The following is a 70,088-nucleotide window of genomic DNA, read 5'->3' on the forward strand; positions in this document are numbered from 1 at the left end:
CATATCTTTGCAGGAGAAGGGGATGGGCACAGGTTCTTGGTGAACAGCTCAGACTCCATAAGGCTGGTTGAAGTTTGCCCTCGGTTCCTCCTTTCCCACCTAGGGAGCTCAGCTAACCAGGAGATACCCCAGATGTAACCTCTTCCTGGTCTCTCAGCATCTCTGCTCCATCTGGCTTTCTGCTGAAGACATTCATTTGTTTGTTGTTTGCCAGGCACCAGGGAGGAGTTAAGATCACTAGGGCCCAGAGGTCTGGGTCCTTTCCTCTGGGGGCTCCCAGTCAGATGGAAACAAGTGGGGCGTGTCCTGCTCGGCAGGAGCTGGGCTGAAGGGTTGAGGTGGGATAGAGTGAGAGACACACGGTGGTCAGGGTGGGCTGAAGCTGGATCTTAAAGGACCTGGTGTGCAGCCCAGGAGGGTGGGTTTCGAGCAGAAGACTGACGGGTTCATGGCTTGGGAGATAGTCTGGGAGTTTGGCTTTAAGAAGATTGAATGACTTGAGTAAGTGAGCCTAGAATAGGGTAGATTATGGCCTGGAGGTGTTTTATACTATGCATGCAAATTTTCTGTAAGTCTAAAATAAAAAGGGGGCGGGGGGAAGAGAATGCCCTGGAACCTTGGGACAACCTGGCCACCCACATCTGGCCACATCCCTCTCCCTTCCCCTGACCCCCCAACTTGCTTGCTGCCCATACTTAGGGGGTGTCCTGAATGCCACGCTCTGCGTAAGGGCCCCTTCCCACTGCCCCCTCTGCCAACACCTTTGCCTCCAGCTATCCTGCATCTGACTGGCCCCCATCTCTACCTGTTCCCTGCCTTCTGAGGAAGCGATGCTCTGTGCATTCCTGGAACTGACCCTGCCCCTCCCTCGTGCCCACACCCCTCCCCCTCCCCATGTCCTGCCTACCCTGACCTCGCCCTCAGGGGTCCCATCTGGGTTTTCGGCCTATGCTCTACCCCTTCATTATCTTGCCTCGCAAACAACTTGAAGTATCGCCATCGGGAGGAAAAAGAAGAGCCTGCACTTGACCGTCTGCTGCCTGTAGCCGAGGTCCACGGATGTGTGGTCTTTGCCAGCCCTTTCCCTCCCTCCCCTGGTCCCGTTCACACCTGGCATGTTGGCCTCCAGCCACTGCTCCCCACTTACGACCCTCAGTCATCAAGCTTCCTCACCTCTCAGCGACCTTTGGCCCCATGTGCGCCCTGATCTGTGGAACCCGCACAAGGCCCAGTGTGATCTGGCCAGTTTGTTAACTTCTTGTGCTTCCGTTTGCTTCTCTATAAAATGGGGATAATAGCACTACTTACCTCACAGAGTCCTTGTGAAGATTAAGTGAAATTATGCACGTAAACAGCTCGCAACAATGCCTGGCACAGAAGGAAAGCCTGTTAGCTATTAGTACCGGCCTCGCTGGCCTTCCTCAGGCACCCTCCCGCCTCTGGACTCCGGTTCACATTCTGCCCTCAAACATGGGGTCCTGCTCCGAGGCTGGGCCTCTGCACTCAGCTCTCCCTCTGCCTGGACTTTGCAAGTGACAGATGTAAACTCACATGGGCTTTAGCAGAATAGGACATTGTTCAGCTCCAGTAACTGGACAGTCTGTGTCCAGGTCGGGCTCCACACTGAGCCAGGAACCTGTTTCTCTCTTGTTCTTCTCCCAGGCCTAGGAGGACAGGGGCAACCCTCACGGTACCGAGGTGCCCCAAGAGCTCAAGACTCCCTCTTCTTGGTACAAATCTAGCGCGCAGAGAATATCTGCTCGTTGGAAATTTCAATCTCAAGTCCAGGGTAGGGTCTCGTCTTTTTTTTTTTTTTTTTTTTTTTTGCGGTACACGGGCCTCTCACCGTTGTGGCCTCTCCCGTTGCGGAGCACAGGCTCCGGACGCACAGGCTCAGCGCCATGGCTCACGGGCCCAGCCGCTCCACGGCACATGGGATCCTCCCGGACCGGGGCACGAACCCGCGTCCCCTGCATCGACAGGCGGACTCTCAACCACGGTGCCACCAGGGAAGCCCCAGGGTAGCGTCTCTTTGAGCAACATACCTTGGGCCACGTGCCCACCTCTGAGCCAATCACTAGGGGCCTAAGGTAATCAGAGGCCTCCTTCCGAGATGGGGGTGGGGTGTGGAGGCAATGCCACCCAAAGGATGGAGGGGGGAACATCTGCTGAGAAATTCGGAGTGCTAGGACTGGGAAGAGGCAAAATCCCTTGCCGTCCAAATGCCACCTCCCCCGTGAAGCCTTCCTTGACTCTTTCTCCCCCTGTTATTCCCTATCACATCAAAGCCTAACTTTCTACACCCCTCCCCTGCCCTCCCCTCCTGTCTTTCCTGTCTCTTTGCTCCCAGTAGAACATAAACCTCCCAAGGGCGGGAACAGGGCTGGTTGTTTTCCATCGTATCCCAGGGCCTGACTCCTGGTGTTGAAAAAGTAAATCTCAAAACTTCATCCTCCCTGGGCTTCCGGAACTCTACGTTCTCCTGGTTCGTCTTCTACTTTCTTGCATGTTCTTTTCTGTCTTTTCTCCGCTTGTAACCTCCCCGCGGCCCAGCCTGAACTCAGCCTTTTCGCAAGGGGGATTCTCAGAGATCTCACCTGTCTGACTACAGGGCTGTCGCTTTAGCTTCTGGGAAGAGTCTCCAAATCTAAGGTTTCGGTCCTGATCTTTGCTCTGAGTTTCAGACCTGGAGTTCTGTCTGCAGGACGTGGTCTCTCAACCAATCCTCCTGGAAATGGTAACTTTCTGTACAGATGTTACTCATTACACGGGAGAGTGAACTTAGGATCATCTCCCCTAAACCTGTCCCCGGCTGACTCCCCTTTTCTATGAATGATTCTGTGACAGGTCGTCCATTGCTTTGAAAGACAACATACCAGGATGATGAGGAGGTTTGAGCCAGATGGGCCTTTGCCTTCACCTTGGGTGTCAGGTAGAAGCTTCTGATTTTCTGCATCTCTTTGTCCCCATCTGGTGTGACACAGACAGGGTGGGGAGGAAGTACATGCACAGAGAGGCGCTGACTCCCTCACTGAGCGAATGAGGCCTGGTAAGTGACCGTGACAACCCTTTCACCTGGCCGCCAAGAGACTCCGGGCCGATTTGCAGCTCAGGTGCAGCCGCTCAAGACCCACTCTTCCACCCGTTCTATATTTTCTGTGCTCCTGATGCTTTATTTCGTATTTGTATTTCACTAATTTATTGCATGCATTTCCTGTGAGCTGTCTCAAATCCTCTCTGGAACAAGGTGGGAATACATTAATATTTAAAATAAAATAAACAAAATGTCAGCTTGTGTGTGTGTCTTAGGCTGGAAATTCCTTAAGGGCAGGGACCATGTCTGTTTATATAGCACCTGGCACGGTGTCAAATTGAAGCTTAACAAATGAATTTTGATGAAGACGAGAAAGAAGCTGCTGGCATGAAGATACAGAAGTTTGGATCTCACCCTCGGGCCAAACCTCATCCAAACCCCCTTTTCGCAAGGGGTGACCTTCCTCAGGCCCCAGCCAAATCCTCCCCCTGTTCCCGCCCATCCAGGCTCCTTTCCGTCACCGCTGCCCGTCCAGACTCCCCACAACCAACCCCGTCCTCACCCACACTCTGCTCTCACAAATGCTCCCCTTTTTCCCCAGTCACCCCTCACTCGGGTCTTCACCCCAAAACGCCCGGCCCACCCTTCTACCCATTCACCCCGTGCCCCAGCCCCGCAGGCTCAGGCTGGGCAGCAGCGTGTGGTGCTAGGAGATGCCACCGGCTGAGTGTTTCAGGTGCCAAGGCACGCGGAGGGACCTCCAGCCAGGCGGGGACCTGGCAGAGGGAGGGGAGGGGATAAGGTGCTTCGAACCTCCAGATGCAGCAGTTAGAAAGAGGACAGAGGCAATGATCCTTCAAATTGCCACATCTGTATAATCTGCTTTTTATTTTCTGCTTCATGAAGTTTTATTTCCCATTATTTATTCACCTCCCCTTCCTCCCCTCCCCCACCCCCGCTCCTCCTTTAGCAGGTGACATGCTCAGATGGGCCCCGAGCCTTGGCCTGGGTCTCCGCCCACCCCCGCCCCGGCTGGCTGCGGGGAGAAGGCACCTGGTCCCTTTCCGATGACGCCCTCTCCTCTCGCCATCGTCGTGTTTCAGCCCCCAAATGCCCCTCCCTCCATCTTCCAAGGAGAGCTTGGTGCAAATGTGCATGGGGGAAGGGGTCACAGAGCTGAGGCGTGTCCCCAAGGCCCCGGTCCCCGTAACCACCCCGAGCCGGAGCTTATAGCCGGGAAGGACCCAGGAGATGGAGATGTCGACCTCACAGCCAGGGGGTGTCTCCCCGCCACGTGCCATCCGCCCGCCTCCTCTCCCGGACCTCTTCTACCCAGGACCTTCTTCATCCTCCCTTCCCTCCAGTTCTTGGACCTGTGGTCAGGGTGCAGGGGGTTACTGAGATGGGAAGGAGGGGGACCAGCCAGGACTGCAGGGAAGTGAGGCCCTGAGCAACCCCTCACGCCCCACCCCCACCCCGACCCCGCTCCCACTGTAGCAACAAAGATGCAGCTCAGAGAAAGACTCGGGCCATCAGGTTCTAGTTAGTCACAGGGTGGGGGGGGGCAGGCCCCCAGTGGCTGCTGTGGGGTGAGAGGGTGTTTGGGAAAGGGCGCTTACGTTGTGAGTCTCCTCGACGTTGAGTCTTCTTGCCTAGCGCCCTCCTTAGCCCTCGGTGGGACCCAGAAGCTCAGGACGATAGCCCTTTTCAGGCCCGAGGTTGAGGGCTTGCAGTCGGTGTTCTTAGAGCTGCTTCCTGAAGATGCTACGGATGCTCAAGAAAGGCATGGGAGGGCCGTGCGGGATTTTGCAAATCTTACCTGAAACCGGACAGCACTTTATATCCCCTCTCTTTTGGCTTTTATCCCTTTCCCGTCTTGCCCTATACTGACTTTTATAAAAGTCTCATTTTTTAAATAAAAGCTCTGAAGTTTCTTGTTTTTATTTTGGGTGATGGTGGGGGTGGTATGATCCCGTCCAGTTCATCTTGTTTCCTTCTAGGTGCCTATCACAGGGTCTGACACAGAACAGGGGGTTTAGGAACTATTTCTGAATGAACAGGTGAATCAGTGAATGTGAGAACCAGGCCTTCTCAGGCCCCAGACTGTATGAACTGTGGCTAATTCACTTCGCTCAGGTTTCTGATTTCTGTCCCAGCCTGGAATTCTCTGGAAGCCTGGCTTTAGCCCAGCCAGCTGAGGCAGGACCCCAGGGCCCTGGGTGGGTGGGCCACCAGAAGCCAACCACCCCCCACCCCACCCCAAACAGAGACCGGATTCCGCATATGGAAATACGGTGTTTGCCTGATGGAAAATTACCAGGGGAATTTGGTCGAAAGAGGGCTTCATACCTGAACCAGTCAGATGAGTCCCGTAATGCCTTTCACTGCCCAGGTGACCACTGAATCACGGTGTGATGGCTGGACATCGTTCTGGCCCGAGCCACGCATTTTACGCAGCTGAGGATGTCCCTGGGGTTGCCAACCGGGGAGGCAACCAGGGCGGGGACACAGCCCCACACCCAGGCCTGAGCTCTGGAGCAACGCTGTCCCCCAGGGGGGTAAACAGAGGTGTTACGATTGCCATAACTAACAGCTCCAGTGACACCACAACCTCAGCCCCTAGAACGTCTGGCCAGCAGGCCCTTTCCCTGATCGCCATCATCAGCATGGAGGGCGGCTCTGGGGAGGGCGTGGCTGTACTTCCTACAAGTGAAACCTCAGTCCTCACCGCGGCCAAGGGGCCTTGCCCCCGCTTCCTTCTTTCTTACCCTCTTCTCTTTCTCTTACTTCTTCCCTTTGGTGGAGAAGTAAGTTTCCATTCGGACCGAGCTCACCCGTATTGATGAACAATGTCTTTGCCGCAGCAAGGTCCCCTGGGGAGGCGTGTGGGTGGGCTGGGGGATGCTCTCCTGGCCGGGCCCACGGGGGTGCACTCCTCTCCCCAGGGGGTGTATGGGGGGAACCAACGTTGCCCACAGCTGGGGGCCTCCACTCAGGACCCCCAGGAGGCACGAGCAGGATGTGAAAACCGGGGCCTGATGGCAGTGGAAGGGTGGGCTGGAGGGGAATGTGAGTTCCCAGGCCTGGGCTGTTAGGGAGGCTAACTAACGCCCTCCTCCCTGTAAAAAGCAAACACATCTAAAACAAACAAAAAGATTTATTTGTAAATGAAAGCGGTTCTCATTCAAGGCAGGGCTGCGTGTGTGATTGTGCGCACGCACGTGTGGGCTTGGGCTCCCGTTACACGGGGGAGGATGCCTTGGCTGGAGAGGAGGGGGAGGGGAAGTGGGGCGTCTCAGAGAAGGGGGGCGCCGGGAGGCGCGGTGGGGGGAAGGGAGTTGGCTTCATGCTGGTACTAGTTTGATTTATCCCTAATGAGTTCTCAGCACATGGCTGCTCCGGGCTCACTCCGGGGGCCAGCGCGGCCTCCCGTGGGCCCCAGCCCGCCCCCGACTCCAGAACAGACGCCACTCACTCAGAAAAGAGCCAATTTCCACACTGCACAGTCTGCTTCACTCAAGGGGAAATCACATTTCCCTGGGAGAGCCGGAGGCAGCGCTTCCCTCCCCAGCCTGGCCGGCTGCCACCGGGTACAGATGCAGAGGAGCTCGGCCCTGACCTCCCTTCTCCCCCAAAACAAAGCCCCACTTCCCCCAGCCCTCGCCCCAAATCTCAGGGCAGCCTCTCAGCAGCTGGGGCTTAGCCTTTGCCGCTCAGCTCAGCGAGAGAAGGAGATAGGGGGACGTCCGGGGAGGATGCTGCCGGGGCGGGGACCGGCCTTCCTTGCTCCCTCCAGCTTTGTCCAGGAAGCCAGGCACCGGGTTTGGTTTGAGGGGCTTAGAGATGTGGCGATGGGGTTGCTGGTGGTGTGTGTGGGTGCATGCGCTGGAGCAGGGAGCAGTAGGGAATCGGGATCTGCCATCAGGAGATAAGGACCTCCAGCATCCGTGTCCCGAGAGCCCCCAAGAGCCAGAGGAAGAGAATAAAGTAATGAGAAGAGTAAGAAAGCAAGCGGAAGGGATGGAAGGAGGGAGAAATGCTTCCAGCCTGTCCTGAGCAGACACGGGGAAAGTCTAAGCCCTCCCCACCATTCACTGCAGACACAAAGGTCTCTCAAAGGAATAATTGCTTCGGACTCAGCAGAAGAGGGACTGCTGAGATTAAAAGAGGTGGGAAAAGGAAAGAGAAAGGTGCGAGGGAAAGAGAGGAGGCGGCCTTTGTGGGCCGGGATGCTTTCATCACAATCACAGCGGCAGCTGCAGGTAGCAGGCTGGGTCACTCCCTGTCTGCGGGTGTCTCACAAACTGAGGCAGAGGAACAATCGGACCCCTGCCTGCGGTGGAAATGCTTTATGACCCTAAAAGTTGGAGAAGGGGCGGCCTGGGGGGACATTAAGGGTCAAGGAGGCGGCCCCATAACTCTGTCCCTCCCTACAAAGTGATGGGAGCCTGAGGTCTCTGCAGAAGCCTGGCCACATCCAGCTACTCAAGGACTTAGATTGGGATGCAGAGTTGGCCTTAGATTAGGGGTCGGGCTGTGGTCCCAGCTCCTCTGAACGACCTTGAAAGATCCAGTCATCTCTTGCTCTCAGTTTCCCCAAGGGCAAACCGGGGCCGATGTGCAGAATCGGAGACACAGATGGATGGGAATGAGTTTTGTAAACAGACGGAGACTAAGCCTATGGGAGAAGGGTTATTCTATCTTCTGAGGATGGGGGAGTTCAGGGAGGGCCAGGGAGGGAGCCCCGATCCCTGCTGAAGCTCAGGGCACTGACTCGGGACCCCGAGGTCTCCAGCCCCCTTGTCCTGTGCCCATCCCCAAAGGAAGACGCTGGTGGGAAAAGTTGTGAGTATTTGGGGAGGGGGCCAGGAGGATGGTGAGGACAGCGGGAGGGGGGAAACCTTCGCAAGCCCCTCACCTTCTCTGGCCTCCTACTTCCCCATCTGTAGACTGTGGTCACACTCTCCTCTCACCTGAGGCTGTTGTGAGGGTTGAGTGTGCGTCTGGCACATGACGGGCAGAAGGTACGTGTTTTTTAGTAACAACCAATGCCAAGGATATTGGCGAAGAGACAGGAGGGGCTGGCCTTGGGGCAGGACTCCTAGCTGCCTCTGCCTCCCCCTGCCGCAGGCCATGGGGTAGGGGCCAGAAGGTCACAGCAGCTCCAGTCCACCTTAGAAAGGTGTGTTCTGCCCCACCTGGTGGGCCCAGGTAGGGTTCTAGCTGCTCTGTCTCCCAGCAGGAAACGCATCACCATGCAGGGGCTGCCTGGCCCACACAGACCGCTGAGCTCCAGGCGCCCCGGGCTCTCCTGGCCAATGCCAGGAGGGCAGGGGCCACTGGAGGAGGAAGGGTAGGGATGACAGACCGGGCAGTAGGGCCTGGAAAGCTGAGGAAGACTCTCCACACAGGCAGTGAGAGGGATGGTTCCAGGGTGCAATGGGGATGGGGCGTGGGGGGGGGCAGTGAGGCAGGGCCCTCGCTGCCCTGGGAACGCCTCGGGCCCAGGCTTCGTCCCCAGTTCTCCCACCGACACACGCACTGCTCCCATATGCCTTCAGAAAACCCAGGGCCTCGACCCTGCTACAGAGTAAACTACCTCTCTGCCACTTCCCACGCAGCTACCCACGGATACTCCGCACACTCCCCAGCAGGAAAGCCGCTTCCTGTTCATCTGTGCCTCCCAACACCTGTCCTCCCCGCCCTTCCCCTCATACTCTTTCTTCACCACGACCCCGTCATGTACCTCGCCAACTTGTCCCAGCACCACCCCTGATGTCAGGGCACCTGAGATCATCTCTCCCCCCGAGCACACAGACGGCTGTATTTTTCGAGCCCCGAAGGGGGACCCGTGGTTTGACTGTGGACGGAGTGTCTGGAGCGCTACTGGCCAGGACCTGCCGCACACTCGCCGACACCTGCTCTGAGCAGAGTGTCCCGGGGGGCTCAGCTCACCTCCGAGAAGGAAGGGGAGCGCTGAACCACGGTCAGCCCGCAAAAGCGCAGCCCAGGTCCCTTTGTCATTCAGGGCTTGGAGAGGCTGCCGGGGCACCAGGGTCCCCAGAAAGGGTTTGGCTGGGAATAGGAAGGCTCGCTCTGCAGGCTCTGGGGGGGCACCATCCACCTCAAGGTGATTCCTGGGTGGGGACTGTCTTAGGGCTCTCAGGAACCCAGATATAATGGGATGCAGTCCTGCCACCATTGCTCGTGGCTGGAGGAATATCCTGTTATTGAAAACTGAGCCTCATCTCAGATCCGCTCAGAAGTCATGGGGACTGGTCCTTGTGGGGGGCCCACTCTGTCTATGCCATCCGCAGCGAGCATTCCTCGCCTCTCCTTTGGGAGGACCAGGGAGGTCAGAAGCCTGTCTCTCAGCTGCTGCCCTCCCAGCCTGGGAGCCCCTGGTTGCGGTGCTAGTGGGGGATGAGGAAGCCCCTCCCCCACCTGACTCAACCTCAGCTGTTATCTGCGTAGCTGTCGGCATTAATCTGGGCATCCTGTCCCCGGCTCCAGCTGGGTCCCTCACGGAAAGGGTCCACGCAGACACCAGGCAGCCGCTGGTGGGCCAGGCACCCTCTTGGAGGCAGAGACCTGGCAGTCACCATTGTGACTTGTCCTCTAAAATTTCACAGAAGGGGGTTGTCCTGAGTCCTTAGAGTAGCTCCCTCACCCCTTCCTGGCCTCAGCTTCCTGATTGCACAGTCTTGCCAAATACTTAGGAACCAAACCCCAAAAAATTTAACTCTCGGTGGCAGTCTCAGAACCTCCCTTGGGTCTAGAAGCCCCCTGGCATCCCTGATGAGAGCCCTGTGCTGTTGGGTGAAAGTGCTGGACTTAAGGTAAGAGGACTTGATTGAATCTACTACTTCCTGCCTTGGGCAAGTTATTTCATTTTCTTCTGAGCCTCAGTTTCTCCATATGTAAAAGAGGGCAAATGGCGGCTTAATTTACGTGAGGCCCCATCCGGCAGAGCCCAGGAACTGTCTTCTCCCTTCCCTCCTCTCACACCTCAGGGATCCTAAGAGCTGTTTATGTGGGCTCCAGTGCAGAGCTGTTCCCGGATCTGCCTCCAACCTTCCCGGCGGATTCTCTGGCTTCCTGTTAATAACAACAGCAGCTACCTGTGAGGAGTCTGTGATTGGCCAGGCACTGGGCCACGTGCCTATTTTGTGCTCGCATTTACTCAGAGTTGGCACAGTCAAAGCTTGGGATACGTGATTTGCCCGGGGCTGAACATGTCTCTGGGGCAGAGGGTGAATGCTAAGTCAGGGGCTCTCTCCCTTGGGCATTCGTGGTCCTCTCAATGCCCGGCCCCCGAAGTGAGTTCGCTGGCCACTGGGCTCTGAGGTTCTCTGGAGAAAAAACCCAGTCCTGGGGTGCCTCCTTCCCCAGCCAACCCCAAAGCTGGAGACCAAGAGTAATGGTTTATTGAGTCTTGTGGCAGTGGTGGTTGTCTTTAAAAAAAAAAAGAAGCATCATGGGGAGAAGCCCGACGTGGCAGGGAGACAGTTCACTGAGAGGAAGAGGGCAGCTGGACTCTAGCAGACCCTCATTTACAGTATTTACAGTCGGGCCTGGGGAGCGGAGGGCAGGCACGGTGGGAGCCAGAGAGGAAACCGCCATGGCTGGCTTTGGGGGGTAGCTGTGGGCTTGGCAGGGCTGTTGGGAGGGGAGGCGGGTCCCCAGCCATGGTGCCTGGCTCCGCCCTGGGCAGGGCTGCACCCCACCCCCAGGAGCCCGGGGGCTTCGGAATGTCTGTCTCAAGCTGCAATAGGCTCAGCAAGGCTGAGGTCTGGCCGCCAAGGGGTGGTTCCGTGGTGGGGAGCATCTGGGACGGAGCTCCTACATTCACCGCAGCAGGTAAAAGGAAGGCGGATGACCACCTTGACCACTGGGCAGAGCTCCTGGTTGGCTGGACCCAGTGTTCAGCCTGTGGGCCAAGAGGGAGAGGAGTGGAAAGCGCCAAGCAAGCTGCCCAGAGAAGGTGGTGCGTCTCCGGGCGGCGGTGCGGGAGAGCCTTTGCACCCGCTGTGGCTCGTGGGCTGGACCGAAGCGCTTACAGCCCGCGGCTGCTGGAGTGTGTCGGTGATGGAGTCACAGAGGTGCCTCTGTGTGCCCCTGACCCCGTCGTGGGCCCCATGTGCCGTCCCTCTCAAGCCTCTGGCTGTCCCCTCTTCTCTCCCCACTTCTCCTCCAATTTTGTCTCTTTGGAACGGGACGGTTCTGTCCCCCTGGGACTCCTGCCCCTCATTAAGGAGTCCTGGAGGACAGCGTGGCCTTCTCCAACGTCGTCAGGTCTCTCATGGTTCATTAAATCAACCACACGGGGAGGGAGCCGTGATGCTGGATTTGTTGTTATTTTTCATGTAATAAATAAAGATTCCTTTGTGTGACTCTCTGGGGCCCATCCCAGGCCGAGTCCTTCTGTTGCTCAGTCGCTCCCACTGTCCCCATGGCAACTACAGATGGTCAAAGGCCGCGGCAGTGGTAGGTGGCGCGCTTGGCCTTGTTGTAGAACTGTAATAATACGGGGAACCTGGACACGTTCGAAAAAAGAACAACAACACTGCTGGTCAGAAGGGGAAACTGCACCACAGACTCTCCCTGCCTCTGCCAACCTTTAAGACAGCACAAGTTAATCATTGATCCCTCGGGCCTATCTGATCATCAAAGATTAACTCCTCTCTGGCCCTATTTCCTCCTTCTCTGGCCTCACCTTTGAGTTTCTGGCCAGAAGGAGAACAGTGGCTTCTTGCCCCTCCCGCCATGACTCCTTTGACCTTCAACACCCTTGTATCAGGGAGAGGGCAAGAGAGAGCAGTTACATTTGGAACCCTGAAGAACCAAGTTCACGCGGGGAGATCACTGGGGCTTTCCCCAGCCTTGCCCAAAACGTGCGAGGTCAGAGGATCTTCTTCTTGGGAAGCAGGGGGATTGGATCCTGACCGGTCGAGGGGGATGCACATTTGAGGGCCTGCACCGGGTAGCTCTGCACACCTGCAGGATGGGCAGCCCGGGAAAGTTCCGTGGGAAGGGCATGTCTCAATGCCGTCAGCCTTTCTGGCTACATTGAACAGAAGGGTGGCTTGAATTTATCTGGCAGACAGAACCCAGCTCAGCCAGCCTCCTAGTCATTTCTGGAACATCAGGAGGTAACAGGAGGAGAGGGGGCGTCTTGGGAATGGATGGTCCTGCCAGGCCTGCGACGGCGCCCTTGCGGTTGGCCGTACTGCACTGCGGCTTCTGTCCGGTTCAGGTTTGCTCTGAGACCCTTAAGGCCATCCCTCACGGAGACTCCAGTGGGATCCCTCACGTTCCCCATTAAGGGGCCTGGTTTCCTGAAAAGCTTCTCTACCCAGCCCAGGCCCGGGGGGAGACGGGGGCTGATGAGCAACTCCACAGCTCACTCTCTGTTCCTCCTGAAGGCTGTCCGTATCTCAAGCCAAACAACAGGAATGTGGTGGAACAGAGGACTTCTGTGTAAGGGCTCTGGTGCTGAATCGTGAGTATTTTTGAGTTGCTTAGATGGTTAATGCGGGCAACAGGACAGCACTGTTTGCAATCAGGGTGCTCCGCGGCAGAGGGGCAGCTGGTACTCCCGCAGGGCGCCCCTGCGACAGCGTCTGCAGCTGTGGGACTCTAAGTCCCTGAAGGAAGGCAGTTCCCCTCCAAGATTTTTCTGGAGTCCACTCACCACTGCCCTCCCAAAGCCTGAGCCCTGAATCTTACCCAAAACAAAAGATTTAATAGAAGATGGAGAAGAGAGACAGTGGTGCACGCAAGTCTCTCTTCCTTCTGCCTCTTCTCCCAGGCAACCCGGTACCCTGCCTTCCCTCTATCTGCTCGGATGACGGAAAACACCTGTCTTCCTGGGCCCTCCATCTAACTGGGGCCTCCCAGGTCTCAGGCAACTTTTGGCTCAGCCTTGCACCCCTCCTCCCCGCAGAGCAGAGGGCCTGGGAGGCCCCAGAGGCGACTTACTCAGCAAGCTGGAGTTGGGGAAGCGCCAGGCCTCGCTGTAGGAGGAGTAGGGGGTGTGGCCATAGGCGTTGCCAGAGTATTCGCTTCCTGTGGGAAGAGAATGTGAGAGACCCATGAGGTGGAGGCACCAATGGAAGGCTGGGGATGGGAGACGAGGGTCTGCAGGGCAGGCATCGAGCAAGCCCTCCTCCATCAGTCCTTCAGGGGCCCCTCAGTCTGCATCACGTGGGGCAGTGCCTTTTCCATCAGGGACTGGAGGTACTGCCCCATCAAGATCAGCCCTCCCAGGAACCCCAGGACGTCGATTTTAGTATTGTGCCCATTTTCCAGATGAGGAAACAGAGGCTTGGGGATCTGCAGAAGCTTACACACATGGAGGGTCTGGTGGAATTTGGAAGCTGTGCTGTGACCAGGGCCCAGGTTCTAACCACTTCTGCTGCTGCCTGGACCTTCTGTAGAAAGGTCTTTCCAGGAAGGGCCAATGGGAGTGAGAGGGGTTAGGGGTCATGGAAGGACTCAGTAAGGATAAGCTTTGTAGCCTCCCTAAGTATGGTTTGTGAGGGAGGGGCGTGTGTTTGGTGGTGGTGGGGTTGCTGAGGGTGAAGGGAAGGAGAGGGGAGGGCATCTGTGTCCTGGGACTGGCTCCATAGAGATGTTTGTCTCATTTCAGACCTGCCACTGCAAGCAAATTCAGTGTATGATTTACACGAAGCAAATCACATCACCTCTTTCTGTGACTGGATTCTTGGCTTCACCAAAGGAATTACTTACCAGAAAAATTACTTAAGAATTCCTTTAAATAACAGAGCAGACCACCGCAATTACTGCTGGGGCTTGGGACGGAGCGTAAAGTTGGCAAAACACTTTCCCACACGGTAAGCCCCTTTATGCTCATAAGCTTCCGACAAAGTGCTCATCAGTAGCGCCAATTTATAGAAGAGGCAATCGGAGTACAGCACGAGTGAGTAGGGGGCCTCAAATCACGCAGTTGGGAAATGGCAGAGCAGAAGTTGACCTGAGGGCTCTTAACTTGAAATCCCAGATCATCCATTTATGTACTTAGGAGACAATTTCATCCACAAAGCCAGGTTCCCGCCAACCCTGAGCTCCGGTGAATCCACACTGCCTTCCAGAATCTGATCTGCTGTTGTGAGCCTCGTGCTTTCTGTGGTTCCCTTCTGATCTCCTTCCCAGAGTCTAGAAGAGAGGCTCGAAGCTGCCTGGCTCTGGAGCTGGCCTGCCTGGAGCCAAATCTCCATGCTCCACTTCCTAGCTGTGCAACCTTGGACAAGTCACTGAACCCCTCTGAGCCTTGGTTTCCTCATCTGTAAAATGGGGCAGATTATTGTCCCTATCTCATGGGGTTTTGCTGAGGATTCAATCTGATAACACATGTCAAATGCTTATGAGCACCATGCTTGGAATATAAGAAGCAGTGAAGAAATGCTAGCTTTTCTGATTTTCCCATTAGGTAGGCGCTGAAATAAAGCTCAGTAGAGCCTCACACCAGTCATCCAACCAGTGTTAAAGCCTGAGCAACAGGAAGTTCCTTAGGGGCGGGGACTAAGTCTAACACAGGTCAGGAGCCCAAGAAATACATGTATAAGAAGGGAGGGAGAAGAAAAGCAAAGGGATAAAAATAGAAAGACAGAAACTAAGAAATGATCTCATCCAGGGATTTCCCTGGCGGTCCAGCGGTTAAGTCTTCGCCTTCCAATGCAGGGAGTATGGGTTCGATCCCTGGTCGGGGAGCTAGCATCCCACATGCCTCGTGGCAAAAAACCCAAAACATAAAACAGAAGCAATAGTGTAACAAATTCAATAAAGACTTTAAAAATGGTCACATCAAAGAGAATTGTTTTAAATTAAATATAGTAAAAAGGAAAAGAAATGATCTCATCCAACCATTCATTTCACAAGTGAAGAAGCTTCTGCGCAGAGAGGGACATTTGCCCGAGGCCACATGCTCCCTTAGGGCCTGCTAGGACCCTAGCCCCCAGCACTTCTTCTTGCGTTCACAAGGCAGCCTGTCCTGCTTACTGCTGGGTTCAGCGCACCCTGGAAGAAGCCGATTCTACGTTGGTTGCCCAGCAACGCCCTCAGGCTTTGACTCCACCTCACCCAATGCCAACCTCAGTGGCTCCGAAGGACAGGAAGAGAGGTGGAAAGTCCAATGTGTTTGCCCTCTCCCTGTGTTACTTCTTCGTGCATTCACTCACTCACTCGCTCACTTATTCACTTATCCAACACACACTTACAGAGTACCTATCTGCTTCGGTCACTTAGAAGTTGGAGTAGGGTACGAGACTCAGGAGGTGGTACACCCCCTGGCTGCAGCATCCTCCCACCATCAGATCTGTCAAGGCCCCTGCAGCCAAAGCAGATGAAATGTCCCTGCACCCATGAAAGGTCAACCCATCCTGTTTGCTCTGCATCCTGCCTCACTCCCCTTTCTGAGGATTTGGTCCCTACAGTTTATCCCTTCTCTTTACTCTTCATCAACGTCTCCCTTTCCAATTCATCACTGCCTTAGCCAGCATACATGCTCCGCCATCTTCTCTTTTAAAAATCCTCTTCTTACCCCACATTCCTCTCCAGCTACCAGCCCTTCTCTGCTCCATGGTCTCTGCCCTCACCTCCTCATTCCCCTCCAATCAGGCCAACGCTGATCTCTTCAAATCTCTGCAACCTCTACCCCGATCACTCCAGTGGTCATTTCCGTGTCCATCACCCCCCTCAACCTCTTAGTCGATTTTGATTCAGTTCATCACTCCCTCCATGCCTTTGGGTTTCATGATGCCAGTCCTCCTGGTTGGCCGCCCAATCCAAGGGCCTTTCTGACTCCCTGGCCTTGCTCATTCCTTCTCTGCTATGTCTCTGAATGCTGAAGAATCCCAGGGCTGGGTTTGTGAGCCTGCTGTGATTTTCCATTCACATTCTCTTTCTAGTGATCTTGTGTAATCCCTTGGCATTAAATAACAGCTTTGTACAATGGCTGAAATTTATGCCCTAGTCAGGATTCTTTCCTGACTTCAGACACACATCATATGCCTACTGATGTATTAAACTGGTTATCTAGGTGGTGTCTCAATCCTAATATGACCCAATAGAACTCTTGACTTCCACATGCCAAATACTCTACCTCTTCCTCGTCTAACCTCCCACATGTCACCACCATCCATGCTGTTTCCCAAGCCCCAAACCAGGGACTCATCCTTGTTTCCCCTGTCATTGAACCCCTACAGCCAGTTCCCTAGTAAGTGCTGTTGGCTCTACCATCCTCAGTGTCTCTGTTCTCCTCCTCCCCTGCTACCTCCATGGCCCCCACCACTGTTATGTCCTGTATGAACTACTGCAATTGTCCTTCAATTGGTCAGTTGGTCTCTGTGCTTCCGCTTTTGACTGTCTGCAATTTGTTTTCCCAGTGGCCTGAGTAGTTTACAAATTCGACCCATCCACATACAACGTCTCCTCATTCCGCAGTGCTTTCGCCACTCACTCACTGTTCTTGGATATCTCGCCCTCTTTCTCTGTGTGGTCATGCTAACCCAGTTCCCGCCTTGGGGCCTTTGCACTCGCTGTTCTTTTGGGCTGGGCTCGGTCTGCCCCGGTTTATCACTTGGCTGACCGCTTTGAACACCTTCTCAGAGAGGCCTCTCTGGATCACCCAATCGAAAGTAATCTTCTCTCCCTGTGGCTCTGTATTACATCATCCCATTTTATTGTCTTCCAAGTGCTTATCACTATCTGAAATTATCTTGTTTATTCATTCACTGACTTTCTTACTACACTTTTTTTCTCCGCTATTAGGCTGTAAGCTCCTGTCTTGTTCACTGCTATATCCCCAGCATCCCATACCATAGATCCTCAACCACCATCTGTTAAGTGAAAAGTGGTGAATGGATGGTAGGATGCAAGGATGGTTGAGAGGGCGGATAATGGATAGATGAAAGAATGGATACGTGAAAAGATGTATGGAAGGATGGATAGAAGGACGGATGGATGAATGGAAAGGTGGATGGATAGATGGATGGATGATGGAAGGATAGAAGAAGGGATGGATGGATAGAAGCATGGGTAGATGGATGGGTGGATGGATGGATGGGTGAAAGGAAGGATGAATAGAAGGATGAATGATAGAAGGATGGAAGAATAGATGACAAGATACACGGATGTATGTAAAACTGTGTGTAAAGATGGATGGATGGAAAGATGGAGAGATGGATGGATGGATCCATCTATCGGAGCTCTCGGTACAGCTCCAGAACTGGTTAGAGGGTCATTAACTGTATCAATGAGACAGGAACAACAGCAACAACAATTAGAAGGCACAAGAGAAGATGAATGGATAAGAGAAATCTGTGCCCTGGGCTGGTTCCTACGTCGCTCTCCTATAACACATGTCATTATTTCCGGTATGGTGGGAAGCAGCGTGGTGTAGTACGCTAGGTTTGAAAGAATGCTAGATTTGAAATCAAAAAAACTGTGTTTGAACAACCCAGCCACTTAGCATGGTTACGAGCCCGAGCACACTACTTCGCTTTTCTACGCTTGTTTCCTTATTTACATAAAACTAAGATCATACCAGCTTCCCAGTCTTATGGTGAGGATTAAATGAGAAATAAATGTATACCTATGAATGGCCAGGCACACAGAAAGTGCCTGACAAATGATCTCTTCCTTCCTTCCACAATTGATTGAAGAATGTCATTGGTATGCCTTGCTTTGAGCACTCTGTCTGTACCTAGCACACAGTAGGTGCTCAATGAAGGTTTGATTTTAATGGAAGGAATCTCGCTTCAGTCAACTTGGAGATTGTAACCACTGGTAAGAGATGGACACGAATACTTTTTCTATAAAAAAATTCCTTAAGAATTCATTTGCACCATGGAGTTACTGGGAACCAGGGATGCATTTAAATAACATTGTACTTTCTGAAAACTGATTTGCATGTAACTTACTGGGAGCCATCCACCTTGCCAAGCAAGCCCCCTCTTGGAATTCACTTTGCAGTCCGTGCTGTACTTGTGTTATTTATTTTTTTTCCACAACACCCACTCAGGGTGAGGTCTTTATGGAAACAACCTGGGGGCCTTTGATGAGAGGCCCAAGCCTTCCAGCTACCTCACAGGTCAGACTCTGGGCCCCAGGAACCACCCCTTGCCCTGGGCCTGCCCCCGGGAATGATCCATAATTAAGAGAAAAGCCCTGTGCTTTACATCTCCTCCTCCCCTTCTAAGCAGGCGGCAGGGAAAGGTGGAGAGGTTGGAAGGGGAATGGGGGGAGCCAACTGGAGCCTGGGATTTTGATTGAGAGCCCCATTATCCACACTCTTAAAAAAATAACCAAATCTTTTCCTTTTTTATCTGGACCAATCTCATTTCACGCTCCAGAAGAGGAAGGGAGGGAGGGAGGGAGTCTGGGGCCAGGAGGGAGAGAGGAGTCAGTATTCTGTATTTTCAACGCTGCATTAAGCACATCGCCACGGCAACCAAGCAGCGACAAGTGCCCGCTCAGCGGGTTCCCAGGGAGCGCAGAGTCTCCTTCCCTCCCGCCCTCCTCCTCCCCTCCCTCTGCCCGGGAGAGCCCAGCCCACCTGCCTCGAACAGGGCACCCGAGTGGGTGGCTGGTGAAGAATAACCCCTGCCAGTGGGGGAGGGAAGCAGGCCTGGGTGAATGCCTTGAGTCTCTGGAGTCAAAGCCAGAGAGGCTGCTCCAGGGCTGGCAGGAAGGTCACAGATGCCCTGATTGATTCAGAGCTCCCTTCCAGAAGCTCCAGGTCCTCAGGCCTCTCTGGGCGGTGCGCATGGCTCTATTCGACCCTATCCAACCTGGGGTCCTTCCTGTATGTTTCCTAAAAGAGTGAGACTCGCCCGAAGAAACTCTCATTGTCTTTACTCGCCCAAACCTTGATACCCTGGGTCACTGCTGGGTGATGACCACACTGGTGGATAAAGAGACCCCAGTGACTGGCAGGGAGGATCCCAGGACAGTCCAAGTGATGATGGAGAAGTACTCCCAGCTCGTCTCACACTTTATAGTACCTTTGGAGCTCTCCGGCCACGGGTCCTGCCCGTGCAGGGTTGAGCGAGTGTGAGGTGTGAAGAAGGTTGTATTTCAACCGTCTTCATCGCCATCATCACCAACACCACGTAAACTCAGATTTTACAGGAAGGGTAAATGGGATTCACCAGAGTGGAATAACTGGGAGACCACGGGCTGCTTGTAGGCTAGGATTAGGTTTAGCTCACAGTGTTCCGATGGCCCCCAGCGGCTTCCCCATCAAGGCTCACTGAATCACTGGAAGAAATGGCAGAGCTCCGATCTGAACACCAGGCTGTCCCAGCCCCTCCCTTTTCATCATGGTGGGTAACACAGGAGCATCTGGGAAGAAGGGGGCTGAGCTGGAGAGAGTTATGGAGCCAGGACTGCACTGAAGTCTCTTCTCCAGGCATTTATAAGAAGATACACCTCTCGGTCCACGCTTCCTTGCCCTTCGGGAAGCCTATGCGAAGGGCACAGCTCACCTCTCGTCCTCTCTTGCTCGGCCTGGGGCCACCACTTCCTCTTTGCAATGCATCCCCTCCTGCCCAGCCCCTCCCCTTACCTGCCACCATGCCTGCGATGGCAGAAGAGGCATAGCTGCCCTGTACACTGGTGGGGATGTGGGGTGGGTATCCAGGCAGCGTGGGCCCCACCATCTCTCGCCCTGCAAAAATACAGCAAAGTGTCATCAGGTGGGCCACTGTGGGCTCCTGTACTTACTGTCTTGCTCCCCTGGGGCTCAGCAAGCCTTCCCTCTGCCATTCCCGCTCTCTCCCGAGTCCTTCTCCAGACCCACTTCCTCCCCCGCCCTCCTCCTCTGAGCCCAGGCTCCTCTCTCCTTGGCTGGCCTTGACCAGGCCACAGGCTCCACCATGCAGGGTGTCCTGGTTACTGCGGTCCTCTATTGTTCCCTGTTCTCCAATGATTTTATTGACACAAATCTTATTCATCCATAAAAATGTCATGGTATCGGAGGGGGCTGAGGGCTATGTCTTCTGGGTCTTTGTGGTCCCCCATGGCATCCACATAGCAGCCGGCACAGCCTGACCTAAATAAATATGTTAGAGGCCACTGGACTCAAAGCTCACATCTCCAGCTCCAAGGAGAGCCGGGAACAAGGCCCTGTGAAGGGACGGCAAAGGTGTGTCCTGTGGGCCCATCACTCTCCTTTTTCAAACGTGTGGCAGATATCGCTAATCAATCATTGCACTCTTTGCTGAGCCAGAGGGAGGTTCCTGCCCCTGGACCTGGCCTTTCGGGTGGATACAGCCTATCAGAACTGCAAGAGACGTGAAACATATTGCCTTTTCCTGACCTGGAAAGGAGATGTGGGCTGACAGTGTTTATACATGCCCATGAACCACTGACATCTGTCCATGCCATTCCTGAAAAGAACCATCTTTCTCTTTGTTTATCTGTAATTTGTGGGTAATTCTCTGGCCTTGGTGACACAGAGGCTGCTCTGTGAAGCCCTGATCTCCCTGGCTTTGCCTCTCCTCGACATCAGGTAGTCAAACCGTCCCATTCTGGAGACCCCACCTGACCTGCTGAGTTTCTCTCCATCTACACCACGTGCCAACAACCACAGTGCTTCACCCGTGTCCCTTCTTCCATTGCCCCATGTCCTGCAGGCCCATGAGATTCTGCCCCATCCAAGGACTCTTGGCCAGGTGACAAGGCATCCTGTTCTGCCCAGGTCATGAACACCGTCCCAGCATATTTAGGAATAAGTCCATTCCACTCTCAAAATGCCCCCGTTTGAATGATGAAATTATTGGGTCGTCCTAGCTCTCAGTGACGTTTACAAGGTTTCTAAACCTCAGACCTATTGACACTTGGGAAGAGATAATTCTCTGTGAGGGACTGTCTTGCACATTGTAGGATGTTGGGTCTACCCACTAGATGCCAGTAGCAGTTCCCACTCAGTGTGACAACCCAAAATGTCTCCAGATATTGTCATATGTCCCCGGGGGGCAAAATCACCTCGGAATGAGAACCTGTGTGTTAGATTATCACCATTACCAGAATGCTTTCACCTTTTCCATACTGGGGGCTACCTTCTCTCCTAGGACTTACATAGGCTCGCTGTGAGCCTCTGTCAACCAACTTACCAAGTCCACCCCTTCCATGGCACTGTTTGTCCAACTTTCCTCCCATCCATCCCCCAGGGGTCCTTCATATGTCGGGCCCTTCAGGGGGTGCCTAGTAACAATGGGAGGGAAGGTACCTCGCATGGAACCCTGTAAGTTGTCAATACAGCAGTAACTCCCTCCTTACCTCTATTTCTAGAGGTTCCCTGAAGACAGTTCATTCATTGGACAAATACTGATTGAGTAACTCTGATACCCTAGGCACTTTTCACGGCACTTGGGGATACAGCAGTAAGCAAGAATGCTAAATTAGCAAGGCTAGGCGCTAAGTCATGATGGGGATAGACTGGGATGGGCATTGGAGCCAAGTCCAAGTCTGGGGGGGTCAACAAACAAGACCAGGCCTACTGGACTTCTGCCCTTCCTCTGAAGGGAAGGGTCTAGGAACCAGAGGACTTTGGTCCTCATTCTGCTTCTACAACTAATTTTCCAAGTGCCCTAGACCAGCCACCGACGTACCCTAAGCCTCAGTTTCTTCACATGCAAAATGGGATAAAAAATAAGAGTAGCCTTACACACCTTATTACTATTACCAGAATGTTATCAACATAATTCAGAGCTAAGGTGTCATGCCACAGGTGAACACTGATTCGTGCAATGGACACATTCTATAAATTGTTACATGTCAAGGGAAACCTTACAGAATAAATCCTATTGGAAAGGAGCCATTGATTCATTATTTAAAACTCTGTGAATGTTTTGGTAAAAATGAACAACACCCCCTAATTTCCTAATTTGTTTGAGTATAATGTCCAGCAGTGGTCGGTGCTGGACAAAACAGAAAGGAACCCACTGGAATTCGACAGATGGGTTCAGTTCACTTGACACAGGCCTGAACAAATGAGGGCTTGGCCAAACAGGTGAGGAAAGGGAAATTTCAGTATATTTAGAAGGAGAGGGAGAAGTAGGCAGAAGAGACACTAAGGGAAAATCTGATCTTTCTTCGAAGAAGACTGCAATACGATCAGCTCTCAGAGTCAGCCCCTTGGACCCTTGGATGAAGCCCCTGGTCAGGTACCAGAGCCCATGAGAGGCGAGTAGTGACATGAAGCCTGTGCGGGCAGGATGAGGACACATGGTGTACGTGACATGAGTAGGAGAGTGATGGAATAGGGTGGTGGCTGATTCGGGCCTGATGCCTTTTCCCTTTCCTCTTCCCTCCCTACTTCCGAGAGACAGAGAGACAGACAGACAGACAGACATCTAGGTCCAGATTGTGGCTGAGGAACAAAGTACTTAATTTTCCTGACCCGCATCTTCCCGTCTGTCTCATGAGGAGCTAGGCTAGATGACGGATTATAAATTGGGCTCACCTTAATTAATATTTGACTGATTGGTAGGGGGCTTCCTGGTGCATTGTGTTGAGAAGGATTCTGAGGCTGCATCTGTGTCTGCCGTGACTGGGGTTGGTGGTATATCTTGGCTCTCAGGCCACCTATTGGCTAGGGCTGGCCTAGGTGCTCTGCAGAGCTCTTTCCGGCCCTGGAGCCCTGTGGTCCCACATTCCCCTTCATTCTCCTCTTATCCTGTCCCTTTCCATCACCTGGTCCTGCTGCTTCTTGAGCTCTGCAGCTCAGTGGGCAGAGCACCAGGGTGCAAGCTCCCCTTAGCCACAATTTAATTTAGTCACAGCTGCCCCCATGAGTCCCGTCCCACGAGAACTAGCTCCCAAACTGCTCTTTGGGAAACGGAATTCACCAGCCTCACTCCCCTGTATTCTGAGATTTTTAATCTTCGTCTCCCCTTAGTCACCTAACTTTCTCCCAGTGGGACGGAGGTTTCTGAATCAGATGTTGGAGCAAACTCCTGAAGGCTTCCTCCCCTGAAGCTTGGCCCCCTTGAAAAGCCTGCTGAGACAGTCTTCAGGACGGCCTTCACCCGGACTCCGTACCATCAACTTTCCCACCAGTCTCGCAAGACTCCGCTTCAATTCCTTAAACATGTTGTTTTCTCCCAAAGCCAAGAACTTTGCAACCTTCTTAGAAATGAAACCACAGAAGCCATAGGGTGGAGGCATCCTTCCACGGCCTATTTTATGGACTTAATTGATTTTTTAAGGCTCTTCACCACAAGTTTATCTTTGGTTTGTAATTCCATCTCCTCTGTACTCAAATATACTTCCAATACAGTCCTATGTTTAAGAAGCTGACACAGACACAGGTCGACGTTGACTGGCTGGGAAATGGGGTTTTAGAAGAGAACACTAGCACCTCAGAAATACTGGTAAACGTTCTAAATATCGGTAGAGGCCAGGATCAGAGCCAGGACTCGCAGGAATTCTGAGGGTAGAGGTGATTTCAGACCATTTCATCCGCTCCCTTTGATGTCTGCCCTCTCTGTGACCTCTTTTCAACTCCTTATCTTGCCCTGATAGCAAGGAGAATTTATGGCAATCCAGAACTCTCTTTGGCAGGATTAAATATAATTTTGCACAGAAGGATGGAGGCGGGTAACGGGCTCTTTGATGATAAAACCGAAGTCAGGGCTTTCTCGTCAGCTGAGCGGGACTCAGCCCCGGTACAGCCAGGACAAGGACAGCCTCAATACTGCTCTCGGCCAGTGTGCTGGGACCCCATACTGGGGCCTCTGACGGGAACTGCGAGTAGAGTTAGGAGAAATCTTCCTGTTCTCCAAACCCTGAGGTTTCTTCTTTCTGGGCTGATTAGGGAGAAGTTGAGACCCAGAAAATACCACCCCAGACATCGCACTAGCAGAGCCGCTGGGCTGGGAGGGGACTTGACCCCGGGGATGCAGGCAAAGACTTGGCGGGAGGTGGGAGGCAGGGTTCATAGGAAGCTACTCAGAGGAGGAGAGAGCTGGGAGGATTCATATAGGTGACATTTCATTATGGAATGAAAATGTACCTGGTCCTCCTTCGTCTCCTCTGTCTGCAGCATCATTACCTCGGATTAATTTGGGCTTGACTTCCTTCCGTTTTTTTCAAGCTCATTTCTTCCTCCTTTGAATAGGTTTCCAGCCCCCAGACTCTTGAGATCATTCCCCTCCTTTTTTTTTTTTTTTTTTTTTTTTTTTTTTGGACTGCACTTCATGGCTTGCGGGATCTTAGTTCCCCAACCAGGGATTGAACCCGGGCCCACAGCAGTGAAAGAGCTAAGTCTTAACCACTGGACTTCCAGGGAACTCCCAGATCATTCCCCTCCCAAGCTGCTTTCTCTCTGCCGTCTGCCCCCAGTCCGCTCACTGTGGCTCGGCCACGTGGGAAGTATTTAGGTCCAATCTTGAGCAGAGGCGGCAGGGGGGACGCTTTTTCAGGAGCTCCAGGCCCACACGTGGGCTCAGCATGGATACTGCCATCCTAGGCCTTGTGCCTGACCCACGGGGCGGGCCTAGCTCTGTAAACTGTGGCCTTAACTTGCCTCCTGCTCTCGGCAACCTCCTGGACCCAGCCCCTCCAAGCCTGGCCACTGCTTGCTCTTCTCAGAGCCCCTGCCTGTGATTGCATGGTGGCTGGGGGTGCTTGAAGCCCTAAAAGGGTGGCAGGGAGGGGAGAAAGCGTGGGAGCTTTGGGGCAGGGACTTTGCATTGAGCTGTTGCAACCACACTTCACACCACCACCCGGGTCTGTGCTCTGATATATCTGCTTCCCACTGCCCTCTGTCCTTCCCGCTCCTCTCTGGCTGGTCCTGCCAAGCCTCTCCACAGCTCCCACAGTAAGTGAAGAACTGCTCCCCGTGACCACATTCTTCACCCACACCCTCATCCCTTACCTGCCTCATCCCAGCCCTCCTGGCCCCGGCCCACCATGCACACAAGGCAGGCAGTCTTGCCCGGTGACTGGTCCGGTCCACCCCACAGTGGATGTGAGTCTCTTCTATTCCCCCCTCCCTCCCTCCCCATCCCATTTTCTCTGGCTGACATCACTTCACTCAGCTCACAGAGTTTGCTTCTTTAATCACTTTGGTCAAAACAAATGACCCATCTCCACTGACTTCACCCTCTTTTGAAATTCTGCACTGAGTCAACACTTTCCTCCTTGCTTCAGACCCTTAAACATTGCCTCTCTGCCCACACACTGGGCTTCCTTTATGAATCCTTTGCCTCTGTGCCCACCTCTTCCAAGAGGACCTCCCTCATTAGACGCAGGATGCACAGAGGGAAAAAAAAAAATCCTAGGTGCCAGACAGACATAAAACATACAGACAGTTACAAGAAAGCGTCAATGAACTTGAATAAGAGGACCGTGCGGTCCCTCTGGGCGGGCAGAGGTCTGGTTCTTTTGCCGCAGTGATTTTCAAGACCAATGGCTTTCCGCGGGCAGAGCCCCTACTTCAGACAGAGCAGCTCTTCGTTTGTCTGGTTTGGATACCTGGTTTCTGTCAAAGGTTTCATTTCAAGAGAGTGCTGCGAGGTCCAGCAAGTTTGAAAACCACTGGCCCAGAAGGGGCTGGCCCACTCCTGGCATCCTCCATGGGTCCTGGTTCAATGCCTTGGACCCACATCTGAAACTGTCTCGTCTCTGTGGCAGCCCTTCAGGTATCCGAAGACTGTTATGGGTCTCTGCCCCCATCCCTACCCCTCACTCCACCTCAGGCCTTCTCCCTGCCCAAGCCAAACACCTCTGACTTTTTCAGCCATGCTCAGACCCTGGCTAGACGGGCTGATGTCCTTCTGCCAGGGAGACCCAGCTCTGCTGGGGTCTGACCCACACGCTGCATGCAGGCGGAGCCCTCACCATGGTCCTGATCAGGGGCCTCGGCCAGGCCCTTCTCTCTGGGCCTGTCGCCCGTCAGTGTAAGGAGAGATTTGCTCTAAATGCCCCTAAGATGCTTCCAGCTTTAAATGTTTTGAGTTGGATGAGGTTCCTGATGCGAGGTCCCTGCTCCCCACTTCTCCTGGGTTGGTGAGTCACTCCGCTTGAGTGTCCTCCAAGGGTGACACTCTTAAGCAGGGCACAAGGAGAGTTCCACTATGGAGACCCAACGGGGGCTTACCCTCTGTCTTTAGAAATTTGATCCAGAATTTGGCTCCCAAAGCCAATGCCTTTCTCCCTCCAAAGTTTTCTTTCTTCCTTCTTTTGTATTTTTTACCCAGACCAAGTGTTCAGGGCTTTACGGAGCCTGGCTCCTGGCCTTAGGGTCCCTGCTCTTCCATGGGGCCTTGGGTGGAGGTTCTGGAAATCTGCCGGGCGCCCCCAGAGTGCCTGCCACCCCGACGGCCTGACTCTGCAGGCTCGGAGGGGGCAAATCTTGGCACCTCCAAAAGTTGCCGGAGGAATCAGGAAGTGGGGCGATGGTGGAGAGGACTGGGGACCAGAGAGGGGGCTGGACCCACAGCAGGGGACCGGCGTCCGGCCCTGAGGACCCCCCTCCCTCCCCCCACGATGGCTGCACAGCCCGGGACCTCCCTGTCGTACCTGAGAGGAGGGCCTGGCCCGTGAACTGCCCGTACACGGAGGCAGCATGGGGAAAGGCATTGAAGGGCGGGACCGAGGCACCTGCTGGGACCCCGGAGCCGACTTGCTGCAGATCCAAAAAGGCGGAGCTAGATAAAGAGGAAGGGGTGGAGCTAGAACTGGACACCTCGGGGGTTTCCTGCTTTATGGCGAAGGGTGAATGAGGATCTGCCGGAGGGAGGGAGACAACAAGGAGAGAGGGGTGTGAGATGATGGGGTGGGAACATGCGCAAACCAAGCCATGAGGTGCGGGATGGGTGCGGCGGCGCGGGGCCGGTGGGCGGGCTCCTCCCTGAGGCTGGGCGTGGAGGGGGGAGGTGGGCGGGGCTACGCGGTGCCCCTCAGGCCGCGGGAGGAGGGGAGGGGCGGCTCTACCTCCCTGCTGTGCCTCTGTGAATGTAGACGCGGCTGCGTGTGCCCCGCGCTGGGGGCAGGCGGAGGACCGGGGCCGAGGATAGAAGGCGAGACCCTCTGGACCCACCTGGAGGCCCAGCCAGCATAGCCCCCCTCTCCTCTCCAGGCCCGGGGCCGTAACACCTTCCTTCTCTCCAGCCGCCAGCTCTGCCCTCCAGCCCATCCTGGCAGCTGGGCCACGTGGCCCAGGAGATTCCGGGCATCGTACCTGCCACCACGGGGTAGGTCTGATGAGTCGAGAGGTTGCGCCCCAAGGGTGTATTGGAAGGGGTCAGGGTGGCCTTCCCGTCGTCCAGGGCGCTGTTGAGCAACGGCAGCGGGTAGAGGCCCTGGCGAGCAAAAAGCAGTCAGTGCACGGAGGCCGTGGGTCGCAGGCCCACCTAGAAACCCCGCAGCCCAGTCTCCCCGGGAAACACTCCCTTCCCCTGTCCCCTCTTCCCGCTCAATCTCGACTCCACCTAGCCGGCTTAATTGGCCCTTATTCTCTGAGTCACAGCCCTTCTGTTTTTCTCCCAGTCCCAGGCTCAGGACCTTCCCTTCTGCAGCCCCGGAATTCAATGCCGGCTGGCGGTGCACAGGCCAGGCACAGAACAGAGCAGCTCCTTCCAAGGACCACGCCCTGCCTGGACGCTGGGCTCCTTCCTGGTCTCCTCACCCTGTCTGGGCCCGCAGAGAACAGGATGCAGGGCTGGGGGAGTTGGCACATGAGACCGTTCAGGTTGCTTCGCTCCATTCATTGTTATTCTTCTCCAGATCAAAAATGCAGGCACAGAGAGGTGAAGAAACTTGCCACACTCTCACAGGGGGCAGAGCCAGGATTTAAACCCCAGGGGTCTGGCTCCAGGGCCCATGCTCTCAACCGCTGCTCTGCAGTGGATAACATCATGACCACTTCTTACACTTGCAAAGAGTGGACAATAGATTTTGCCTGTGTTGCCCCCAGCAGCCCTGTGACATGGGTGAGCAATATTCTGTCTGTTTTATATGCCGAGAGCCTGAAGCCCAGAGAGGTAAACGTCCCAGGTGCGTATGAGACAGAGACTGAATCGAGGACAGCAGTTCCTGACCCGGGCATCTTCTCCTTCAATAAAATGACACAGCCGATACCCCAGCAGAACAGGTGGATTTCTCTCCCCCCGCCCCATATCCAAGCAAATATAAATGTGCACGTTCAGCTTGAAGATTAGAGGGGTTAATTTGTTTAAAAAATTCTTTATCAGGTACCTGGGGATTTTCTTAGTTCTGACCTCATTTTAGATTTCACTCGGCCTCCCCTAACGTGAGCAGGCCATCTCCTAAGACGGCCTCCAAGAAGAACTTGTTCAATGAAAGGCAAGGGTACATCACCCCTCACCATGACTCCCTCCCACCGGGGCACGAGACAGCACACACCTGCTCCCCGTACATGGATCACACACGTCACAAGTGCACTGTGTGAACTAGTGTGCAAAACTGAAATCAAGGCTTGCTCCGTGGTTACATAACGGCTCCTCTAAAGGCAATCGCTTTCCATGATTCCCATCGAGCTGGGCTCTCCAAGGGGCCGCAGCAGTTTCTGGTTGTGTGCCAGGCACTTCTGGAAGCTGCAGTAAATTCTGGAGGCCACAAGGGTGCCATTACCATGTAGCAGCAATTACTGACTAGATGGCGCTCTGGTTCCATGCCTTGCGAGGGGGCTTCCTGCTTCTAGGCAGGATGGAGTTGCTTAGAGCCCGGCTTAATGAAATTGAACAAGATGCCTAATTTCTAGAGAGTGTAAGAAAAGTTTAAAATGCTTTATGGATATGTTGATTTGATACCAAAACCTTTCTCAAAATCCTATAACTTTCTAAAATTTAGGCAATTCAGTGAAAGACAAACCAACCTATATAGTCAGACATTTCGGTGATGTTGCACTGAATGGCTCAAACATCCCCATGATGACTGGGTTTCTTACTGGGATTGAACTTGAATTGGGGAGCAGAGGGCACAATGCTTTAGGACTTGGGCGAGTCTGAGCCCTGGATCTGCAAGGACCAGCCAAGTAGCTTTAGTCTCCTTGACCTTTCAGAGCCTGTACACCTTTCTCACCTGTATAACAGGGCTAATGGAATCTGCTTCACAAGGCTGATGTAAGGATTAAGTGAGGTTTTATAGAGCTACATTAAATGCTTAGCCCAGAATGCTTGGTAACACAAATGCTCAATAAATAGCTATTTCAGAGTTATGTGAAGAGTCATAAGCTCCCCAATTCTTGAGTCTCTGTCTTCATAATATTCACATTCTGGTGATAAATCTGCTTCTTGCACTTGTAAAATAGAGGAACAAGGGCTGTGCAGACGCCTAACTACGCCTGGTGGTAAATAGCAACCAGAAATGAGGCCACACGACGTTTCTGTTGAATGCTTTGCCCCTTGTTGACTTTACAGAAGAGATGGCCATGTCTTCGCCTCATCCTGAGGTCAGGTGTGAGGACCTGTGCTTCTCTCCTCGCTCCCTAGGCCGAGGGCCTTCCTGTGCCCAGTGAGGATACACGGAGTCTTCCTTCAGCAGTGCTGACGGCACCAAGGGCGGGAGAGGTAAGGAGCCCCGGGCACAGGCTGGGTTCTCCCTGCCGCTCACCACCGAGCAGGGGAATGAATGAGGGAGTAGATGATTGGCTGAGGGAGGGAATGAATCAATTATGGACACGGCTAAGCCTCTGTCTCCTTATCTGTAAGGTGAGGGGTTGGAGTAGTGCCATGGTTTTCAGGCTCTCTTTTTCCAGTCTTCAAATAAGAACTCACATAGGAGCATCGTATTTAAAGCAGGTGAAGTGAACGGATCTGAATGAAACCAGGGCCGGCAGGTCTGAGCTCCACAACCATTCGCTTCCCCAAACCCTCTCTACCTTCTCTGGCCCTGGGTCATCTCCACACAAATGGAGAGACTGGACTGGGTGGGCCCCGCGGTCCCTCTGGCTCAAGACCCTTGGTGCTGGGTCTCGGGGCTCCTTGTAATCAAGCAGGGCCCCCTGTGGGACTCAGGAACAGAGCCAGGAAATGGCTCTGCGGCCCAGCGGGTCTCAGCAGCAGAGTTTCTCTCCTCTACCAGGACGCGGGTTCGTGCAGGCTCCGTCTCACACAGCGGGTTCCCGCAGGCCCACCGCTGTGGCCCCATTCGGCTCCCCCACCCCCGCCCCGCCCTGCTCCGGGAGCCACGTGCTGCCTTGAGGCTGAGCGCCCGGGCCCTCTCCCCAGGTCTGCTGACGGCCAGCCTTCCCTGCAGCCCTCCTGGTTGCTACAGCCCGGGCTGATAACATCGCTGACGCAGAATGCCTGCCCAGCTGCGTTGCTGGCACTGGCCCAGCAGCCCAGACGGTCACTGGCAATAGCTCCGCTGATGATTGGCATCGTCACCATTGGCCTACTCGGATCTTAAAGATGTACGGGCACGCCTCGCTCCTAGATCCGATGACAGCAGAGAGGGGTGAGCAGACACCGGCCCAGGGAATCCTCAGCTGGTTGACCAGGTGGGGTGAGGTAGGGAGACACTGCAACTGCAGCGTTGATAAAAGACCATGAACCGAGAGGCCGGCGGGCCTGGAAGTTCGGACAGAGCTGTGGAGTCCTTGTTGGGCTCTGTGGGAGGCCTCGGACATCTCTGCCAGCTTTTCGCAGAAGCCAACCCACGATAAGCCATTTCACCTGCCCTGAGCACCGGAAATAAAACTTCCCTTGTAGCTTGTAGTTTATTGCGCTGGATTTCTCAAGGCATTCACTCAATCTGCCTTTATTGAGCATCTGTTATAAGAGGGGCGCAATGTTAGGTGCTGGAGACAAAAAAAGATGTTTTGAGATGCTGCCCTGTCCTTAAGAGATCTGCTGTGTCTTTACATCTCTGTCCGCTGGGCAATTACACTACCCATGAGTCCTGGGGAGCCGCCACCCGGACGTGCAGAAGCAGGGGTGCGGGCGAGATGAAGCGTGTCTGAGGAGCGAGGAAGGATTCGTGGACCAAGGTGGTGCTTGAGCTGAGTCATAATGGCCGAGTGGTATTTTTCCAGGCAGAGAAGTGGGAGGAAAGGCATTCTGCGAGGAGGGCACACCGTGTGCTGGGGCAGAGGGGTGTGAACAAGGCTCACGGGGTGGGCAGGCGTGAGTGGCCCGAGGCGGGGCCGGAGCTGCTGGTAGAGGTCATGCTGTAGAGGCCGGAGCCGCGGCTTTATTGCGTGGGACCTGACCCCGCCGTCTAGGGAAGTCACCGCGGCAGGGGCATGGCATGGTTGGCTGCATTGCCCTAAGCTCAGAGGCTGTGGGTGAGGGAAGGCCACAGAGCCGGGAGGATGAAGAGGAAGAAGCTAGCGTCTGGTGAAAGAAAGCCCGGGACGGCCTTGGAGCTGCAGGAAGCAGGCCCCTGAGCCCATCAAGCAGCTCCTAGCTGCTTCCAGAGCCGCAGGCTGATTAGGGAGCTTTCAGAGCCCTGCCTTCCCTCCCCCAACCCCCGTCGGCTAACCTCCCACGCCCGGCTGGCCCCTCACCTGCTCGCCTTTGGTGTGGCTCGGGGAGACGTAGGCCTCTGGGTACGGCTGCCGATCAAAGGGGCACTCGAGCGGCTCAAGGTGGTGCTGGCTGAAGGCGTCCGTGCGAAGGTGCTTGCGGGGCCCGCTGCCACTGCTCTGGGAGTCAAGGCTCAGCCGGCAGCTGTCCTGGTCACCTGGCGGGTGTCCCCAGGCAGGGAGAAAGCTTTCAGGGGCCCGTCCACCCACCCCCCGGGCCCGAGCTGGGGAGCAGACTTGCTTCAGGGGAGGGAAAGGACCAGGCTCCCGGGCCTCAGGGTGGCTTAGAGACAGGCCTGAAAGCCCTGGGCCGCGGGGGACTTGTGTCCCATCAGAGCCTCAGCAAACTGCCCTCCTGCGCCCCCAGCCTGCCCTCTGGTTCCCACAACACTCACTGTCGTCCAGTTTCCTCTTGCTGTCGCTGCCAGGCTGCGCGACCCCCAGGAGCCCGGTGATGGAGTAGGTTGAACCCAGAGAATCGGACTGGGGAGACTCTGGGGGCGTCACAGCTGAGCTGGGGACTGCAGTGGGGCGAGACGGAGGGTCAGGACGTGAAACTGACACCCCTCAGAGCCCCTGCTGCCACCGTGGAGGGGTCAGGGGCACCGCTGGGGCCAGGGTTCTTGCCTGAGGTGGTTCCACCCCTGAATATTTCAGAGCAAGGCTGTGTCCCGACAGAAGGGCTCAATCTACACACCTGGTGTGTCTGTGTGGGCGTGTTTGTGTGTGACTCTGGGTGTGTACGCAGGTGGGTGTGCGCGCGCGGGGCTGGGTGTGCCTGCGGGACCCTCGGTACTCACTCAGCGCGTGTCCTGGGCTCAGGGACTTGGTGGCCACGCAGCCGTCCATGGGAAGGTTGAACGGTTGCTGCACCTTGGTCCGGATGATTCTGTAAGGAAGACAAGAAAGGCCCTGAGAAGAGAAGGAAACAGGGCTCCTGGATGCCCCAGATCCAGTTGCCTTTTTTTTTTTTTTTGCGGCACGCGGGCCTCTCACTGTCGCGGCCTCTCCCGTTGCGGAGCACAGGCTCCGGACGCGCAGGCTCAGCGGCCATGGCTCACGGCCCCAGCTGCTCCGCGGCATGTGGGATCCTCCCGGACCGGGGCACGAACCCGCATCCCCTGCATCGGCAGGCGGACTCTCAACCACTGCGCCACCAGGGAAGCCCCAGTTGCCTTTTTGAGATCCCACTTGGGTATCTAAAGGCACCTCAGGGCTTCCCTGATGGCGCAATGGTTGAGAGTCCGCCTGCCGATGCAGGGGATGCGGGTTCGTGCCCCGTGGGCCGTGGCCGCTGAGCCTGCGCGTCCGGAGCCTGTGCTCCGCAACGGGAGAGGCCGCAACAGTGAGAGGCCCGCGTGCCGCAAAAAAAAAAAAAAAAAAAAAAGGCACCTCAAACTCAGCCTGTCCACACTCAAACCCAAGACCTTACTCCTCATGCCTGGTCCTTCGCACTGTTCCCATTTCACGATTAGTCCCCCTGGTCGCTCAAGGCATAAATGCACGTGGGGCTCAGCACCTGCCTCCCTCCCTCCTCCATCGAGCCCGTCATCAGGTTCTGTGGGTTTGACCTTGTAAATCTCTCCAGCATCCATCCCTCTCTGCGTCCCTCACTGCCAGCACCAAACTCTCCCTCCAGGGTCACTCACTGGCCCACCCCTCTCTGCTCTTGACCCTTTCTAATCTTTTCTTTCTATTGCAGCCAGAGTGGACTTTCTGAAATGCAAGTCAGCCTCGGGCTTAACATCTGCCAAGATTCTTCCCATTGCTTCTGGGTCAGAGGCAAGAATACGCAGCATGGTCACCAGCCTCTGAACTGCAGCCTTTTCTTCACAGCTGCACCTCAGCCGACTTCATGCTCCCCTTCCCTCCACCTACTGGCTTTCTTTCAGCTTCTTGTATGAGATCCTATTCGCCACAGGGCCTTTGCACGTGCTGTCTCAGAGCTTCTTTCACCATCCCCCTGCAGCTTTTCACCTAGTTAACTCTTATTAGTTATTTCTTACTCCAGGCATCTTTTCAGAACCTCCCTAAACAAAGTCACCCTCTGCCAGCTCAACACCCTCACATTTCTCTCCTTAGCCAAACTTAGAGCTGCTTTTCTTACAGTTGTTTGCATGGGCACTTGATTAGGACTCGATTAGTGTGTTTTCCCACTGGACTGTAAGCACCACATGGGCAAGGATTGTGCGTCCCCAGGGCCTACACATGAGTGACTTATGTGTGAATGAATGAGTGAGTGAGCAAGTGAATGATTGATTGAGGTGGTGAGTGAATGATTGAATGACTAAACACATGAGTGGGTGTTTGGATGAGGGCCCAGTTAGGGGGTCCTGTGCCTCGCTCAAGAAAGGATCAATGCAAGAGGAAGTTTCTTTTATTGAATGAAAGCACATGTGGTGTGTGGGGAAGGAGACTGCAGTGGGTACAGTCTGGGTTGGGGACGGGGTGAGAGGGCGGTGCGGTGAGGAGAGGGGTGAGGGTGGGGATGCCCATGGCAGTGAGGAGGCTGGAGGGGCTGGTGCCTGGCCTGGGCCCGGGGCACTTCCGGCCTGACTCTTCAGCATGCGGCCCCTTCCCAGGCTCCATTCCACTCAAGCCAGGTCTCCGTCATGATTCCCCCAAAGCCCGGGTTCCCCGGCCCCTGGCTGCGGTGTCCCTCTCACCTGTTGATGGAGCTGACACTGGGCACAGTGTCGTTGTCACAGACGCCCTCGGCCAGGAGCCGGTCTCGGATCTCCCAGGCAAACATGGTCGGGTTCTGCCGTTTGTAGTCCCCGATCTTCTCCACCACCTTGGGGGTGGCCACCTTGGGCTTCGAGCCCCCTATCACTCCAGGTCGGATGCTGCCAGTCTCGTAGTACCTACTCCAATAGAGAACCCCAAAGAAGTACCCAGTAAGCAGGTGGGGTCTTCGGGCAGGAACTGAGCCAGAGACTCTCGTTCCCCTCCGAGGCTTCTGGGGAGGGGCCGGGGGGGTTGAATCGTGCCCCCAGGGCCGGCCTCCAACACGCTGTTCCCGGCACTGCCTGTTTCCCTTGCATGGGTAGGTTTCTGCCCTACCAAACCAGAACTCTCTTCAGTAGACCTCGCCCAGGGATACCTGGCTTCTGTCTTTCCCGTCGTCCCCCTGGCCAGTCTCCTGCGTCTGAGCACCTGCGAGAGCCGCCTTATGGGGCACAAAACACCTCCCTTCTTAGAAAGGGCACTTTGACGAATGTGCTCTGCGGGTACATACAGGTTCACGGCGGCTGTTTGCTCCGTCCAGCTGTTCTCGGCCGAAGCAGGACTAACTGTTCTCCTTGGCCATCCTGGTTGTACCCCTCCCTCCCCAGGAAGGCAGCGGGGGTCATTGGGCCCTCTGCCCTGTCTTGCTGGTTTCACCTTTGTTCTCCATAAAACCCCTCCACCCCACCCCATACCCCCAGCCACTGGTTTCCCACCAGGTTACACAGTTCAAGTTGAAGCTGCTCCTCATGGACTCTGGAACCCCAGTCTGGCCTGGAGCCCTGGCCACGTCCAGCTCCCTTAAGCTGAGCCTATTCTCCCAGGGTCTCCACTCCCCTTCCCAGCATCCCTCAGCAGGATAGCCTGCCTCCCCTCCTTGGGGAAACTCTGGTCTCTTCTGCCATGAAATAAAATCTGTCTCTTTAACACTCCCTTTATGGGCTTCCCTGGTGGCACAGTGGTTGAGAATCTGCCTGCTAACGCAGGGGACACGGGTTCGAGCCCTGGTCTGGGAGGATCCCACATGCCGTGGAGCAACTAGACCCGTAAGCCACAACTACTGAGCCTGCGCGTCTGAAGCCTGTGCTCCGCAACAAGAGAGGCTGCGATGGTGAGAGGCCCGCGCACCGCGATGAAGAGTGGCCCCCGCTCGCCCCAACTAGAGAAAGCCCTCGCACAGAAACGAAGACGCAACACAGCAAAAAATAAATTAATTAATTAATAAACTCCTACTCCCAACATCTTCTTTAAAAACAAAACAAAACAAAAAACTCCCTTTATGTGTCACCACCCTCCGGCGCTCATCCCCTTCGTGGGATACTGCAGCCCATCTTGGGAACGCATCTCCTGACCCCAGCCTGGGACCACGCTTTTCCCTGACAACTTCGGCCAGGAAAGCAGGGCTTTCCACGTTTAATTACAGATCAGGCTTTGGTCTTTTTGAACCAGAACTCCTCCTGAATCCACTTACAGGTTGGGTAAGGGAGACGGGTACACCGAGCTGACGCGAAGCCCCGAGTCCCCCATGTGTGGGTACTTCCCACCCGAAGTGGCCTCCAGACTGGACTACGCGGCTGCGTCCGTCCAGAGCTTCGCTGCTTCGGGTCCCTCCTGAACCTTTGGGTTGGCAGTTCTTTTCTTTTCTTTTTTTTGCGGTACGCGGGCCTCTCACTGTTGTGGCCTCTCCCGTTGCGGAGCACAGGCTCCGGACACGCAGGCTCAGCGGCCATGGCTCACGGGCCCAGCCGCTCCGCGGCATGTGGGATCCTCCCGGACCGGGGCACGAACCTGTGTCCCCTGCATCGGCAGGCGGACTCTCAACCGCTGAGCCACCAGGGAAGCCCAAGGTTAGCAGTTCTTAACTCTGGTTGCAGGAATCACTCGAGGAGGGCTTAACACTATACCGAAACTTGGACTCATTCCCTGAAAGTTCTGCCTTAACTGGGGTGGGCCGGGGCCTAGACATCAATTTCTTTTTCAGATTAAGATTCCCCAGGTGACTCTACCGTGCGGCCAGGGCTGTGAACTGCTGCTCTAGAGTTAGTGTCCGTAAGTGTCACCTGGTCATCTCGTAAAAATCACAGCGTCGGGGCCTGGCTCCCAGAGAGGCTGCTGTTGGCCTGGCCTGGGGCTTAGGGACCTGCATTTCCTCAAGCAACCCCGGTGCTTCTGTGGCAGGTACTGTGGGAGTTACGGTTTGAGAAACACACAAACTCAGACGTCCCTCAAGCTGGCGTTAGACCTTGGGAGTCAACTCTGATCGTGTGTCCCCTCCCCAGTGCCTCCCTTCCCTTGGTCTCAGCAGCGGGAGGACCTTTGGGGAAGATTCTGTTTTAGGAACAAAGAAGTCTGTAGAAAATGGGACATGGGGCAAAGGAGACCACGGGGGAGGGAGAAATGAAAGGAAGGAGAGATGGACAAATGAGGAAGGAAGGGCAGGAAACCACAGAAGGCAGCAGATGGGGGAAGCCAGAAGCACCACCACATCCTGTTCAGGTCCTGTCGAGAGGCCCAAGCAGGACGCCCCACGCGTCCCTGAAAGGGAGGGCGGTGAGGGGTGAATTTCGTGCTTACCTGCCAAGGATCTTGCTGACACAGCCATGGCTGACTCGGAGCTGGCGGGAGATGTCGCAGGGCCTCACGCCCTGGTGGGCCAGGTCCACGATGCGCTGGCGTACCACTTCGGGCAGGGGTCTGCCATTCACAAAGGCCCCTCCCAGCTGGTTCAGCCCTCCGTGGCCTGAAACACATTAGTCCGGGGGACGGTTGTCAGGGCCACCGGGCAGAGAATCAGCCTGCGTGTGGACATTGGACGTTGAGAGCCCCTGAACTTGAACTCCCACCGTTGGGCACCCCCTCTGGTGTTCCCGCTGCACCCCGTCCTGCTTCCCACCTCTGTGGAGGGCTAGCTCGGATTGGTGGGGTGAGGGGCATGTATGATGCCACAGAGGGGGGACATCCCACTTTGGGGACCTTTTGGGGGGTCTCCTCTCAGACCCTCAGCACCTCACTCCAACTAACCCCAACACCTCCCTCCCTCCCTCTAGAAAGTATCTGAAAAGTTGAGGATTCAGGGTCTTCCTACTCTGATACTGAGCTGTGTGACCTTGGGGAAAATCCCCCTGTCCTCTCTGCGTCTCTGCTCCTCATCTATAAAATGAGGGCGTAGGATGAAATCAGTGGTATTTAAGTTTCTCATTCTCGTTCTTCTTTTGAACCATAGGGCCGGGTTTTTAAAAGCACAATCACGTTGAGAAACACAGACACAAAACAATAAAAGGAGAGCTTCTCTGATTGAGCTTGGACAGAGTGGGCCCTGTCCGTGGGTTCCCAGCCTGAATGGCCCGAGCTCTGCTAGGGGCACTGAAAGGGCAAAGGCAGAGACCTCACTGGCCCACGTTCCAGGGCTTCCAGGACTGACATGTCGGGCTGTGGGCAGTGGTGCAGAACGTGGACACGCTGTGATGTGCGCCTGTCTCGTTAGCTGCCTTCCTGACTTGGCCTCTACCCTCTGGCCCCAGCCTGTGTTTCATTCTGAGCCCATCCACCTATTCACATATTTATTGAGTGCATACTACGTGCCAAATGCTGCACCAGGCCCTGCAGATGTCGAGGTGAATAATGCAGATGTGATCCCTGCTCTGGGCTCATAGGGTTCAAGTGAGGATCTAGACCGGCCAATGACCATACCACATGGTCACTGCTGGGACCGGGGACATGCAGGGGGTTATGGGAACCCCTGGAGGGGACCAAGCCCAGGCTCAGGGGACCATAGATGGGTTTCTGAAGAAGTCTAAGTGGAGACTGAAGATAAAGAGATGTCAGACTAGAGAAGGACATGAGGAGGAAAACTGTTCCAGGCAGTGGGAACAGTATGTGCAAAGGCTTAGAGGCAAGAAGGTGTCTGTTCGATTTATCAACATACTTAACTCTCTAAAATCCCTAGATACAGGTTGGGCTAACTTCAGGCCTGAGATCTTCCTTTTGCCAATGAGGAGACTGGGGCGTAGAGATTTTCAGTGACAATTGATGTGACTCAGCTTATATGAGGGAGAGCCAGGATCTAACCAGGGATTAAGGCCCCCATCAGAGCTGCTGGGTGAGCCCCACTCTATGGCCAGAACTGACCCCGGAAGCTTGGTACCAGCCGTGCAGTTCCACACTGGAGGTGCCACTGCCCGGGAGCCGACGGCATCTTTTCACACCAGGGGCATGATTTGGTGATCTGGGATGGCAGAGCCCCGGGTGTGGGAGTCAGGGGGAGCGGGCAGGGCAGGAGGAAGAGCCAATGCCAGGCTTTCTGCGTCAGCCCGTTAAGGGCTATTTATGGCCGAGGGTGGGATGTACCTCTGCTAGGCACACCGTGCCCATTACGGCCCACTGACGTAGCACATTCAAAACTGCCCCTGCAATGTCTCCTCAGGGGCCCAAGCTGTTTTCAGCAGAGCAGTGAATATCTGTTTTTTTGTTGCTTTTTTTAAAAAAGAGTCTATAAGCGCCTCTGGCCTGGGCACTAAGTCCAGAGGAAAAGCCCGCTGGCCAAACACCCAGCAGGAGGGACACAATGATCCATCTCCCTGGTGGAGACAATTGGGTGGCCTTGGGCACTGCTTCCACCTGTCCCGTTCTAGGCAGCTTGTCCTAGCAAGTGTGCTTCCACCAGGGCTGGGAACACATCCCAGATGGTCAGCGGCGGGGCCTGCATCCACTCCTGAGCCCGCTCCTCTGGCTTCTCACTGGCCACAGGCTGTCGGTGGAAAATAGCTCAGCCGTTTGACGCTCACTCCATCCGTGCTGCTTTTCGGCTCTTTTGGGTCCAGACACTGAACACAAGGGGGCGCCAGACAGCCACCCAAACAGACAAGGCCTCCCAGCTTTGTCCCCATTTTCCAGAATTTAGGCTCCCACGTGATCCACGGAGCTTAGATGTTGTGCTAGGTTCTCTACATCTAGAAACGAGGGTTCCTACAGGTGGAGTTCTTCACCCCTAGAAAGGTAATAGGTTTAAAAAGCCAAACGCCATTTCTTGGTGGCATGAACTGGGAATTATGCCTAAAAACAAATCTACCCTGTGTCTCCATTGAAGCATGCGGGCCATCGTCCTAAACCTTCCTGAAGGGCTGATCAGGACCCTTAGAAACCCAAACTCTCAGGAACCCTCCTGAAAGGTTATTTACTAGATCAACCAGGGAAATCTGTATTCATAGCTCTGGCTCCTAAACTGTGAAGCCTCTGGTGCTTTATTTTATTTTATTGGCTTCAAAGTTCTTTGTGTTACTGTGCAAAGGGCGTTGGGTCAGACTCCTGTGTTGACTCTGCCTGTTCTAATTTTTTTTTTCACTAGTTTCTTTTATTCTATAAAGTTGCTTATATTCTTCTTAAAAACTCTTTAAATCCCCTTTTGAGGAGTAATTTCTTTTTTTCGCCAAGGCTGCTGCTGCTTCTTCTTAATTTGTTTATCCCTCCATATATATATTTTTTTTATCATGTAGTCTTTTTTTTTTTTTTTTTGCAGTAGGTCCTTGTTAGTTATCTATTTTAAATATAGGAATGTGAACATGTCCATCCCAAACTCCCAATCTATCCCTCCCCCCACCCTTCCATCCCGGTAACTATAAGTTCGTTCTCTAAGTCTGTGAGTCTGTTTCTGTTTTGTAAATAAGTTTATTTGTATCATTTTTTTAAGATTCCACATATAAGTGATATCATATGATATATGTCTTTCTCTCCATATATTTTTAATACAATTTTTTAAGGGTTACACTCCATTTACTTCCTGTTTTAATTTTATCATTTGAGAGATTTGGGGTTTTTTTCAACCGCAGTGTTTTCATCCACTGAATGGGAGCTAAATAACACTATTTGCAGTGTCTGCTGCTGACCTAGGCCAACGGCTGGTAAAGAAAATTTCAGAGAATAACTAACTACATGTATACCTCCACCTTAGCCCCATCTTCTTAGAATAATAATTCTTATTGTTTGTATATTACAGTTTTCATCTCTTTTGATCTCAACACAGATATACCAAGTATCTACCATGAATCAAAGCACTGAGGATATCACCTTGAACAAGACGAGAAACGTGGCCCTCGAGGAACTTACAATCTTTGGAAGGATGCAGTCAGATAAACTGGAAATCGCCATGTTAAGGAAGAAGTTTCTTGAAAAAGATACGTCAGATGCTAGGGGAGCCCGTAAGCGGTCAGAGGGAAGCTGAAGGGTGGAATGGCCAGGAGGTAACCAGGGGAAGAAGCTTCCACAGGAGGAAAATCCACACACAAGACTTTGGTGCTCTCAAGAAATGGAAAGACATTTACTGTGGCTGTCGGAGAATCAGGGTGGGGGATTTGGAAAGAGCCTGCTGGCTGCAGAGGGAGACGGGACCTCTGGTTTGAGGTTTGGAGCTCAGTCCCCATCACGGAAGGGCTTTTGTCCCTCCTGTGTCCGGTGCGGGGGAGTAGACACCTTTGGGCGAGTCACCGTCAAACGCCCAGAGGTGGGTGCATCCTTCCTTCCTGACCCAGGGAGGGCCCGGCCGCCCACAATGCTGACCACCTTTCCGTGTGGACAGGGTGGGCTCTGAGGCCGGAAGCCAGGAACGAGTGGGAAGCGGGGAAAGGTGTGACCCAGGAAGAGGTTTGACACTTTCTGAACAAGGGCCCTTTGTATGGTCTGGAGGGTGGAGGAGAAAGACGAGCCGGCCTGGCCGGACCCAAGTGGGTTCTGAGTGTGAAGTCCGCACACGAGGGGATGCCAACTTGCCTGGGGACAGAGAACGCTGAGCCTACAGCGAGGGAGTCTGCAAAGCTCTGGCTGAAGCGTGCTGTCCAGAAATGTATACTTTGGAAAAGTGACCATCTCGGGAGGTCTTAGGCCTTTCTTTGGTCATTCTTCACTCCTTACAGGGCTCTGAGGAGTAGGCAGAGTAGGAGAACAAGAGAGAGGTCATTGCCCCAAACTCTTGTTATATGTATGGATACCCAGACCCTTGAGATGTAGGATAATTTCCCTGTGCCCCATAATCCTTTTTTAAATTCTAATTTTATTTTTATTTTTCTAAAAATTTTAGAAAATTTTCTAATTTAATTTTTATTTTTCTTGGCCATGTGCACGGCATGCGGGATCTTAGTTCTCCGACCAGGGATTGAACCCGTAACCCCTGCAGTAAATACACGTGGCAGAAAAATGCTTTACAAATGTGAGGGGCTATTGTGATGGTTGGTGAGTGGATTCCCCACCGCGGGACCCTCGAGTCCCATCGTTGGATACTTTCCCCTTTCACCTTCTGTCTGATTCCTCACATCACTGCCCAGTCCGAAAGTGGCAATGGTTCAATGTGTTGTGCTGTGAAAATTTCCACTTAACTACCTGGGGATTTTTGTTTCAGCCCCAAAGAGTGTCAAGGTGAGCGTCCGCGCCTTGGCGGGACTATAGTGGGGGATTCAGCAGCTGCTTTGGGATGTCCTGTAAATCTCGCCACCACGCCTACCCTCGCTCCGCAAGGAATGGCAGTGCCAGCATTACCCAGTCTCTGACGATCTCAGTTCAGGGATGTTGTCTCCCCAGCATGCTCACCTGCGGGCCTGTGATCTCCCGCTGTAACCTCACAGCAGCCCCCGTCGCCTTGGAATAGAGACCAGGGCCTCTGCCTCAAAACACTCCTAGAGAAAATGCTCCAGGACCATGGAAACCCAGTGTTCCAACCTCTTGTCCCACCTTCCGCCCCAAGTCTACACTCCGGGTCCCTCCAGCATCTATGAGGTGATAGGTTACCTGGGCACATCAGGCCCTTGGATTAGGACGGAGGGGCCAGCGCACTGAGAAGCAGCATCGTGCATCTGGCTTTACCCTCAACTTGCCGCATGACCTTGGTCTCTGCGCCTTGCATGTCTCCCAAGGGTAACCGGAGAAGAGAGACAGTCGGTTGGTAAAGCTTCTGCTTGTGATGCTCGTCCCTTTCTCACTGATTCCTCATCCTTCCACCTGTTCTGGAACCCTACTCCATACACCATCCTCCCACGTCTTTTATATGAGTTACGTCTCCCTTTTGACCAGGTCCATCCCCTGGACCTACAAACACAATTAAATCCACTTATGCTGCCTCCCCAGCCCCTGCTTACAAAACAAAACAAAACAAAACCTCCCCTTGACTAGGAACCTTTTCCTTCCTATTGTTTTCAACCAAATTTCTCAATAAGTAGTCATACTTGACTGTTCCCATTTCCTTCCTTTCCTCCCTTCTGTTCAGGGGTCACCTCACGCCATGCCTCGTGCTTAGCGGGTGCTCAGATGCTAGGAACTAGGTGGACGGCAGGTGGTGGAGGGTGCTAAGTTCTCCCTCTTAAAGAGGCTTCCATACAGGGCTCGGTCCTTGGTCCCGGCTCCTCGTGTTTCTCTTTAATGCAGTTCTCTTCCCTCATTTGTTCTGTGTTATCTATTCTTTCCCAGGCTTCTCTCAGATCCCAGTGCTGTGCTCGCTCTACACCGTCACCCATGGTGATCCCACCTACTCTCATTGTTTCACTTACCACCCCTGTACTGATGGCATTGTGGGCATCTAGGTATCTCCAGCCCAGATCTTTTTTTGCAGTACACGGGCCTCTCCTGCTGCGGAGCACAGGCTCCGGACGTGCAGGCTCAGCGGCCATGGCTTACGGACCCAGCCGCTCCGCGGCTTGTGGGATCCTCCCGGGCCAGGGCACGAACCTGTGTCCCCTGCATCGGCAGGCGGACTCTCAGCCACTGCGCCACCAGGGAAGCCCTTTCCTCCGTTTTTATATTCAACTTCCTATCGGAAACCTCCAGGTGATAGAGGCACCTCCTCTAGGGTTGTCTTGGTGGGTCATGACACCAGCTGCCACGCAAGCATAAAACCTGCCCTTCAGCTCCATCACATGCCACCTTCCACCACACTCCCTGCTCCACTCCCTCACGGGCCTTGCGCATGACCTTGGAGCTATCGGTGCACCTCCTGCTCTGGGGCCTTTGCATATTCTGTTCCCTCTGCCTGGCTTCTTTATCTCTGAAACCCTAGTATCTGGTATAATGCTTGACGCACAGTAGGTACCCACTAAATGCTGGTTAAGTTGACTACTGGAAGGAAGGAAGGAAGGAAGGAAGGAGGAAAGGGAGGGAAGAGAGTGAGGGAGGGAGGAAAGAAAGCAGGTCAAAAGCGAGCTGAGTGAAGCCCACACATTCTTTGTCCTCAGCAGAATTCTGTCTCTTTCAAAGACATATACTCTTAGACATGAGTTGTTTTTTTTTAAAAAAAGGAGTCCAGACATCATGGCACAGGAAAAGAGAGGTTTGCCTTCCTTGTTTGCCTTCCTTCTGCAGGAGCCATGGGATGAATGCAGGGGCCTTCCTGTTGGCTTTTACATCCAACCTTCAAGGTCAACATTAAATGTGTGACGCTTGTCGGGCTCACACCTTTGCAGGGAGCGTTACAGCCCACACACTGCCTCGTTGATCAGGCAGGAGAACTCTGTGAGATAGGTGCTACTGTCACCAGTTTACACTGATGAGAAAACTGTCACCAACCTGAGTCTTCGGGTTCTAAGTTGGGAAGCCTTTTCCTTCTAACCCTGGCTGTAGAGGGTTATGGAGAATGATAAGGAAGTTTTAGCCCCGGTGGCGAGATTTCAGCATGCCCCTAGGGAAAGAATCACGAGAGACAGCTCCAGCTAAGGAGGACCTAAGTTTAGTAGCCAAAGCTATCCCACTGGGGAACTCGGACATCCCAGACGCAGAGGCCCACTTGACAAATTTCTGACTCAGGGCTGCAGGGTGATACTACCCCTTGATGTCTATCAGGGTCCTATCCGTAAAAAGATTTGCTCCCCCAGATCTCACTGCCAGGAAGCTCAGCCCTGTGTTCTGGGTTCAAGGCCAAGTACACGACCAAGCCAGTCTTGGAGTCCTGTTTCTTCAGACCTTTAAGTAGAGCATCAGTCAGGGGCTAGTCAGAAAACACAAACCTGCTTCTACGTATTTCAACAGAGGGGCTTTAACAGAGGGACTTGCTTTTCTAGGCGTTGGAGGCTGTAAGAAAGAGTGCAGAGGAGCACTGCGGTAACCCTGAGACAGTAACCATGGAAGAAGCTGCCATTCGTAGGACTGGGGAAGAAAAGGAAGAGGCTGGAGTCATCAGAACTTTGACATTGGAGGAGGGGCCCAGGGAGCTGGGGCTTGGACCTCCGAGGTGATGGTGCCTCCTGGCTGCTGCTGGTATATCTGAGGGGCACAGGAGGCTGGTTCCGGGACTGCTGGTCTCTGGATCACCTGCTGCTGAGGCAACATTGACAAGAACCACATGCAACAAGAGGAAGGCCCCGTACCATCCTCCAGCCTTCTACCCCCTGTCACATGGCCCACTCATCAGTCCCTCATAGAAGCCCAAACCGTTAAACAGCTTGCAAATCTGTCCTCTCACCCTGATGAGTGACTGAGGTTCATCTATTCATTTATTTTCATGCACTGAATCTGTGTAGGTAAAGGTTAGCAGAGTAGGCTCAGGAGACAGACTGCTGACATTCAAAGCCCTGTTCCACCTCTGACTTTGGCGTGGACTTCACCTCTCTCCGCCTCTCCTCCTAGGTGTGTTGTGTGATCTACGTAACACAATGCCCGTATAGCACTCAGACAAACATTCTCCATTACCACCTGACCATCACTGCTCCCCTGCCAGGCGTGGCTCCAGGCTCCGGGAACACCTAGGGATCAAGACAGGTGGGTCTCCGCCCTCTTGGATGTTATAGTTTTCTGGGAATGGTTTCAATGTAATGAGCTTACTTTCTCAGCAAGTGACAAAACTCTCCCACCCCATCTACCCTATCTTCCTGCCTGGATCATTTTCTGCTCTTCCTCTTCCAAAATCCTTAGTGATGAGCAAAGGGCAAGGTTCTGGAATGCCCTGAGGGGCAGGAAGTAATCCCAGTTCCTCTCTCCCCTCCTGGGTTCCCCGCTAGGTGCTTATTCACTGATTCCTGGGCTTGTTCTTATACATTTGTTCTCCCAGCCTGTTGGCCACTGTCCCTCTTGTGGGGCCTCCATGCACTTTAATTCAGCCCAAGAGGCCCCCAGGTTGTGAGACCATGAGGACCAGCTTCCAGCCTCCTACACTCTGAAGTTCTGGATGGTCTGAGGGTCCCCCAGAGCCCCTGGGATAATAGGTAAGAAGTCTGGCTTCTTTGCATGCTCTTGCCTTAGATCAGCCCAGAGGGTAGGAGGGTTCAGCCCTATTTTTTCATGTCCAACAGGTAGAGAGGGCTGGCAGGGACAGAGGGAAGGAGACAGAGGGGGGATAAGGAGGGTTCTCCTGGATTAGGTGGGAAAGAACCAAACTTGGCTGGTATTTTTCTAAGATTGGACTTAAAAAAAAGAGGAAAGAGGGGAAGGAGGAAGGGAGGAAGGGCTACTTTCAGTATTCACCCCCCTTCTCCCAGGAGTCAACGCTTCCGAACAAGACTGACAGCCAGCATGGTGGGAGGGGCTCACTCTGGAGCCAGGCTGAGCTCTCTGAGTGCATCTTCTCATTCAGTTCTCCTAACAGCACATTATCCCTATTTTACAGATGGAGAGATGAGAGTAGAGACTGTCTGTAACTTTGCCCAAGGCTGCACTGGGGCAGAATTGAGACTCAAGGTGAGGGCTCCCGGATATCCCGGCACTGCCCCTGGCAACGTGTGGTCATTCCGGATGGACAGTCAGACCCTTCTCTGAGGGCGAATGTGTCTTCACATCACCTACCAAGCATGCGTGCGTTGCAAAGCCCACTTCAGAAGCCCCTCTGGGTTTTCATTTGGTTGGGGCTGAATTTTTCCTTTTTTATGATTTTCTTTAGCCAGAGAATGAACGGAATTACATTATATTTCTCCCCCCTTCCACGTTGGTTCATCCTCCTCCATTCTCTCGATTTCCACCCATCCGCACTCCCTTTCTGCGCAGTCTTTGCTGCTCGGGTGTCTCCTCCTCTGTCCTCGGTCTCCTCCCATTGCCTTGCTGGCTTTTATTTCCACCCCTTGCTGATGGTCCCTGCTCTTCTCAACCCCTTCCGCAGTCCCCTCCACTCCTGCCCAAGACAGCAGACCCCTCCCCTGCACCTCTCTCCCACCCATTCACCCTGAGTTTTCCCTCCTCTCTACCTCCGCCCCCCGCCCCCCCTGCCCCACACTCCTTTGGCTGGTCGCCCCTCCCTGCATCCCTGCATCACGCTTAGCGTCGCCTGCATGACTGCTCTGGTCCTTTATCCCATCTTCCCCTCAAAGGCATTCGCAGCTCGGCTGTTATTCTTGTATTAGCACTGAACCCATTAAAGCTAATTTGTTTGCCCTAATCTCCATTTATTTTTCCCTAGTTGATATTAGATTTCCCTCTCTATTGCTCCGGCATGATTTTCTCTTTGTCTTCCTAACGCCCGCCCCCCCCCACCTCCTCTCTTCTTCTATTAATCTGGTTGGCTTTACTGGTTTCAAGGCCTTTCTCCACCTCCCTCAGCCCTTAGATTACCTCTGTCACTTCCCTCCCAGGAAGGGACCTAGGGAGTGGATTTCCAGAGCTGGAGCTGCTGTAAATGTCCGTGGATCTCTAAGCTCTCTCAGAAAAGTACTTGATGAGAGGCCCTGACTTGTCCCGAAAGTCTGGAAGGTTCGGAAATGAGGGGGTTGAAGAGCTGGCGGCAAGTGGGACGAAATGTGCTGTGTTCTGAGCCCTGAGGGGTCACCCAGCCCAAGGCTTCCCAGGCTGGGCTACCCTTTGGGGCTGTCGCAAAGATTTCTGGAGAGCTCTGCAAGCTTCTCAGATCCCATAGATTGTACCAGGATGCCAAACTGCATCGGGCCACTTTCTCCCTGTGACTAATATTGGGCACCATCTCTCCTCCATCCCTGTTTCCCAGACTGGAGACATACTCCCTCCTCTTCCTGAAGAGGGGAAGGCTTCTCTCTGCGGATGTGGCTTTGGGGCAGCTAAAACGCATCCCGCATCCCGGCCACCATGTTTCCCAGGACAGAAGCCTCTCAGGACCACCTCTCAGGAACCTGCACTATCCCCTACCTGCTTCTCCACTGACCCCCCTGGTTCACAGCACTCCATCTGAGTGTCGTTATTGGCCTTTCTTGGGGCCAGTGCTCTGCCTGTCCCCTGGACGCCTAGCTCCTCGAGGGCAGGTGCAGTGTCCTATCTGACTGTATAAGCTTGCATCGCAGACAGGAGAGCGGTGCTTCCTGGGGCATTCAGAAACTTTCCACCTCTGGCCACTTCAACCATAATCTCTTGCCATGGTGTCTGTGTTTTTAAAAAATTTCCTCTGGTGATTGCCCAGAGTTTATGTCCTCTCATTAGATGGTCAATAAATACTTATTGAAAGCATGAATTAACTGATTAAATGCGGACTTCCAGTCAAAGGCTGCAAATGGAACCTGCCAGTGCTTTCTGGAGGTTTCCTAGAGGCCATTCTTGACTCCTTCTCTCCCACTGAGCCTCTTAGATGCCTCCAGACTCCTGGCATCACGCACCCGGGGCTGCAGTGGGAAGGGCCAGGGCCTCTGCATTTGGGGGAGAGTGGGCATGAGGCAGGTGTGTCAGCACACACTGAACCTGCCCTTGGAATCCCAGCATCTTCACAAATCACTGTGCTGTACCTTCAACTCCCCCTGGGGTCAGAGGCCTGTGGATATTAATGCTGGGTTTTTTTTAAATGATTCTATATTAAAGCAATTTTCAGTTCATTAGATTTCAATTCAACGAGCTCCCACTCTACGTCTAATAATATTCCAGGCTACATGTATGTGGGGAGATGGTTTCTGACTAGAAGACGGCGTGCTTGCCCTTGAGGAACTTACAGGTTAATCACCCCTGACACCTTATAGAACCTCAAAGCATTAAAATCCATTCAGAAGCACTATCTCCTTCAATTCTTTTCACAACCTCATGGAATACCCATGGGGTGTGTGCGCACATTTCTGTGTGTATGAGTGTGTGTGTGTGTGTGTGTGTCCCTGTCCCTGTGTGTGTGTGTGTGTGTGTGTCTGTTCCTGTCCCTGTGTGTGTGTGTGTGTGTCTGTTCCTATACCTGCGTGTGTGTGTCTGTTCCTGTCCCTGTGTGTGTGTGTGTGTGTGTCTGTTCCTGTCCCTGTGTGTGTGTGTCTGTTCCTATACCTGCGTGTGTGTGTGTCTGTTCCTGTCCCTGCGTGTGTGTGTGTCTGTTCCTGTCCCTGTGTGTGTGTGTGTGTCTGTTCCTGTCCGTGTGTGTGTATGTGTGTGTTCCTGTCCCTGTGTGTGTGTCTGTTCCTGTCCCTGTGTGTGTGTGTGTGTCTGTTCCTGTCCCTGTGTGTGTGTATGTGTGTGTGTCTGTTCCTGTCCCTGTGTGTGCGTGTCTGTCCCTGTGTGTGTGTGTCTGTGTCCGTGTCTGTTCCTGTCCCTGTGTGTCTGTCTGTTCCTGTCCCTGTGTGTGTGTGTGTGTGTCTGTTCCTGTCCGTGTGTGTGTATGTGTGTGTTCCTGTCCCTGTGTGTGTGTGCCTGTCCCTGTGTGTGTGTGTGTGTGTGTGTGTGTCTGTTCCTGCCCCTGTGTGTGTGTGTGTCTGTTCCTGTCCGTGTGTGTCTGTTCCTGTCCCTGTGTGTGTGTGTGTCTGTTTGTCTGTTCCTGTCCCTGTCCTTGTGTGTGTCTGTTCCTGTCCCTGTGTGTGTGTGTCTGTTCCTGTCCCTGTGTGTGTGTGTCTGTTCCTGTCCCTGTGTGTGTGTCTGTCTGTCTGTTCCTGTCCATGTGCGTGTGTGTGTGTGTGTGTGTGTGTGGTGGGTATGGAGCCCTCAGGCCTGGTGCAGGGGCAGGAGGGGGGCCTGGCCACCCTGTGGAGCCAAACAGGTAGGAACAAATGAAGAACAACTGTCCTTGTGAGCCTGACACACTGAGCAAAATCTGTGACAAAACTGCACGTCTGTGGCTTCCACACCTGTCGACAGCTGGTTCCCCAGAACCGGGCATGGTAGCAAAGCGGATTATACACTGTAAAGCCACTCAGGGCTGCCTGAGAAACAGGAAGGCCCAGAGGAGCAGGATCAGCCTGCAGGCTGTGGTTTCAGGGAGGAAACGGGGCGCAGGAGGCTGAGAGCTGGGAGACCTGGGTCCTGGCCGCTCTGGGACCCTCCTGTCTGTGCCTCAGTTTCCTCATCCGGCTTGAAGGGCACAGATCATCTCTACTGTCCCTTTAGTCCTAATATCCACACCTGCGGGACTGCCCTCAGGTCTGGGAATAGAGGCCAGGAACTACCAGAAGGGGTGCAGATAGAGCTCTGTGGGGGGACTTTGGGCAACTTTTCCATGGAGGAAACTCCCAGGGGGTGGCCCTGAGGCCACCTGTAGAAAGACGAGGGACGTGGCACACAATGGGCCCTCAGACTGTGTGTGACCTGCATGACAGTGGAGAGAGATGCTCTGATGATGGACGATTGAGGGGACGTGTACGTGTGCAAGGCTGCGGGACATGTCTGAGAGGGTCCCTAGCCAGGAAGGGGAGGCCACCTGCCTGATGCCACAGACTCAGTCCATGGCAGAGCCAGGGCAGAGCTCACATTTTCTGACCCAAGTTCCCATTCATTCCTCATCCCAGGGGGGCCCGTTGGGACCTCAGTGCCATCTCAACTGGGGCCATCTTGGCCACAGTGAAGGAAAACGGTGGTGGGGGTTGGATAGAATGTGTTCCGCGCCCAGGCTCACCCCAGAAGAGCCCTGATCCTCTTATCAGTTTGCTTGTCATTTGATTTTCTTCTGTGGTGAACCCAGTCTTGAAGCTCTTTTCTGGGGGTTCTGGGTCTGGGAAGCAGAGTCCCTTCCTCTGTGGAAGCATGGGGCTGTGAGAAACAAGAAGGGCTCTCGAGAACACGTGTCACTTCTCCTCTCTCTGTCGGTCCCAAACCAGGGCTTCTACAGCTGAGCTAGACCCATCACTTGCAACATTGAATTGAGTCCCCCCAAAACTCACACGTGGAAGTCCTAAGCCCCTGTGCTTCGGAATGTGACCTTATATGGAAATAGGGTCTTTGCAGATGATTGAGTTAAGATGGGGTCATTAGCGTGGGCCCTAATTCAATGTGGCTGTGAACTTTTAAAAAGGGGAATTTGGACACAGAGAGAGATACACAGGGAGGGAGAATGCTACGTGAAGACTGGAGTTATGTTGTCACAAGCCAGGGAACACCAGCGACGGCCAGCATATCACCAGATGCTAGGGGAGCACAGAACAGATTCCCCCTCTCAGCCCTCAGGAGGAACCGACCCTGCCAACACCTTGTTCTCAGACCTCCAGCCTCCAGAACCCTGTGACAATACATGCCTGTTGCGTGGGCCCCTAGTTTGTGGTACTTTGTTAGGGCAGACCCAGCAAACGCATGCACAGATTAACGAAGTTCTAGCTCAGAGCTGGGCACAGGAGGTTTGGGGAAACCCCCTTGGGCTCCTCTCCTGGAGCCTCTCCTTGGAGTCACTCCGCCCCTCCAAGCGACTGTCCAGTATAAGGCAACCTCTGTCACAGGAAAAGAGCCATCGCTTTCTAACATCTGACCCTCTCTAGGTGCACCTGCTTCCCTTGACACCGCCATCCTCCCACAGAGCCGCCATCCTGCTCCATTTCTGATCTTTCTGTCAAGCGGCAAATTCCTCTTTAATGCAAGAGCATCAACACATCACACGGCAAAGCTTCCTGTAGGCGTCCATCACTCTTGCCCAGCCAGGCTGTGTTTCCCCCAAGTCCAGCAGGACTTCCAGGCTTCTCCTCCTTTCACGAACTTTCTGGATCCAGTCTAAAGGTTGGTTATGAACTCACCCAACATTTGCAGTGCCCTTTCAAAGTGCTGTCAGGTAAGTGATTCTGAAATTCAATTCAGCAAATATCAATTGGGCCTTGGCTGTACTGGGGACGGATCTTCACAATCATTCTATGGCAGGGGGAGGGCCTGGCACTTTGAACCCATCTTGTAGATGAAGACACCATCTTGGAAGGTTAACGGCTGTGCACAGCCAGTTATGAGCAGACCCGAGAGTGCACCTGAGTCCGACCCACTCCGTCTACTGCCAGATGGGAAATCTCTGGGTGGAGGGGGTGCTGGGCAGGGAGAAGGGCTGTCTCTTCAGAAGGCTGGCATGAGAGGCTCCACGTGGGATTGACCTGTGGTTGGGACTCAAGGTGGGCTGACTCCAGATCCGTGGTTCCCCGATGCTGATCTACAGCAGAATCACAGGGAGCCTGTGAAGGACGCAGATTCCAGGACCCCACATTGGTCAACAGAGCTCCAGGAGCTTCTGATGCTAGAGACCACACTTGAGAACTATCTGTATAAAGCTAATTTTCAAAAAGGTTCTTTCATTTAGCAAATATTTATTAAGCATCTAGCATGTATCTGCTGTGTGCCAGACATCGTTTGGGGAATTTTATCCCCAATCTACAGAAGTTTGTAACTCTTGGTCCTCACAGATGGATCCTGAATCTGGTCAACCGCCAAGCTGATACCCAGTGTCCACCAGGAAGGCCCGCTACCAGGTGAGTTTTGCCCAGGCCTGCCAGTGTTTGCCACCCCCAGTGGTCACGTCTGCCCAGCCTTGCTACCCCGTATTGGAGCCCAGGCCGGCAAGATGCCCCAGGACCAGGGAGGCGTCCTGGTGGGGCAGCCTGGGCCTCGATGGCTGCCTCGGTGTCCCTAAATGGCTTCTATCCTTCTTTCCTCAGTCCCATAATGACCACTTATTATAAAGAAAATAAGAGTAGTTACGGCAATATCATGGGAAAAGATCAAGTGTACTTCTCGTTGGGAAAACTTCATTTACAAAATTCAAGTGTACAAGTTAGGTTAACTAGTAACTAGTAACTAGTGAAACATGTTATTGGAGAATTATGTGAAAACTACCATCATGGAGATTTATGGAGCCCTCACTAGGTCATTCAAAGTGAGGGTATCAGAGAGGGTCTGTTTAAGGAAGTAGAACCTGAACAGGGCTTTGTCAAGGGGGTGGGGATGGAGACGAGGTTCCAGGCAGCTGCCACGGAAGGGATAAAGGCACAGAGGTGGCGATGTACATGCTGTGTTTTGGAAACAAGACAACTTCGCTGGAACATGGGTTTGCATACGGAAATAGTGGGAAATAGGGTCAGGGGGGTGGGATCGAAACTCCTCGGGTTGTACACCAGCGGTTTGCCCACAAATGCCTGTTAATGATTGGATTAAGAGGAAGGGCAAGCAGGACTCTAAGATTATTTCGGAAAATCACCAGGCTCAGATCCTCTGGAACAGGGCGGGGAAAGGTGGGAAATCAGAACATTTTGATAATGTAAATCATCTAGCAATCACAGATTATTGCCAAGTTGTTCCACTCAATAAAAGCACCACAGAGCCCAAAGAGGACAGAGTCAGTGGGTACACAGCTCTAGCAAGAGAACTAAAAGGAATACGGAAGTCAGCGACAAGGGAAGTGTGAAGGCGAGCTGGCTGGGAGTGGCAGTTTCCACGCACAGTGAGCAAACAGCCCCGCCACATGCATGCTGAGTGCACTTGACCCAGGCTTCCTGATGGCAGGGTTAGGGGGGACCTCTTCATCTGGCCTCTCTGGTCCAAGTCCCCCACAGTGTGTCTGAGCCCCAACCGTCTTCCCATTGCTGTGCCCTCGGCCCATTGCTGTCTCCCGTGTTTCCAGGAGCCCTGCTGGGCCCTGGAACCTGCCCACACTCCTAGGATGTCACGTCTCTGCCCCTGCTGGTTCCTCCTGAGTCCCCTGCTGGATTCCTGCCCCTGTCTCAGGTCAGGCTCCCCCTACCCCACCCCATTCACAGCCCAGCTCGTCTCCCTGTCCCACTAGCTCAGCATTTTGTGTCTCTCTGGACTGAAGCCTTTCCTTTCTCTCCCCACTTGTGGCTAAAAGTCCAATCTGCTTTCCTCTCTCTCTAGAATGTCAGCATGAAAGCAGAAGCATGGTCTCTTGAGCCCTGTAACTCCATGCCTGCCATACCGAAGGGCTCGGTGGATGTTTACTTACTGAACTGAATATTAGGGGAATGATGCCCTTTGAGACAACTTGGAGTTAGAAACTCCAGGCTTCTGTGGCCAGGGGATGCATGACTGGGGAGAGCACATCATAAGAACTGGAAGTAACCGAGCATGGTTGAGGGGGTGCGTTGAGAGACGTGCACTGGGCACTGCCAGGCTGGTGCAGGTGTGCCAGGGAGTTAGAGCCAGAGACCAAAGGGACACCCGGTGCTTCCTTAGGAGCTGGAGTAAAACCTGAGGTGATGCAGGCACAGCGTCCAGATGGAGCACCCATTTGGGAGAGAAAGAGGCCAGAGGAGAGGAGACAGGTTCATCACAGGACGGTAGAGGGCAGGGAATAGTAGCATCTCTGGATAGTGGACCAAGTGGTTTGCGCATCTGAGTTGGAGAAAGATAAATCATGATTTCTATGGCTGGTGTTATGGGCTGAATGTTTGTATCCCCCAAATTCATACGTTGAAGTCTTAACCCTTACTGCGATAGTATTTGGAGGTAGGACTTTTGAGAGTTGATTAAGGTTAGAGGAGGTCATGAGGGTGGGACGCTCATGATGGGATTAGTGCCCTTATAAGAAGAGGAAGAGACAACACAGCTCTCTTTCTCTCCAGGCTCATGCACTGAGGAAAGCCCATATGAGGACACAGCGAGAAGGCAGCTGTCTGCAAGCCAGGGAGAGAGCCCTCAACAGAACCTGACCATGCCGGCACCCTCACTTTGGACTTCTAACCTCCAGAGCTTGAGAAATAAATGTCTGTATTTTAAGCCAACCAGTCTGTGGCATTTTGTCATAACAGCCTGAGCTGAATAAGACATGTGACTGGGATGGAAATTTCAGAGGTGACAGGATCTTCAGAGAAAATCTCAGGCAGAGATGTTATGGCTCTAGGTATGCACGAAGGAAGCTGAGAATGAGACAAAGGGGCAACTGCTCAGAGTGTGATGGGCGAGTGGATGCAGACCAGTGAAGCTGAGTGTCAGGAGACCCGGATCCAGTAGCCCACCTTTTCTGTGTATGTCTTTACAACCCACAAAGCAACTGGGTTCCTTAAATGATTGACGCTCACGTGCTATATTGGACCATATGCCTGGGAAGAAGGGGGTTTTTCGGGAAAGTAAAGATGAGAGGAGGGGGCACAGGGATGTGGCTCTTTTCTTTGGATGGTGGCAACATAAATTCTCCATGATGGAAATGCTCCGGATGCCTTCTGACGCAGGCATGGGGACCTCATCATTTCACAGAATTGGGGCATCACAGCCACTATGTGGACATCAGGCAATTCCAGCCTCACATGCAGTCCAGCTGTTCCCAGGGCACAGGGCATCTGGAGGGTCCCACAAAGTGTTCTGCTGAGAACACCACAAAACAGTAAGCTCAATATAGCGAAAATCAGAATGTGCTGCTAAATCCAATCTTAGGTCCCAAGGAAAACACGCGGTAGTGGCCATCATATAGGAAAAAAAATACACCTTTAGCTCAAAGGTATTTTATCCACAAATGTACATTTTCCTGCCACCATTACTCTGTTTCACTATATCAATGAGTGAGCACCTCTGCCCGCTAGACAGGAAAACATTGATTGAGAATCACTGATTTATGCAAGTTATACAAGTATTTGTTGATCAAACGCACAAAGTATTCCTGATGTGCCACGTTGTGCATGACGATCAGTTCCCGCAGTGCTGCAACAAGCATGGCATCGTGTGTCCACAAGACTGCGGTTCCTGCTCACGTTTCCCCCGTGGGTTTAGTGCACAGGCGTGCATGTTCCTAAAGACGCTGGGCAGAGCTTCCGGGGATTTGGAGCGAGGACATTCCCGTGGTCTGAGCAGAGGACCCCACTGGTGACAGCCCTCCGCCACCTGCCTTCCGTGTTGCAATCCTCGGTGGACCAACAGGCCAGATTCTAGAACAGGCAGGTCCTGCTGCTGTTGTCTGCCCTCTTGGTAACTCTGTCCCCATCTGGGAAGAGTCACCATAAAGCCCAGAGCCCAAGCGTTGCCAGTGGCTCCCACACTGGCCAGACAGGTAACCTGTCCCTGGGTCTCATTTGAAAACAAGGTCTCTGCGGGGCCCCATGGCTACCGACGTCCCATAACTTAAGTGGGGGGCCTGCAGGGGTCATGGCTGGACAGGGAGTTTCTCTGCCCAGACCTCGAACCATAGGTTTCAAGAACAGGGAGGGCACAAGTCAGTGACCCCATGCCAGACCGACTACAGTTGATTCCCAAGACAGAGCAGGTGCCCCGGACCTCTGGGACCTTGCTTTCCCTACTATGTCCAGTGTCGTGGACTCAGTCCGGGATCATCAGCTGCTCCTATAGTTTCATGGCTGTGTCTCTCGGGGTGTCTGAGAGTATGGACTTCTTTGGCCGCCTTTTTTATCGCCCCCAGACCAAGGACAGTGTTCCGTGCACACGCATGTGTTTATGTGTGTGAGAGGGTGAGTCTTACATGCACATGTGCATGTGTGTGTGTGTGTCACCCACGTGTGTATGAATGTGTGTGTAACTGGGTAGGTGGGTGTGTGTATCACAGAACGCAGACCAGGGTGAGGACAGCCAGGCATCCAGGGTACAAAATTTAAGGAGGCGCCTACTTTCAGAGCCTATCCTGCCCCTTAATGAGCCCGAGAGTGGGGGGCTCCTTAAATTTTGCACCCTGGGTGGCTTTGTGCCGCACCCTTGACCCAGCCTTGGTTGTGTGTATGTGTGAACGTGTGAGAGTGTATCTCTGTATGTTGGTGTGTATGGAAGCGTGTGCTGTGTATGTATGTGCATACGTTTGAGTGTGTATATGAGTGTATATGTGTGTGCACTTGTGTCTGTGTGTCTGGGCAGTTCTTACTGGGCTTTTCCATTTCCGTCAGCAGCTGTAGGGGCCCCTTCTCATCCGCCTGGGTCAGTCTTCCCTCTACCCCGTGCCACCCACTGAAAGGCAGCACCCTGTCTCAGAGAGCCCTGGTTATACTCATGGGGTCTGGGGCAAGGCACAGCTCTCCCGGTCTCAGTTTCCTTGTTGGTAAAATGTGGTGTCAGGGCCTCATATTTTCTGGCCTTGAACGACGCCGGGTCTAGGTAGACTACTTGGTGTAATGAAACCTATAAGGCTCCTGTGACACGTGAGACTCAAGTCTAGAAGGTGAGAGGCACAGGGATGAACATTCCTACACAAAGTAGGCTGCAAAACATGCCATAAAAATAAAGTGCTAGGGCTTCCCTGGTGGCGCAGTGGTTGAGAGTCCGCCTGCCGATGCAGGGGACGCGGGTTCGTGCCCCAGTCCGGGAAGATCCCACATGCCGCGGAGCGGCTGGGCCCGTGAGCCATGGCCGCTGAGCCTGCGTGTCCGGAGCCTGTGCTCCCCAACGGGAGAGGCCATGACAGTGAGAGGCCTGCGTACCACCAAAATAAATAAATAAATAAATAAATAAATAAATAAAGTGCTAGGGACCTTGGGGAGGAGGAAAGGAATCCAGGAAGGCTTTAGGGGGAGGTGGCATTGAGCAGGGCGGGCTGAGGATAGCTGGGCTGTCTGCATCACAGGCATGAGGTCCGTTGGGCCTCCCAGCAGCCCGCTGAGCCAGGGACCACGGGTCCACTTCACCGGCAAGGGAAACGGCTCCTGAGGTCACACGGGTGCATGTGGTTGAATGGGAATTCAAAGCCACATGTGTTGGACTCTCAAGGCCCCACCTCTTCAGCCACCTCCATCCAGGGGGGAAAGAGGCTCCCGGGCCTCAAGATGGGCAACATCTACACGGGGCAGACTGATGAACACACACAAAACAGTCTGCAAACCATAGAAGGCTGTGTGCAATGCTGTGTGCAATCGCGTGTACACGGCGGGACAGCAAGTGACTTCCAGGGAGGCGGGGACAGAGAGCCGTGTGGGCGGGGGCATGACGCGCTCCTGCCCGGGCTCTCCCGGAGAGGTGGACGCCTTCCAGCCAACCCGACCCAGCCAGGCTCCGAGGAAAGCAACTGTGACAAAGCAGTCAGGGCAGCGACTGTGTGGCTGCAAGCAAGACCGTGAAGCGGGGGACACTCACGAGAGGGTGAATCCCGAGGCCCCAGGGCAGGCCTGTCTCGGCTGGGGGTACCTGTCCAACCGGCTCTGAGGCCAGCAGGAGACAAGGGGCTTGTAGGGCTCTGGATCTCTGGGGCACTGTCATATCACCAGAGAGCACGGGGACTGGAAGGACACAGGCCTTGTCACACTGGCTAAAGGGAGACGCCTTATATAAAGTCTGCAAATCTCTGGAGACACGGGGATTAAGCAGTGATTGGGTCCAGCAAGGGTTCTGACCTGGCCCAAGTGGGCACATCTCCACGGCACTTACACCTACAATTCTGCAACGTTCTGCCAGCCATTTGGAGCCCCGGTGTAGACCGTCGTGGAGTTGGCTGATCCAACACGGCCTCACCTGCTGCCCTTCTGGAACAGTGAGTGACACACAGTGATAAATGACCTTTGGTGCTCCCACCACCTGGGTTTTTAGTTGGCAGTCCTCGTCCTGCCACTGAATTGTTTTGTCTGATTATCTCCCCTCTCGGCGCTGTGGGTCTGCTGCCTTTGAAAGAGAATCACAAGACTTCAGCTCCCTGACCTGAGAAGGTGCCTCTCACCTCTGTCATTTACCTGGAATAGCCTGGCAGTGGACGCCACCATCACTGGTGTGATGCCCTGCACACCGCAGGTGGCATCCGTGAGGGTTTGTGAAATTGAATGAAACCGCTCACCCTCAGATTCCAGCTTGACTTCACCTCCTCTCCTGCCCCAGCCTCCTCCCTCCCAGCCTCTTCCTCCAACTGGAAGTCACAGCCAGGCGCCCGAGGACGTGTCAGGAGATCACCCCATTCCTGCCACCTCCATTTCGACAGTCATCAAGAACAATCTCAGGTTCGAGGGAAAGAGCAAAACAGAGCTGGAGTCAGGGATTTGATGCTCAGCTAATGCCAGGCATTTAAATGTCAACCAGGGTTTGCTATCGCGCCAAAGCTGGATTATTATTACACAAAGTTGGAAAATAAATATAGGACAGGAGGTAGGGGTGGGACTGGAAGGAAGGAGAGAGAAGAAGACGGAAGATTTGTGGATTTTTATTTTTTTTAAATAGACATACGGTTCTGTGTCAATTAAGAACCAGTACACAAGGCACATCTCCCCGTGGTCCTGTCTCAGCTACACACATAACATAGATGCATGCCCACTCTAGCCCATCTTTCCTAAGACCAATTCTACCAAAACCCTAGAATGTACTGGATTGCAACCTAAAGTCCACGGGCAGCCCATTCTATCATGAGCCTACTGTTTCCCCTGTCATTGGGTTTTCTGGTAAAATGAAATAAGGAATCCTTTCCCAGACTGGGCTGGTGTAGCAGGTGATCATAGCCCCAGGGCTCTGAGTCAGCACTTCCCATGAATTCTTTCACTGAATCCCCTAGGTTGTAGGTCTATTATTTTATCCAGGTGGAATATTAAAAGGTCTGTCCTAAACCTTAACTGGAGCAAAATTTTGACACTGGTTTTCAAGTTCCTAATGGAGAGTTTCAGAGGAAATACTGAGACCATGGAATGTTTGGACATCTGTGCTGGAGAATTTTGGGAGACCCTCCTCCCTGGGGACCCCTGTACTGGAGCAGGGAAAAATTCTTGAGTAGCTGCTATGTGCCAGGGGAGGATGCTGGTTTCACTTTCAGTGTTGCCTAGAAACCCTGCAATATCCCCGTGTTTTATACAGAGGAAACTCAAGCCCAGAGAGACGACTGACTCGCCTAACGTCACACAGGGAGAAAGCAGCGAGGTGTGGTTCACAGGTAAACCCTCTGAGGCGGAGCCCCTCCTGACGCCTGCAGAGATGGAGAGGCGGCCGCAGGGCCTGGCTTCACAGTGACCTCAAAGTCTCTCGCCCTCTTGATGCCTCACAGGCCGCCCCTGAGTTGATCAGAGGAATAATAGTTCTCCCAGAGAAGCTGAGGAATCCAACGCAACACATGCGGTGGGCAAACACGCAGTTCACACGATGACTGTAGATTAAGCTGTTTCTCTTAAGTGCGTCACCCAACCAGCTCCCGACTCCTCTGCTGTGCTGGTCTGACAGCAACAATACGTGGCAGTGGACTAATTAGCACTAATGACTCAGGTCACTCCAAGGCCACTTAGGGAAACAAGTGCAGAAGAGAACACGGATGAGCACTGGGGCTGAGGACGGCAGAAGAAAGAACAGTTTAAAAAGAAGGAAGGGAAAGAGTGGTCTTTCTCTCTCCATCTCTTTCTCTGCTTAAATCAAAGATGGGTTTGCATCCAAGAAATGCAACCAGCCAGGAGCTGGGGGGCTACTGTCCACAGCCTAAAGGGGCAACAGGAAAATTTACCCCCTTTCCAGGTACTGGTACAAGTGGAACCTCGGTCAAGGCGCCAAAGGAGCAGACGACTTGATTTTGAACCCCTGAGTGAGAGGGACCCCCCAGGAAGCAGCAGAGGGAATGAACCTAAACTTGAGGAAATGAGATCCAGCACCTCAAGTGCTCCCCACTTGCTGCCTGTGGGTGGGGCACCTGGCGACAGCCCCTGACTTCACGGGCGGGTCTTCCCAGTAACGCTGGAGCTGTTTCCATCACACCCACTAACTCCAAAGTCTCTGAAATGCACCCAGTCAGGGAGGCCCAGTGTGGTTTGGAGATACAAAGGGAGTATAGTATACCTGCTGGCCTACAATTTATTGAGGTGCCTGTGGGTAACTGCTTTTTTTTTTGGTGCAGGTGGAAACACAGCAGCCTGGGGGGATGTGTTGAAAGAAAGCTCCCTCTCTCTGCATTTTCTAGTGGCTGACCATCTCCTTCCACCTCACAGGACCTCCAGGAGGGACACCAGATAGGAACCACTGCTCCCATTTTGCAGATGGGAAGACTGAGACAGCCTGTTTTCATTGAGCTGGAGCCTTAGGGACACTGATGAAGAAACCAAGCTGACAGACTGAAGGTCCTGCCTGTTGCTATCGGTAGGAGTCCTTGAACCTCCTCACCAAGGATGCTGGCCCGAGTTCCCAATGGAGCTGCAAGCGTGAACCCATCTAGTGCTACAGGGAGTTTTGATGAGCTGGCCTTTGGGAAGGGGGGCAGTGGAAAGGCAGCTGGAGTCAGATCAGCCTCACTGAGCATCAGTTCTCTTCTCTGCTGTAAAAATGTCCATAACAAACCTGCCTGGTAGACTCCTGAAAATTAAATGAGACAATGGATGTGCCCTCTCCCAGCAGAATCCCACACCTGTAACAGCCCTTGGAGATAATAATCAGAGCTTCCATTGACCGAGGGCTCACTAAGTGCCAGGGTGTGCCCAGCACTTTGTGTATTGTGTCTCTGTCTTTGGATATGGACGTGGCATGGGCAGAGCTGGAGCGGCTGTGGGCTGCCTGTGCTGAGCCTTGCCAATTTTATATGGCATTCAGAACTATGGGAGGGTCCTCAAAAATTAACACAGAAACAGGACCCATATATCCCTGGGGGACTCCTGAACTTCCCTCCCCTTCAGCTTGGACATGCCTCAGCAAGGAGACACTGGGTTCTACCCAGGCCCTTTGTTCTTCCTGGGGAAGGAGCCCCAGTCAAGGTAAAGCCCAGACTCGGTGACATGAATTGTGGGGTTAAAATAGAAACGTTCCCATGAAGATTTTTCTGATCCAGGTAAGAGACATTTGCTCATCTGGGCCACCTGGCCAAGGGAGAGGTCAGGAGGGGTTTTCAGAAACCCGAACAGGCTTGTCAGCCCTAACTCTGGACCTCAGGACATAATTACAAATGGTCAAAGATCTACTTAAAAGTGCCACGACCGCAGATACATAAGGAAGGGTGGATACCCCTGCCCACTCTACCCTGACCCAGAAACTCTATCCCAGGGTCACTGACTGTGGACTGGAGAAACTGGAATTGGCCTGGGAGGGTGAAGTTTTCAGGAACCAGGAGACCCTTGGACTGTATTTCTCTGTCCTCCTTCCCCCAAAGAGAAACACCTAGCACCTCTGTTGGAAGCAGGCATTGTACACACTTCCTAAGCAGACTGTCTTTTAGCCCCAGCTCCAAAAGAACCTGGGCTAAGGTGTTCCAGAAAGAATCACTCCCCCAAAAAGCTCTATGGGGTTGCATTCTCTTCTTTTCAGAGAGTGCATTATACCCCCAAGTTCTATCTCTGAAGGGAGTGCGGGCTCCTGGGGGCTGGTAACTCAGTCTTTCCCCAAGTCTCAACTAAAACAAAAGCAAACTGCAATCTGAAATGGGGGCATATTCCCCTGCCCTCTCCTTTTAAGATCATCTTTTTTTTTTCTTTTCTTCTTAAACGAAATTGTGTCTTTTATCTTTTGGCTTTTTGTGTACTCAGAACCTCGGAGCTCAAAGCTTTCTCAACGCAACTGAGAAGTCGGCGCCTCTTGGATTGATAAATAGAGCAGCTTTAAAATGCTTAGAACTGAAGACAGACCAACTGTGGCGAGAGAAAGTAAACACATCCCCGCACCAGTCAACCCTAGCAAGCTCCTCGCTGAGATTACAAACTGCAGTTCCTGCCTGAGCTGGCAAGGATGCTGGAGCAAGCTGGGGTGGGGAGGGGCAGAGCCACAAAGCAGCTTCCTCTGCCTCAGTCAGTTGTGTCCCAGAGGAGACGGGTCACCTGGGAGCCTACTCAGGACCCGGTTTGGATGTTCCTAAGCATAGCCGACTCCGCCAATGGGTTTCACGCCTGGAAATGTCCCAAGAGAAGAGGGAACCAGCTTCCTTCGTTTGATCTAAAGGGGGTTCCTCTCCCTTACCCCCTCACTCCCCGTGTGCAGGTGAAATTCTCCAGTGAGAGAATTGGGATTTTTCACAAAATAGACTGTGATCACTACATAATTCGATATGAATATTTGAGGTACTTTTCCCATGAAAAAATCCATACTTTAAACACTCCCCCCCCAAAACACACACACAAATTGTTTTTATGAGAACCAATTAATAAATGCTAATTCATCCAGGCATATCTCCACTAAATTACTGTTTCATTTAATTGTGGGGGAATTTTCCATTACTAAACTCTCCCTTGCTGGGTTTTTTTCTCGCATTATTTATATATTTTTTTCAGTTTCACTAATAGTGAGGTTGGTATGCGATATTATCTGCTGTTTGTACGTCTTAAATTTCTTTTTCATTTAAAATGTTTCCTCATTCTTGCAGCTCCACGTAATCTGGGAGAAACATCATTAAAAGCAGACAAGATTTAATACATAAATGATGGAAACAGGCACTGGCTGAAGAAACGGGCACAGGAGAGCGTCTTGTCTGATGGTGCCCCTCTGATGTCAGGCGTGCATGGGTGTGCGGCAGCGTGTGTCTCCACTTTGGGTTAATGTGGAAATGTTTTCCTATGTCAGCGAGTCACAAGTCAATCCACGAAAAGACTTGTGGGTACACAACTAGGAATGAAGATCACAGGGGCTTGAACAATAAAAATAAACAACACTTGAATCTCTTTTTAAGCCGCCAGCAGACAATGTGTATTTTCTTGCTTCCTTTTCACGGACACCAAATCCAAACTTTGACATCTAGACACCCAAAATCCAGACCAGCTGGTCCCCAAAGATCCTGCCTTTTTTATGCATAGAAAATTGGGGGGTTCCAGTGATGGTTAGGGGTGGCTTAGGGACTGTGGTTGAGATCGCATTCAAAAGGACATATTTTGAGGTAGAATTTTGATTTCCTTATAATGAATGGCAAAGTTTCCATGCACCTGGCTACCGTCACTTCTGAAATAAGTTCTTTCACTTTTCCCTCTCCAGCCACCTTCTTCCCCTCTCTCCTCCCCTCCCCCACTGCCTCCTTTCAGTGTCTTTCTTTTTCTCTTTAGTCTTCCCCTTCTTTCTCTTTCACGGTAACACATTCTGGAGGATGTGAATGATTAAACTGTTTACTCCGAGGTTTGAGGTTTAGGTATGAAAAGGCATGTCACTGTAAGTAAAGTTTCACCTTTATACCCAACTCTATCAATAATTACAGAACAAGGATGATTGTTAGTAAATCTTTCTTACAGTTAGCTCTTACAAAAAGTGGTGGTATTTATTCTGAGTGTACTGAGTTCTACTGATCTTACTATTCACAAAAATTAATTACAGAGCTGAGTAACCTCCAAAATGAAGTTAGCGTATAAAGGGATCATGAGTATGTCCCTGGAAAAATGCATACCCATAAAACATGTGCCACATTAAAATTCAAGATTTGAGGTCATAAATAGAAACTTTTGACATGTTATTATAATAGTAGACGCTTTCCTTTGAACCAAAATATCTCTTAATAATTAAAATTCCGAGATTGATTTTTGTGTTGTTTTTCTTCACTTCCTTTGTCCTCTTCAGCAAAATTAGGTAGAGTCCTTTCGGGTATAGACTGACAAAATTAATTAACTTTCCTTCCACCCCCAAAATGTCCCAAATAAATGCTTCCAATAAACATCAAAAAGTGTCAATTAGAAATAATTACTTCTTATCAATCAGTAGGGCAATTAAAGTGACAAAGCTTGAAAAGATACTTATCTTAAAACTAATTCACAAGGTAGCTAAATTATCTCCTAATTAACTTGTATTGAGGAGCGTGGGAGGACGGACCATCTTGAAACAAAGATGAATTGAGGAACCCCAATACCTCTTTATGGTCCTCAAGCTCCTCAAGACTGTTTTTCATCCTGAGACCTTATTTTCAACCCAGGCAAGAAACCTGGGCAGAAAACAGATCTCTGGCTCCCTTTGCCCCTTTTTAAAACCAAGAGGAGGGAACAGGGGTTTTACATCTGTGATTTAAGGAAGTTAGAGATAGGCTCCTCCTCGATCTAAAGCCTCCTTTGACTTCTTGAATAACCTATTTTCAGGAGCTGGGGGAGAGGGCTTCTCGGAAGTTATTGCGCATAACTTTTAATGACAACCTGCTTGCTTTTTACTAAACTCTCTTCTTCACGGATACAGTATTGTTTACATTTTAGTATTTAGGTGGCTTTTCTCGTGCATCTTCGACTCTTTAAAAAAACGTTCTTGTTTTAGAGGATCTTTGTTCCCTGATGCTACAAAATTCCCAGTAGATTTCCAGACCATTTATATTGCTGACCGCCGGCAGGTCAGAATCATTCACTCTTCGCTCTCCACATCCCTTCAGAAAAAAAAAAAATATATATATATATATATAATATATATATTAATATATATATATTATATATATATTAATATATATATTGCTTTAAAGAGCTCTCTGCGAAGCGAGCCGCAGAGGGTGAGCCACAGCGGCCTGGGAGGCAGAGGCCGCGCAAAACTTTTCTCGGACGTCTCGGATTTTTGGAAACGGTGCGCATGGCCTCGCTCCCGCGAAAAAAGGCCCGCGGCCGCCTTCGCCCCGGACGCTGCTCCAGGGGAAGCTTCAAGGGGCGCTCTCCAGGCAAGGGCCGGGCAAAGCCGAACTCAGAAATGGAAATGCCTGGGGAAAAGAGGGAAGTCTCTAAGACCTACAAGAGAAATGGGCTTATAAAAACAGGAGGGCTCAGCTTATGAATTTAGCTCTAAATATAGGCAATGGCGTCAACTGATTAGAAAGACAGAGGGTCTCTCCCTCAGGTTTGCCTAGAGAGGATTTAGAAAAGAAACAGGGGACCGTCTTGAACATTTTGAGCTACGTTTTAGGCAATTTTCTTCTGTTTCATTAGCATTAAATTAAAGGAGACAGTCTCATCCTCCCTCTGCCTCGGATTTTTTTTTTTTAATTTGTTTTGGGGAGAGGATAGAAGAAGCCCCTCTGGTTCCTCTAGACAGAAAATTACCTCTGTCCCAGGCCCTGCCAGCGGTGGACGGCTCCCTCCCCAAACCCACGGGCGAATTGCCTCAGAGCTAATGGAAAAACTGTGTCTCCTCATCTGGGTCTCTTGCTGATTAAAAATAAAGTAAAAATAATTGTGTCCTTTCTTCTTTCCTTCTTTATTTCCTTTTATTCTAACGAGTGCTTCTGTAATGCAAATAGGTAGCGAAAACAAAATCAAGCCAACCTAAGGGACCGTGACATCGTCTTATTTCTCGAGCAGCGACATAGAGGAAAGGGTCTGGTCCAGCAGGGTAAATTCGAGGTCCGGGAGCACCCACTCCTATCACCGCCAGAAAGGCCAGGGGAAGGCCGGGGGTTGGTTGGGGCTTGGGGGTGAAGCGGCGCGACCCAGCCTGGCGCGGGTTCTGGCACCTGGCGCCGCGCGCTCGGCCTCGGAGACCGTCCTGATGATGCCGAGGCGAGTGGACTGACGTCTCTCGTTATACCCCGTATGGCTAAAGACTAAGGGTCTAAAACCTGGTCCTGGCCTCAAAATGTGATCAAGGAGCTTGAGTGGCGCCCGGGCGCGGGTGGGGGCGGAGTACGGGGTGCCAGGCGCTCCCCTCGGTGCCCTGGCTCGTCGACCCCGCCGCTCCCGGGGAAGGGCTGTGAGGTCTCCATTCCGCGCCCCTGGAGGCCCGGCGCCCGCAGAGGGCGGCCAGGACGGCGGTGGCCCCTAGGGGCACCGGGGTGGGGAGGCAGCGTGCTGCTGACTCCGTCTCCGGTGGTAGAGCGAACCCGAAGGAGAAACCTACCGGCGCCCCGGGGGTGGGGGGCCTGCGCCTCTGCCCGTGGAGCCTCGGCCCCCAGACCCGAAGCAGCGCGGGCGCAGCTCGGACCCGCGGCGCTCTGGGCTAAATTGAGATCTCAGCCGCGCGCCGCGCCCGATCCGACCCTGCTTATTATAACAAATGTCCCGTTTGCCGAGCGGGACTTCATATTCGCCGAGAATTCATCTGAAATATTGATTTCCTCTCACTCCACCGGCCCAAATCGATAGCGCTGCGCCCTGGCCCCATAAATCGCCTTCCCCGCGGCCGGCCCAGCTCCATCCATCACCGCGGGCCAGGCCGCGCCTCTGCCCGCTGTCCACACTTGCTGAGCGCCTGGCCGGCCGTGCCCACCGCGCCGCCCGGCCCCGACCCTGCGGCTGTTTCCTGGCACAGACCACCCCGGCCTGGGCCAGGAGGTGGGAGAGAGCGGGAGTCGCGGCCAGGGACACCCTGAGCGCTTTTGAAGGGCCTGGGCCCGGGCGCCGGTGGGGAGGGGAGTTCGCCCCGTGGGGGGCTTAGTCCTCGCAGGCCGGACGCCCCGAGCGCGGGTCCCCGCCTGCCCGGTGCTGGGCAAGGAGGAGTCCGAGAGCCCCCCAGCGCGCTCTCGGCTCCCAGGCCCCGGACCGCGGGCTCCTTTCCGTTTGTCTGGAGAGGTCCGCTGGGCTCACGGTCCCGCCCGGGAGCCACGGGCAAGAGCTGGGCGCACCCGGGGACGAGGGCTTAGAGGTCGGGGGCAGGGGAGCTGCAAGTCCTGCACGGCCGCGGCGCAGGGCCTGAGAGCGTGCAGGATGCCCACTCTCATGGGCCAGGCGAGACCCGGCTGGGGCGTGAAGGACACCCCTCTGCCCCCACGGAGAGGTCCTCGCCGCTCCGGGTGGTCCACAGAAACCCAGGCCTGCGGAGGGCAGCTCCGCAGGGCCGGGAGGGATCTCAGGGCCCGAGAGCGGCGAGACGGCAGCCGCGGAGAGCCAGGCCGGAGGCGTCCCCAGCTGCGCCCCCCACGCACGGGGTCCAGCGAGCCGCGAGCCTACGCTCCCCAGCCCCACCGACCCGAGCGGACGCACGGACGCACGGCGACGCGAAGGCTCGGGGGTCCCGGCCACTCCGCGTCCTTACCCGATCTGATGGAGTTGTGAGGCATCGCCGGGGAGTCACTCGCAGCCCGCCGAGGGCTCAGGGCTTCCTCACGCAGGTCCCCGCTGCGCCCACCGCCACGCCGCTGCCCTGCACAGACCCAGGGGCAGGGGCATGAGACTCCCTGCCCGCTGCCTTAGACCTCCTCCCCAGGCCCTACCCCTGAGGCTCTCATCGCGAGGCAGGAGTCTCAGGATTTTTAGGTGAAGTGTGGCCAACCTCAGCCCGGCCTAACACATGCGCCCGGCCGGAGGATCGGCGTTGGCATCTTCTGAGCAGCCCCGAACTCCAGCCCGGTGCCCTCTACCTCTGCCAGCCCAGCCTTAGCCGGTTTAACTTGAGAGAAAAAAGGCTACCGGGCTTCCTGGGACCCTCTCCCTCCTCGAATCATCCCTTTCTCCCAGTCAACCCCTGGGAGGCATACCTGGCCGGCCGGCAGGCCACAGGCCTTCACTGCCCGGGTCCGCCCGCGAGGGTGCCCTGGGCCCCGCGTCTCTCCTCCTTCCGAAGTTTGTTCCCATCCACCCGGCATCGCCGACCGGTTTTATCCCGCCAGGGCCCGGAGAGATGGGTCTGGGGAGGCTCACAGGCCGCGGATTGGCTGGCTGGGTGCAGGGGGGTGCAGGAAGGGGAGGATTTTGCAAGGGGGACATGGCTGAGTGGACTCAGGAGTTAGAAACATTCGCTGGAGCTTCTGTTTCCAGTGGAGAGAGGAGAGGGAGGCAGCTGGGCCCTAACTCAGCAGGCCCGGAAAGATTTGAGGAGTGGGCGATGGAGGCCTCAGGGCCTGAGGGTGAGGGTCTCTGGGTCCCCCCAGGGTCAGTGACACCAGAAGTGAGAGACACGCCACCCCTGTGCGCCCTGCGTCCCCTCCTCTCACCCCTAGTCTGCTCAGGGGATCACCTTTTCTTTTGTGGGAGGGAACTTTGTTTTATATGCCTGGTTCTTAAGGCAGATGCCTATTCTCAGGGCGGGAGGCAAGATGGTGTAACCTTCTCACCACTGGTGTGGACCTCTTCCAGGGCAAAATCCTGAACAGCCCCTGAACCCATTCCTTCCGCACCAGCCAGGATCCACGCCTCACATTGTTAAGTTAATGAAAATGGTCACCTAACCCATTCCACGGGAACACCTTTCTCCTTCTAAACACACAGCCGCCAGCCTCCTTCCTTGCTTCCTGAGGATTTTGAACTTGGGAGAAGAGTCCAGAGGACGGGCCATGAGGGCCTAGATTTCAACTCAGTGTGGAAGGGTATTAGAAAGGGACAGGATGAGCTGAACCCTGCCTTGTCTGCAGGAATCAGCAGCCTTGGGGCCGTGTGGGCCTGGGTGTGGATAAGAAGGGCTCCCTTGGGGTGGGAATGAGAAGCCCTTAGGGGGGGTGAAAGCTGCCCCCCTCCTTCCTCACAGGTCTTCTCTTCTGTCGGGGGAAGCGGGTACAGGGAAGATTGTGTGGGCGAGCAAATGTCCTGCAGCACCAGCAGGCCGGCGGGGCAAGGCCTGGGTGTTCCCCAGTCTCAGGCTGTGCTCTGGACTCAGGGTTCTATCTGAGAGAACTGTGATGCTTCTGGCCTGGCGGGGGGGACAGCTCTGGGGTACAGAGGCTTAGAGCTGCCGGCGTGAGAGGGAAGGGATGGGGCCGAGGCAACTGGGGTGACTCAGAAGGATGTGTGCGGGGGTGTGTTAATACACACAATTTTTCTTAATTAAAAAAAAATCTCTCTCTTTCAGGTTAATCCACTTCCTCCTCCCACCCAGCCTTCCTTGTTTCTCGATTTAGCAGAAATTAATGATTCTGTGAAAAGCGAAAGACTATGTATGTTCCAAATGGATCCTTCACCCCATCCATGGCTCTAAACAAAAAACAATTCGCGCTTTATTGTTTTAAATGTGTCTCAAAACTTGTTATTTAAAATCGCTCTGTGGTTTCAAAATGTCCAGATATTCCACTTCTCTGGTCAGACCTCCTCCCGGCCGCACCCCAGAGAGAGAGGGAAGAAAGGTGCTGGGATGAAAGTGGGCCTTGGTGTAGGTCCCACGGACCCCACAGGCCAGTTTGCTGCTCCGGTGCCTGCCCTGTTGTCTGTAGGGGAGCGGTGGAGTGCGGAGGCCATGCAGAGACCGTCCACCCAGGCTCCCCTCCCACGGCGGAGGCAATGCTCCAGGGTGAGCCTGACGAGCCCTCATCCAAACAGTTCTGCAAACTTCAGAGCGTCTGCCCGAGCTGAGGGGCTGACAGGTACCCATGACCTTGAAAACTTCTGCATCGTTCTTGCCAATGCTTTCCTCCTGTTCAACAAAACAAGGTCCCCTCCTCCCTCCCCCCCGTTTAGCAAAACTTCTCAAAGGACAAAAACAGCAAGTTATCAAGACAGTCAGGTCCCAATTGTGAGTTCATTTTTTAAAAATTCTTTTTAATATGGAAACTTAATATGCAAAAAACACATCCACACACCTTGAGAGCACCCCTTCCCCAGACTGCAGGTGACAGCTGGTGGCCAGTAGGAGACTCCACAGAGAAGTTCTTCCAAAGCCAACAAGCAGTAAGAACACAGGAGCTCCACTGCCTCTTGGTCTGGTCCTGCTTTTTAATTACAGTGGGATTGGAATAGGACCTAATTATTTTCAAGTAAGGCCAAGAGAACGGTTATTAACCAGTATCCCAACGCTTTGCAAATGTAGAGGTTGAAATGATACATATATAATTTTATATATATATATATAATATATATAAAATTTTTAAAAATGCCTTTTATCACTGTTTTTTTGCAAACAAGAAAAATTCATGATCCTTTTAGTTAAGCATAAACATCTCAAGGCTTCCTTTGATGTAATTAAACTTTCCAAATACGTTTAGCATCCTGGCTATGACACTCAGAGCAATGGGAAATTGAGGACATGCTTTTCAAAACGAAAACACCTTCTTCTGCCTTCTTCTCGGATTTGATGTCCGTAAGCCTTTCACGCTGAGACTATCACCTGTCAAGCTGTGATTTAAAGGCAGTTATGATT

General features: G+C 53.4%; 1 protein-coding gene and 1 long non-coding RNA gene across 2 annotated transcripts; one reads left to right on the forward strand and one right to left on the reverse strand.

The window, feature by feature from the left end:
- Nucleotides 1-6,173: 6,173 nt before the first annotated feature.
- Nucleotides 6,174-37,703, reverse strand: PAX8 (paired box 8). The gene is made up of 11 exons (XM_060170015.1): nt 37,679-37,703; nt 36,855-37,020; nt 34,220-34,417; nt 32,354-32,442; nt 31,949-32,074; nt 31,536-31,711; nt 27,246-27,366; nt 26,585-26,791; nt 19,623-19,724; nt 13,016-13,102; nt 6,174-11,570 (listed from the first exon to the last, which is right to left on the reverse strand). The coding sequence occupies exons 1-11, from the start codon at nt 37,701-37,703 to the stop codon at nt 11,494-11,496; spliced, it is 1,374 nt and encodes a 457-aa protein (XP_060025998.1). The 3' UTR covers nt 6,174-11,493.
- A 7,645-nt stretch (nt 37,704-45,348) lies between these two features.
- Nucleotides 45,349-46,923, forward strand: LOC132531365 (uncharacterized). Its single transcript, XR_009544073.1, has 3 exons — nt 45,349-45,451; nt 45,853-45,923; nt 46,808-46,923. It is a non-coding gene; the product is annotated as an uncharacterized LOC132531365 (long non-coding RNA).
- The last annotated feature ends 23,165 nt before the right edge of the window (nt 46,924-70,088 follow it).

The sequence above is a fragment of the Lagenorhynchus albirostris genome, chromosome 13 (assembly GCF_949774975.1).
Source record: "Lagenorhynchus albirostris chromosome 13, mLagAlb1.1, whole genome shotgun sequence".
Classification (NCBI taxonomy): domain Eukaryota; kingdom Metazoa; phylum Chordata; class Mammalia; order Artiodactyla; family Delphinidae; genus Lagenorhynchus; species Lagenorhynchus albirostris.

Excerpts from the sequence above, each read along its gene's own strand:
- PAX8 (XM_060170015.1), bottom strand. The coding sequence starts at position 37,703 with ATGTCAGTCCTGGAAGCCCTGGAAC. Across the intron at positions 34,418-36,854 it reads GTCAGCAAGATCCTTGGCAG|GTACTACGAGACTGGCAGCA; the intron begins GTAAGCACGAAA and ends CTATTGGAGTAG. Across the intron at positions 27,367-31,535 it reads GCCACACCAAAGGCGAGCAG|GGCCTCTACCCGCTGCCGTT; the intron begins GTGAGGGGCCAG and ends TTTGCTCGCCAG.